The sequence below is a fragment of the Carassius auratus genome, unplaced genomic scaffold (assembly GCF_003368295.1).
Source record: "Carassius auratus strain Wakin unplaced genomic scaffold, ASM336829v1 scaf_tig00008911, whole genome shotgun sequence".
In the NCBI taxonomy this organism is placed as follows: domain Eukaryota; kingdom Metazoa; phylum Chordata; class Actinopteri; order Cypriniformes; family Cyprinidae; genus Carassius; species Carassius auratus.
The window spans coordinates 49,224-121,312 of record NW_020523983.1 but is presented as its reverse complement, the minus strand read 5'-3'; the positions used below and the strand labels follow the sequence as shown (position 1 = coordinate 121,312).

General features: G+C 40.3%; 3 protein-coding genes across 4 annotated transcripts; 1 reads left to right on the top strand and 2 right to left on the bottom strand.

The window, feature by feature from the left end:
- Positions 1-5,446: 5,446 nt before the first annotated feature.
- Positions 5,447-7,349, bottom strand: LOC113072348 (uncharacterized). Its single transcript, XM_026245370.1, has 5 exons — positions 7,131-7,349; positions 6,852-6,897; positions 6,698-6,730; positions 6,181-6,606; positions 5,447-6,107 (listed from the first exon to the last, which is right to left on the bottom strand). The coding sequence occupies exons 1-5, from the start codon at positions 7,152-7,154 to the stop codon at positions 5,485-5,487; spliced, it is 1,152 nt and encodes a 383-aa protein (XP_026101155.1). The 5' UTR covers positions 7,155-7,349; the 3' UTR covers positions 5,447-5,484.
- A 19,990-nt stretch (positions 7,350-27,339) lies between these two features.
- LOC113072347 (gastrula zinc finger protein XlCGF8.2DB) lies at positions 27,340-65,366 on the bottom strand. Of its 2 annotated transcripts, none has more exons than XR_003280286.1 (2): positions 65,110-65,366; positions 27,340-27,809 (listed from the first exon to the last, which is right to left on the bottom strand). XR_003280286.1 is itself a non-coding variant. In XM_026245369.1 (2 exons), exons 1-2 carry the CDS (start codon positions 65,186-65,188, stop codon positions 33,849-33,851), a joined length of 1,173 nt encoding a protein of 390 aa, XP_026101154.1. In that variant the 5' UTR covers positions 65,189-65,366; the 3' UTR covers positions 32,858-33,848. The 2 variants fall into 2 exon arrangements, 1 of the variants encoding a protein (XP_026101154.1); XM_026245369.1 differs by lacking the exon at positions 27,340-27,809 and adding an exon at positions 32,858-34,942.
- On the top strand, positions 35,092-42,741 carry LOC113072346 (uncharacterized). The gene is made up of 2 exons (XM_026245368.1): positions 35,092-35,981; positions 36,101-42,741. Exon 2 carries the CDS (start codon positions 36,788-36,790, stop codon positions 38,954-38,956), a length of 2,169 nt encoding a protein of 722 aa, XP_026101153.1. The 5' UTR covers positions 35,092-35,981; positions 36,101-36,787; the 3' UTR covers positions 38,957-42,741.
- Positions 65,367-72,089: the final 6,723 nt, after the last annotated feature.

Below are 72,089 nucleotides of genomic sequence, written 5' to 3'. Positions count from 1 at the left end.
CTTCGCGGCGTAAAATATTTCTTATGGCGGCGTCCAAATCGCTCTCCACGGTCTGTTGAATGTTCTCGCGAGCATTTTCACTCTTGAGCTTATCCAGTTGATGATGAGGGACTAAATACATCTTTTCGGCGTACTCCATCCTAACGTTTCGCTATCAAGCTCGTGAGAAACGGCACGGCGACGCTGAGGAGCGGTAGCAGGAACCCTCCCTTCTGGTTGAAGACTCGTTTCTTGGCCGCTATGCCGATTTTTTTATCGGCTACAAATTTAATATCCGCTCTTCTCTTTTTCAGTTTTTGGTACTGTTGCCTGCTGACCGGAATGACCCCGTAGAGGATGTTTAGAGCCACTTCGCAGAGCGCTAAAATGAATTCGTCGGACGCCGATTGTAATATAAGGCGTCGTTGTTTAGGAGTGGCTTTATGTAGCATTTTTAACACCGGCAGATGCTTACAAAGCCTCGCGGACATGGTGATCACGTTCTTCTTTTTTTCGGGATATAAACCACTTGACGGTCTGAAAGCAATCCTGTTCTGAGACGGTACTGCTCCGGAGTTTTCGCTTTATAGTCTATCATCAGATATCCGAAAGGTCGGTCGACCGCGTCGTGATAACACTCCATAAAGTATTTCGTGTTTCCGGGGTACATTTGACGACCTAGCATCGCCACTTGATGGACGTCCCGAGGATTTTTTAAACAGGATCATATAATTGGCGTTTAAGCTGATGGTTCGACTCGACTTTCCCTGCGCGAATAAATTTTGCACTATGTAAATAGAACTGAGATTACGATGGTGACAGTATTGAGTGAACACGCGCTGCAGTTCGACGTTAGCGCTAGCTTGTTCCATGAGATCGTCGACGACGAGAAGGTTGGCGGTGGTAACAGGCAGTAAATCATCATCATTCAGACTCTGGGGTATTCCTTGTATAAATTTAATGTCATACAATTGAAGTAAATCATCGTACAAAGTTTGCCAACAATCATACAACCAAACAATGTTTTCAATTTTCTTCGAAATGATATTCAAACCTTTTTCCAACAAAAGTTTCACAAAATAAGACTTTCCGGAATTGGACGGTCCGGATACAACGCAGCTGAAAGGGTGTTGAAGTCTGAAATCAAAATCGGACACATCCTGAGAACCTCTGTGCATCGCCATCTGATCAGTAGCCGTAAGGAAGCGTGGTATAATCGCTTAAAAGCCGACGTTTATCGTAGACGACCTTAAACCTCTTAACGACTGATTTGTTTTGTAATGTGAGAGTCTTTTTATCCCTCACAATGTTTTCCGTATGAGCCAGGATGTATTTGGATCTATCGTGAGACGTCACATAGCTGTCGACCAGACCAATCAGGGATTCGAGACAGATAGCTTTGGAATTTTTAGCATTCAGAGTTATGCCCTTAGCTTTCATGGAGACTTTACCTTTGACCGTCTCAAACGCGTATGATTTGGGGCCGCTGGCACAGAAGGTCGTTATGTGGTCGTCGGGGTCCAATTCGCTCGTCAGCTCCCCTAAATGATCACCCAGAGGAGGCTCCCAGTCGCCGTCCCTAGACACGAATATGACGCTGTCGGTGTCGGAGTATAGCAGTCGTTCGCCTAGTCTGTCCATCAATTCGTACAATTCCAGTCGGGCGTGCGCTGTAGTGAAAGCGCCTACAAAAACATTGACGTCGCGCACCTTGCAAACATCGTCCTTGTCGGGTTTATGCTGGACTAGAGCTACGTCGTCTGAGACGAATGAGAAATAGGTCAAGGTGTCGGTGTTGCCAAAAACGATTCTGGTGAAATCTTCGGGCTCGCGCACCAGAATCGTTTGAGGTAAGTTTGGTCTTAAAGAGAAGCGCCCCCACAAACTATTCAGAATTAATTTAGTGATCGACCTTTGGGCGGCGTTGTACTTGATTTTTTCCGGGTCGAGTTGAATACCCTCTTTTTCAAAATAGTCACTAATGTAAGCCTCTTTCTCAGCATCCGTGACGACGTTCGGAGGGTAGCCCGAAGCTTGTTGTTTCAAACATAAGAAGGTCTTTACGTATTCGGCAAACAACGTGTCTGACCGTTGTGGAAAATGCCAAACCTCGTCTATCTTGGCTATCACATAGCCCTTCTCGATGGCTTTTAAAAGCTCGATACTGACCCAACAGCCCGAGAGTGATCTTTCCTGGTCCGTGTGGGTACAGCTCGAGGTCTGGTTTTGGTCTTGAGCGCAGGTTCTACATAGCGCAAACGTCAGCTTCCCGTTCGAACGGAAAGGAAGGACTGGATGGAGTAAGTTGCGGGGAGGGTACACGGTGGCTTTGATAAGCCCGTAATAGTTTTCAATCGGTTCGAAATCTGCGAAAATGATTTCGGGGTGTCCGATCGGGTAGCTTTTCCTGGCCTGACAGAAAGGGTACAGACTGGTGAAATCCAGATATCTTATTTTCTCATCGCCGCTCACTTTGTGGTATAGCTTATAGGAGTTGGTGCGGCCTCCATAGAGCGTTTCGCGAGGATTCAGCCTCTCAGGGGCGGAATAATTGGCCATAAATTCTATCACGGAGGGGTCGGTCTTTTTCATCCGATTCCATTCGCATTCCCACAGAACCTCGATTTGCAAACCGTACGCTTTCCGGAGAATTTCAATCTTATCGTCAAACTGGTTCCTGAGAACCCCGTAGGGTACTCCGGACAGGGGGTGCGTCTGATTGGGTTCAAATCGACAGCAATGCCCATGGAAAACACAGCCCGAGAACTCTAAACCGTGCCTGACGCCGTCCTGCTCGTAGTAGCCGTCTAAAAAGAACTTACCGATCGATACCTCGCCGTGGTTTACGGCGTGATGAACGTCCACGTTTCGAATCTTTTTTATATACTCGAGCCATTGGATCGAACCGCTCGAGTAGGACTTATTCTGATGGATGTACGCCTTGTTATGCGTCAGGGCTAGCGTGTTTCTGCCGAGATAATGTGTTTTGAAGACCCCCATTGCGCAGCTGGCGATCGTCGTGAACGCAAAAGGGTCGAGTTGGGTGCAGTGTAGGAATGACGTCCTGTACTTCATGCAACCTTCACGCAATAACACGACGTCGTTAACGCCGTAGTCGTACAGTTCTTTCCTGAAATTAAAGAGCTCACCCTTCACCGTGCTGTACCACGCGTCAAACTTTTCTCGGGCTTTATCCGACATGTTCTCGTAGTTGTAGAACTTTTTGTCAGGGTACGGTCCGACGTAGTTCTCATTTTCCACCCTGTTGAAAAGATGGGGGAAATAGCCTTTTTCAGTCGTCGTCAAGTCTAACGCCGCGGGCATTTTGGCGAGAGCGAATGGGAAAAATGAGTAGCTATCGATGTATCTTTGGGCAAATGCGTCGTCGTACATCAGGAGTAGTTTGCACCCTTGCATTATGACCTTGAGCACGATCCCCGCTTTGCAAAAATACTCCAGAATTAGAAAGGCATCAAATCTGGAGGCGTAATGAGCGATGAAGCAGTAGCCTTTGTATCGGGGTTTTCTGAAGCGCTTGATTAGCTTAGCGATACAGTCCGTGCCGTAGGCGGTAAATTTCTGACCTTTGAACGTCATGGCGCAGACAAAATTAGCCTCGTGGCGTCCGTTTTCGTAACGCGATTCAAAGTCATAAAAAATATACTTGTCACACGGTTCCTTAAGCTCTAGAGGTTGTATAAAGCATTGATGTGCTCCATCGTCCGTCAGAGACTCTCGACAATGCACACATTTGTCTGGGACGCATATGTGTTTGGTTTTCTCGTTGCCCGGTTTAACGTTGTAACGTCTGTTACATAGTTTGCAGTATTTGATCATATCGCAGGCGGGGTATTCCAGCCCGGGAGGCGGGTTTTTTTTATGCATTTCGAAACAATAAGGCGATTTACAGTAACGCAAACAATCGGGGCAATGTAGGTTTCTCGCTTGGAACCTGTAGCATTCCGCGTCGAAACAGATGTTGCAGGCGTGCTTACATCGATGGTCTCTGCGGTTGCTGTAAGATTTGTAGCAAAATGGACACACATATGGTGAGCCGAGGAACGTCTTCAAACTCGTTATCATGTAGTAGTGGTCGTCGTGGAGATACAGAAAGACCGTTTTTGGATGGGGTTCGTCTGAATTTTTGTAGGTTTCTACGACCATGGCGTTAGATCTGTGAAATACGACGATTTTAATGTCTAGCGCTCGTTCAAACGAGGCTATGTCGCCGAGACCGATTCGGTCTTGGATTGAGAAGCCGACGCTGTTTTGGATGACGGAAGCCAGTTTTTCTAACTCGCTCTCGGGACGTTGGGGGTTTAGAAAACGGGCGAGACAGATGGAGAAACACAAATTATTTGAAATATTGATCGGACAAAATAAACACGTCTTTTTCCTTTTGATCACCTCATCGACAGCCAAGTCCGTGAGTTTCCGACGACCCCCGCCTTGTCTATTCATGGCTACGGAAGCTTCAAATTCTACGGTTTGGTCAGATAGTAACCGGTCGTTGCTCTGTAAAACTCTTTCGATTTGATCCATAAACCCATCCGCGTCGTAATTATTACCGCGGGTTAAAATCCCGCTAACGGGCGTCTGTAAACTGGGAGCCGTCAATGTGATATTGATCACCGGAGAATTTTGGTCAAATTCCCTAGCGAAATTCACAATTCCAGTAAGCATGTCGTGTAACCGGGCGTGGTAAGAGGCTAAATCTGTAGAGTTAATCTCTCTCAGATTCGTAGTCCTTCTCAATGTCACGCTATTGAAACGAGGTCGCGGTAAAACATGATATCCGTTAACGTCGCCACCCTCGCGAATCAACCTGTCAACGTCTGTAGGGCTTAATCGAGTCTGTGTAGTAGGGTCGACGTTACCTGATGTGGACGCTTGCGGAGTATCATTACCGGCAGGGTGGTCTGTGTTGTCAGGATCAGCCTCGGTACACGCCGCCGGTGGGGTGTTTAAAACACCTCCGTGTTGTACAACGGGGTCGGTGTCTAGGCTAAGCAGAGGATCGAACAAATTCATATTTGGATTTACGGCTAATTCAAAAAGATCCAAAATAGGAGGGGATTCTTGATTAAACAAATACTGTTCTAAAGAGTCCGGAAGTAAACTTAGCATTTCGATCTCGTCCGGCGTCAGTTCTGTGGAGGATTGACGTAAGTCGTCTGAACCGTCCATTTTTTTGATTTCAGACCAAAACACGTACTATTACAAAATCATAGAGTTAAAACAAGCATACATGAACTATTACACATTTCATAGAGTATAAAAAAGCATACATGAACTATTACAAAATCAGAATACAAAAGCATATATGACAAAATCAGAGTATAAAAGCAGATATCGGATTATATATGTAAAACAAAGTATAAAAAGCATACATGAAATATTTAAACAATCATAGCAGACGTGAGATATAAGAATTACTTGAAATATCAGACTATATGTAAACAAAGTATAGATGGAATATAAGAATTACTCTGAATACGTCTATATTCAGTTTGACTCCGCGGTCTCATCTACGATGGTGAGAATGAGGTGGTGCAATATTAGCATCAATTCCCTTTGGTATTGAGTCACCGTACGATCATTTCTATCAAACTGCCGATCAATCGTCGATCTCATAGCATTGACGCGTTGGAATATTTCATTGGCCAGATCCTGAATAAAGCGATCCTGAGCATCGAATCGACTGCGTGTCTCGAGGTGATACGCACGGAGCTCACCGTGCAACGCGTCTAATCTGCTAAGGGTTTCGATTTGTCTGTCGCGAGACTCGTTGCCCAACGCGATCAATTTGTTGTTAATATCATCTTGTACGTCGCGGAGTTCGATGTATTTGTTGTTTATGTCAACCTGCGCGTCGCGAAACTCTTGACCGAATGATTGTATCGAATTAATGGGGCTATGGAACGGAGGCAGATCATCGGATGATTCATCAAGCGGCACTTCTTCCACTTCTACTCCTTCCGACGATGGTGAGGGAGAAGGATATGGCGTTTGACCCGCGTTGGTGGTAGACACCTCGTCACGCTCGCTCGTCCAAGAACTCTGGTCCCAGGCATCGATTTGAGACATGCCCCATGTAGTCACGTCATCCTTATGGCTTCTACTCGAGTCTGTTGGGTGTAAAAAAAAATCTTAATGTTTGACACCATCTGGTTTAAATGCAAATAATGTAGTTAGTCTTACCATAAAATAGCTCGGTCTCAGGACTGGTCGCCGGGCTGTTCGGTGGTACCGGACAGAGAGTTTTCCTCTCTGGAGGGCTCTCGGGACTGATCGCCGGGGTAAAACGATAAGCCTTTCTCGGTAGTTCGCCGTTTGATTCAGGTCGGACCACCGCTGTAAAACGATAAGTCTTTCTTGGTGGTTCGTCACACGGTCCAGGACTGACCGGAGAGGTGGGGCGATTCGTTTTTCTAGTCTTCTTTCTTGCTGGTTCGTCAGCGGGTCCAGGGGGTGATTCGTCGCAGGATCCTATTGGATTCTCGATGTGGGCCGGAGCGGAATCAGGCGGGATGTTGTCTGTTACGTTGACGGTGGGATCTTCATCGCCATCTTGCGTGAGATCGATAATTGTCTGAAAGGCGGGTTGTGTGATGAATTGGATAAAATCTAAAAAAATAAATAATTAGATTCCTCATAAACATAAAAATTTTAAATTTTGATTTCTCATAAAAAATTATGGAGACGGATCTTGTCTTACCATCGGCTGCGCTGTCTGGATCAATCGCGGCCTCTGTGAATAAAAAATAAATTAAAAAAAATTATGATAAAAATTAAAAAATAAATAAATTAATAATATACAAAATTAAAATATGTTCATTTTAGTTTATAAAAAAAGAATAGTAAATACGTACTTATGTGTATTAATACCGTCAAAGACTTGGTGCTCAATATTTGAACCTGAGATAAAAAATAAAAAAGTGTTATGATTTCAAACACATGGAGAGGGTTTTTATTTTACAGTTTAATGGAGCACACACACACATACACACACTGTGACAAAGAAATCGTGATGTCATAACATTAAACCGCAAGCAGATGGCGCAATTTTCACTATAACACTGTGTCGTAACATTAAATCAACGCAGATGGTGCAATTTTCACTATAACGGCGTCATTTCATCCAGACTCACCGGGGGGAGCCATTTCACCATCATATCCTCATATGTCGTTTCACTGTGAAGAGTTAGCAAACGGGAAAAATGGTTTTCTTAATTACGCTTAGTTACGCTTACACCTTCCGCGATGTCGTCTTCATAGATGACAAACGGATAACGGAGTGGCAAAACGTAGATTTAACGGACCAGAATTGTTTTTTCTGATATCCTATACGTAGCATTGAAGCAGGCAAAACTAAGCACGCGTCAACCGGACGTCGTCATATTTTCAAAATAAAAGTATTTTAACAGGATGGCGTCATATTTTGAAAATAAAAGTATTTTCAAAAGGATATGGTGATATTTGCAAATTAAAAGTATTTTTTCATTTTTTTTTCATTCATGATATTAAGTCAAATAACACATACTTTATATTGTTAAAAATATCTCTATCAGCATATGACTGCGTAATCTGCTTAACATGAAATATTAAGACGACATAAAGACGTCATAGACTGTAAAAATAGGCTTTGATCAACGAATAGTTTTTATTTTAAATATCACTATCGGCAGATGTCTGCGTAATCTGCTTAACATGAAATATTAAGGCGGCATAAATACGTCATAGACTGTAAAAATAGGCTTTGATCAATGAATAGTTTTTTAAATATCACTATCAGCAGATGTCTGCGTAATCTGCTTAACATGAAGAAAATTACAGCAATGTCATGAAATATGGTTTAAAACCATCATAGACTGTAAAAATAACATAACAGGCTTTGATCAATGAATAGTTTTTAAAATAACACTATCAGCAGATGTCTGTGTAATCTGCTTAACATGAAGAAAATTACAGCAATGTCATGAAATATGGTTTAAAACCATCATAGACTGTAAGATAGCATAACATAATTTGATCAATGATTTTTTTTATTTTTTATTAATATCACTACCATCAGATGTCTGTGTAATCTGCTTAACATGAAGAAAATTACAGGAATGTCATGAAATATGGTTTAAAACCATCATTGACTGTAAGATAGCATAACATAATTTGATCAATGAATTGTTTTTTTTTTTATTAATATCACTACCATCAGATAACATGAAATGATAAAATACTCACTTTGATCCGTTGTCTTGGAAAGCAAATGTCTTGGAGAGTCGTCCAAAAAGTTTTTCTGGTTCAAAGTGATGGTTTGTAACGCGTATAAATAGGTTTATAAGGGGCGCTGTGAAAGAAAATCGGTGTTGAGTGACCACTAGGTGTCATCCTTGTTCTATGAATGAACTTGTTCAAAAGGTGGGAAACTGAACCAGGGTCGAGCATGTCGTCATAAATTAGACGGGTACAAAGAGATGCTAGCCGCTCGCCCACCGTAATTCACAGATGCAGCCGTCAGAAAACTGTCAAAAACATGGTACTCCTTCGTGAGATACGTTAGTTTTAATTAACAATGTCTTTGAAGATATTATGATTTTGTAGTAAATTCGGAAGAAAGTGAAGTGTAGCGTGCAAACGAAGACGCTGTGAATACTTGCGGGTCAGGAAGGTGATGTGAAAACAACTCCTTTCTGCTCTCTAAAAATGGATCTCGTTTTATCTGAAAACAGTCGGTTTCAGTATATTTTTTATAACGGTTTCATTTATAACCTTTTTTAAAAGAACAGAATGTTTTTCAACCTTAGAATATGTATATTATATAAAGAACTACGTGTTTTCAAACTCTGTTGTACTACAAAGTCTCTGTCTCACTCCCTGGGGCACGAGCGCGCGCCTGCAGGCGCGCTATCTCTCCGTATCTCTCCTGGGGCACGAGCGCGGAGCAACCGTGTGCTATCATTCAGAGAGAGTCCGACAGATGGAGCTGGAGCCCGTTTCTCACAAAGCTGAAGCTTCTGTCTAAATAAGGTAGGCGGATTGCTTTAGTAAGCTTTTCAACCTTAGTTAAATTGTTTTTAGATTATGTATATTATATAAACTATATAATGTTTTATATATATAAATGTGAAATAATTAAAATGTGTTTTCAACCTTTAATTATTTTTTAGAATTATATAAAATATAGAATGTTTTATAAATATATATATATATATATATATTTTTATATATATATATATATATATATATATATATAAAAAAATGTAGAACACACCGACCCCATTTATACACCGCTCATAAATGTAATGGGAGGGGGGAGAAGCCGTATATCCACACACACACACACACACACATAACCTTATAACTGTGATAAACTTCAAACAAGCTAACTGACACAAACTTGAAACAAACTAACTGACACAGAGTTCAAACAACTGGCACACACTTCAAACAAACTAACGGTCAATAGGGTAAAACTTTCTGTCAAAACCGCATGATCGATGGTTGGGGAGTCTTTCATATACCGTTTTAATTTAAAACTAATTAGGTCAATAGGGTAAAACTTTCTGTCAAAACCGCATGATCGATGCGTGAGGAGTCTTTCATCTTCCGTTTAAACTAGCCGTCAAAACCATGATTTAGAACTAATTAGGTCAATAGGGTAAAACTTTCTGTCAAAAGCACATGATCGATGCGTAGAAAGGTCATAGGTTAACCCTTGATCTCATTTGTCCCGCCCATCCATCATAAGGTTACCGGAAGTTCAACCTGTCAAAAGGTCAAAGGTCAAAGTCATAAATCATCATGACATAACGTATAGTATACTTACTACTACTCGTGGTAAAGCTGTTGATACAGTTCTTGCCAGTATGAAGCTGTGTTGTGTAGTTTGGAGGAAATGTCCTCCGTTGGTTCTCAAAATGGCACTAGAGCCAATGGTCTCCTAGATCGCTTCCAGAAGGGTAATACTGTTCTTGGACTACTGGTAGCATCAGAGGTGCTGGGAGACCTTTAGTGCTTAAACAAATCTTTGCAAAAACAGTACCAAACAATTAAAGGCATGCAAGCTGCTGTTGACTATGTTAGTTCAACTCTTCAAGAAAAAAGGAGTGAGGAAAAGTTTGCAAAAGTGTTTGAGAAGGCAGTGTCATTGGTAGACTCCATGGGAATTGAACCTATTCAACTCCCTCATCAAAGAAATCGCCCAAAAAGATTCACTGGCGGGGCAAGTCAGCATAACCCAAGAACACCAGAGGAATACTATAAAATATAATTTTTCAAGGTGTTGGACAGTTTGGGCATTCAGTTCAAGGAATGGTTTAACCAACCAGACTTACAGAAACTGAAACAGATTGAGAATGTTCTCCTCACTGGGCAGATGGATGATGTGATTGTACAGTATTCAGAAATAAACATGGATATTTTGAAGGTTCAGCTACCGATGTTTCTTTTAAAGCATACAATCACATCAAGGGATGAAGCTGCATGAATTCTGAAAGCAATGCCAAGTGAGGTGAGAGGCTTATTTGATGAGGTTGAGAAGCTTGTTAGGTTGTTGTTGGTCGTCCCTGTGGCCTCAGCTGAAGCTGAACGAAGCTTTAGTGTACTGACGAGACTGAAAACCTGGTTACGTTCTACTATGTCTCCGCAGCGCCTTAATAATTGAACTGTATGTCATGTACATCAAGAGGCCCTTGACAAAGTGCACCTTAACAAGGTAGGCCAACAGTTTGTATCTGTAAATGATAGACGTAGGCATCTGTTTGGAAAGTTTAGATAAAAGGATGGAATCAAGAAAATGCAGTAAAATGTGGAAAGTAGCCATAATGGAGTTATAATTTTGAGTGCCAAATAGTAGAATAAAGATGTTTTTTTTTGCTTTGTTTTTAGTTTATTATGCTCCAAAAGATCTCAAAGTCTAACTCTTGCAACAGTGTTTTTCTTTTTTGTAAGTATAAATAGGCTACTAACGTACATGGAACAATGGTTGTTCAGCATTTCAAATTCCTAGCTATTAACGTTAATGTACCGGAGGGTAAATAGTGTATATAAAATATATTTTTTTATATTTATTTATTTAGATTTGTTTCCTTGTGGCAAAGTATTTTGTTAGCGTAAATACTAATAATGTACATAATAATTTATTTTAATAAAACGTTTGGTTGTTCAGCATTATACAGTCTCAGGTTTTAAATTTTTTTAGAGAGTGCATTTTTATACAGTTATACTAGCTCTTTAGGGAAAGTATACAGGATGGTATATCGGGGTAAGGATACAATATAATGAGGGGGGGGGGGGGTTCGGGGTTTGGGGGTGTCGCATAAGATGATATAAATTAAACCTGAACCCGACAAAACCCGTTGGGTCCCATCGGGTCCCATCGGGTTCGGGCAAAGATCTTTAGCTCTACTCTATAGATCCCCTGAGGAACAGTTCCACTCTTTCTCTACTATAGGAGAGGAAGAATTATATAAACTTGTTAAATCATCTAAACCAACATCATGAATGTTAGACCCAATTCCATCTAAACTCCTAAAAGAGGTGCTTCCAGAAGTCAGAGATCCTCTTCTTAATATTATTAATTCCTCATTGTGATTAGGATATGTCCACAAAGCCTTCAAACCGGTGGTTATTAAGCCTCTCATCAAAAAAAAAACACAACTTGACCCCAAAGAACTAGTTAATTACAGACCAATCTCGAATCTCCCTTTTCTGTCCAAGAGACTAGAAAAGGTAATATCCTCAGAATTATATTCCTTGATCGCTGGCACCGATACAATATGGCTGCCTCCGTGACGTGCTCTACAGTTGTTTTTGTTAGTTTGTCCTGTCTTTAGTTATATTCATGCAATCAGTTTCACCAGGAATGAAGTGCTTAATATTCAGCAGAACACACCACAAGATATTTTACTGGATTTCAATTATTCAGACATTTTACTGAACATTGTTATCGTAGGAGCAGCGGTGCTGATCAAAGGCTTCAGTGCTGATCAAATGCTTCAGGACACGCAAATGGGGTAAGCGAACGGGAGCGCTTGTCAGACTCAGGAAGTGCGTATTTGGAACGCTGTTGCCTAGCATCCATCTGGTAAATCTCCGGTCTCTACCTAACAAAACGGACAAACTCCTTCTGGTCTCTCGGACAAATAAGAATTTCTCACACTCTGCTGCTCTGTGTTTCATTGAAAGCTGGCTGAATGATGATGCAGAATCAACAGGGAAATCATGCGTTGGCATGCTTTTACATCAATGAACGGTGGTGTACAGATGTAACTGTGTTAAAGAAGATGTGCTGTCCTGATCTAGAAATGCTGTTTGTCAACTGCAAGCCATTCTATTCGCCGCGGGAGTTTCACTTGTTCATTCTGGTGAATGTTTACATCCCTCCATAAGCACATGTGAGTTCAGCTTTACAGAAACTCATTGATCAGATCACAGAAACAGAACAACACCCGAACTCTGTTTTAATAATTCTTGGGGACTTTAATAAAGCCAATCTCTCCCGCGAACTGCCAAAATACAGACAGCACATCACATGTTCCACAAGAGACAGTAATATATTGGATCACTGTTACACCACAATAAAGGATGCATATCACTCTGTTCCATGAGTAGCTTTGGGATGTTCACTGTCTGGTTCATCTTATACCGACCTAAAGGCAGAAACTAAAATCAGCTAAACCTGTTTTAAGGATTGTAAAAAGATGGACTAATGAAGTAGAGCAGGATTTCCAGTCTTTTTTTGACCTTACTGATTGGAGTATTTTTGAGGCTGTTGCCTCCGATCTGGACGAGCTCACAGAGACCGTAACACCATATATCAGTTTCGGTGAGGATATGTGTATTCCTACCAGGACTCCTCTAACTTACAACAATGACAAACCGTGGTTCACTGCAAAACTCAGACAGCTCTGTCAGGCCAAAGAAGATGCTTACAGGAAGGGGGGCAATGTTTTGTATAAACAGGCTAAATACACACTGGAAAAGGAGATCAGAGTGGCAAAGAGGAATTATTCTGGAAAAATAAGGACTCAGTTCAATTCCAACGACTCAGCATCAGTGTGGAAAAGTCTGAAAAAGATCAACAACTACAGGACACCATTCCCCAGCACTGTGGAGAACCAACAACTGGCAGATGATCTGAACAGGTTTTACTGCACCCAACACTTGCCCTGAACGCCTCTTCACATAACCGTTCACACCATTAAAAACTCCTGCAACCCATCCTGAACTCCTCTCCAAACAACGTCCACACCATTCACACTAAAGTAAACACTGGACTGCATTATGTTCTGCAACACCTAGACAGACCGGGGACTTATGTGAGGATCCTGTTTGTGGACTTCTGCTCGGCCTTTAACACTTTAATCACAAACCTCCTCCTGCCCAAACTAAATCAGCTCTCCGTGCCCACCTCCGTCTGTCAGTGGATCAACAGCTTCCTGACAGACAGGCAGCAGCTAGTGAGGCTGGGAAAATACACATCCAGCACCTGTACAATCAGCACCGGAGCTCCCCAGGGCTGCGTTCTCTCTCCACTGCTCTTCTTCCTTTACACCAACGATTGCACGTCTAAGGACCCCTCTGTCAAGCTCCTGAAGTTTGTAGATGACACCACACTCATCAGCCTCATTCAGGATGGTGACGAGTCTGCTTACAGACAGGAGGTAAAAGAGCTGGCTGTCTGGTGCAGTCTCAACAACCTGGAGCTGAACACGCTCAAAACAGTGGAGATGATCGTGGACTTCAGGAGAAACCCCCCTGCACTCCCCCCACTCACCATCATGAACAGCCCTGTGACTGCAGTGGAGTCATTCAGGTTCCTGGGAACCACTATCTCTCAGGACCTGAAGTGGGACAATCACATTGACTCCATTGTGAAAAAGGCCCAGCAGAGGTTGTACTTCCTTCGCCAGCTGAGGAAGTTTAACCTGCCACAGGAGCTGCTTAAACAGTTCTTCTCCACCATCATCGAATCCATCCTCTGCACTTCAGTAACTGTCTGGTTCAGCTCAGCTTCTAAATCTGACCTCAGAAGACTACAGAGAGTAGTCCGGACTGCTGAGCGAATCATCGGTTCAACTCTCCCATCTATTCAAGAACTGTACTTATCCAGAGTGAGCAAAAGGGCTGTCAAAATCACTCTGGACCCCTCACATCCAGCACACTCCCTCTTTGAACTGTTGCCATCTGGTCGACGCTGCAGAACACTGAGCACCAGAATAACCAGACACAGGAACCGTTTCTTCCCTCAAGCAATCAATCTAATGAACAATTTATAATGACTGTGGAACACACTACACTATTTATATTTGTATACACATACACTTATTTATCTAACACATATACTTGGTGTACACTTAAATTTTACACATACCTGTACATACATAATGTTTTTTGTAATATACTTGCCTTAAAATTGTCAATTTGTATATTGTCATTCCTTACCTACTCATTTGTATTTTTTAATCTTTTATGTGTTTTTTGTTCTGTAGCTGTCGTTCTGTTGCATATGGAAGTTCTAAGCGGCCATGCATTATATATTTTTTTCTTTTTGTTTTCTCGTTATAACGACTTAATTTTCTCGTTATCTCGACATAACGAAGTTTGTTTTCTCGTTAAAACGACTTAATTTTCTTGTTTTCTCGACATAACGAAGTTCGTTTTCTCGTTATAACGACTTAGTTTTCTCTAAGAAGTTACAAAACTGCGCCAGCAGGTGGCACTATAGACCTGAATATAACTGATAGGGTGTTGTACACTGTCCACTTTACTGTACGTGGACCTTCCTCGTGATCGCTACAATTTGTGCAGTCTTGTTCATTACTGACATTTAATTAATTCATAAATGTTAAATGCTTGAATCAATATGAATATTTTGTGTATTAAGTTCTTGCTAGATGTATGAGTTTCACCAACGTGTTCTGTGTCATAAAATAACTGCTTATCAAAACCAAGGTTGACATCACTGTATTCTGTTTATCTACAGTAGGACGGGATTTAACGATGTAGGCTGATGTGCTTCTTTTCCTTATTACTAATCTTTATTGTTAACCATATTGATGAGAAATGTGATGTCCATAAGCTAATTTAATTCAGTTTTGTTCTATAATGTTGTAATCGTTTTTTCTACACACACACACACTACATGTACACATGAACGCTCTTTTCAAACAGAAGCTTGTAACACACATGATATCTGCCACATCATATAATGACTACTACAAATTACAAATTATATATAATTTTATTTCAAATAAAGGGAAAATCAAAAGTGAGTTTAATCCAAGCAGCTCTAATGGCTCAGTGTTGCCATTTATACATGTTAATTACAAAAACAAAACGTTAGTTGTACTGTCTCTGGAAAAATCAACAGTGATTGATCAGCCTTTATTTATATACAGTATTGTAGACGTTATTACCTAGGCGAAGCAAAATTTGCTGAAATAAAGGCTACAGTAAGAGCACCTGCATGGTTGTCCATCAGATGCCTGTCAAAGTTGAGTTCGTTACTATAGCAACAGTAAAACTGTCATGACGTTATAACGAGAAAACGAACTTCGTTATGTCGAGATAACGAGAACGTCAACACTATTGACCACAACATTCTTTTGCATAGATTAGAACACTTTGATGGTATTAATTGAAGTGCATTAGCATGGTTTAAACTGTACTTGTATGACCGCCATCAATTAATTGCAGTGAATGAAAAGATAACATATCAATCACAAGTGCAGTATGGAGTACCTCAAGGCTCAGTACTAGGACCGTTACTCTTCACGCTTTACATGATTCCCTTGGGAGATATCATCAGGAAACATGGTGTTAGCTTTCACTGTTATGCTGATGATACTCTGCTCTTTATTTCTTCGCAGCCCGGCAAACCATACCAATTTGAGAAAGTAGCAGAATGCATAGTCGATATAAAAAAAACTGGATGACGAGTAATTACTTACTGCTAAATTAGGAAAACGACACGTTTTAATTATAGGACCTAAAAACATTTCAGCAGTTATTATAGACCTGTGTGTCCTGTGTTGCTGTCGCCTGAACCAGCTATGCTAAATTATGAATTTATCTATTTATCTACTTCTGCATATAAATATAACACCAAATAGAAGCAGAAAATTGTGCTGTAGCCTACATACTTTCATGAGATCGGGGTAACCGTTAATTTGTTGGAAAATTGGGAATACAACAAAATACTGACAATGTTTTACATTTAAAGCTTCCCATAAAATGTATATTGAAAAGTACTTTGAAAGTGTCTGAAATGCAATACTATAATTTTTTAAGTTGTTTTTAAAGCATTTTAAATGACTTGCTATCTCCTCACTGGATGTGTCTTTAGAGAGAAATGCATGGATTAGCCTACATAATGAAAGAGTTTCTATTTTTTATTTTAAAAAAATCCCTTTATTTGCAGCCAGTGCAAGGCTCTGACCCGCTTCATCCAATGCTTGTTTTATGCGTGTACTATCGGAATAAATCCTGCAGGCAGCCCTGGTCGTCTACTCACCTGAAATGTTTAAAAACATAGCCTACAGTATATAATATGAATGTACTTCAAAACGGCACATTGAAATTACTCAAGCAGTGTTATGGTGCATTTCATTCATGAAGACTTTGACCGTAAAAATAATATATATAATAAGTTCATATATTTATTTGAAGTCTTTTTAATTAAAGTGAGAAAAAAGAAAGCAGAAAAAGAAAACAAATAATACCATAAACAACCAAAGGGAGTACCCTTTAGAATGGGAGATGGATCAGGTTGTGAAAGGGAAGAGAAAAGCAATAGATGATGTCGCAAAGAACCAGGTAGGTGCTGGTCATTCAAAAGCTAAATGCAGAACATATGACGAGGCATACCATTGTGAAAAAGAAGTGTGCTTAAGTATACTTTTATAAAGTGTACTTATTGTGGAAAAAATATACTTGAAAATAACGCACATTAATGCAAATTAAATGTTACTTTCGCCGCTTAAGTACATTGTATTTGTAATTAATTTCAAAGGCATCACATTTTAAATTTAAAGGTCCTATGACATGAAAATTTCACTTTCTGAGGTTTTTTAAGATTAATATGAGTTCCCCTAGCCTGTATATGGTCCCCAAGTTTCTAGAAATTTGAATCGTGTAAATCAATATTTTTCTATCTTTCTCTGCCTTTGAGAAAATGGAAGCTCATCCAGGCTGATCTTGAATCTCCTTGTTGTGACGTTGCAACGAGAATTGTTACCTCCCCTATAATTCAGTCGCAACGTCAGCACAGGCGTTTCAAACAGACTTTTATGATATGGATTCGACAGCACCGGCACAAACAGTGAGTAACAGTGTTCATTAATGCCTGATCTGTGATCAGTGATTTCTGATGGGTAGCTAATCATTCAAGTTCACACAGACTTTCTTTCTAAATCGTTTAATGATGCATCAGTGAATCAAGCCAGTGACTAAACGATCAACTTCACGTTGTTTCTCTTAGTAGCATGAAACAAATCTGTTATTTAAATTGTGATTTAACTACAGAGATCGATCAAAGAACGCTCGCTTTTTTCCGGAGCTGTTACACATCGCGAGTAAATCTGCACACTTGCCCAAACTGCCGTTACAATGAATGACGCTGTTATGCTGCACAACAAAGCTCTTACTGTGTTCATGTGTTTGCTGTTAGCTGTGGTGAAATCATTTTGTGAGATAACGTGTTGCAATAATGACGAGATCACTGCATCCACGCGATAAACAGACTGTCTACTCAATGCTCATCACTGCAGCCTTTCATGTGATGGGAAAAGATCGAAAAAATAATTATATAATCCACACTTCCATGATTCGTTAATCTCGACAGCTGTAATATAAGTACACCTAAGGAAACATTAAAAAGCATTTAAAGAAAAGGAAATAATCCATGTCATGGGACCTTTAAGTTGAGTGATTTTTGAGAAGAGAACTTTTGAGTGATTTTTTTAAACCATTTAAGTGGGACTTATTAGTACATCTTTATATGTACAATTATGTGTTCATAATTGCTTCTACTGTCTTTATAATATTGTAAAAATGTACTACTAATGTACTGACAAGCAATTAATGTGAACTAAAATACACTTTAATGTAAGTTAACAATACACTTAAGTGTGAATTAAATGTATTGTTTTTGACCACATAAATGCATATTATTTGTACTTAATTTCAAATATATTACAATTTAAAATTACACTAACATATATCTCTGGCAATGAAGTTGAAAATTGGTGTATACAGTATTGTTCAAAATAATAGCAGTACAATGTGACTAACCAGAATGATCAAGGTTTTTCGTATATTTTTTTATTGCTACGTGGCAAACAAGTTACCAGTAGGTTCAGTAGATTCTCAGAAAACAAATGAGACCCAGCATTCATGATATGCACGCTCTTAAGGCTGTGCAATTGGGCAATTAGTTGAATTAGTTGAAAGGGGTGTGTTCAAAAAAATAGCAGTGTGGCATTCAATCACTGAGGTCATCAATTTTGTGAAGAAACAGGTGTGAATCAGGTGGCCCCTATTTAAGGATGAAGCCAACACTTGTTGAACATGCATTTGAAAGCTGAGGAAAATGGGTCGTTCAAGACATTGTTCAGAAGAACAGCGTACTTTGATTAAAAAGTTGATTAGAGAGGGGAAAACCTATAAAGAGGTGCAAAAAATGATAGGCTGTTCAGCTAAAATGATCTCCAATGCCTTAAAATGGAGAGCAAAACCAGAGAGACGTGGAAGAAAACGTAAGACAACCATCAAAATGGATAGAAGAATAACCAGAATGGCAAAGGCTCAGCCAATGATCACCTCCAGGATGATCAAAGACAGTCTGGAGTTACCTGTAAGTACTGTGACAGTTAGAAGACGTCTGTGTGAAGCTAATCTATTTTCAAGAATCCCCCGCAAAGTCCCTCTGTTAAAAAAAAGGCATGTGCAGAAGAGGTTACAATTTGCCAAAGAACACATCAACTGGCCTAAAGAGAAATGGAGGAACATTTTGTGGACTGATGAGAGTAAAATTGTTCTTTTTGGGTCCAAGGGCCACAGGCAGTTTGTGAGACGACCCCCAAACTTTGAATTCAAGCCACAGTACACAGTGAAGACAGTGAAGCATGGAGGTGCAAGCATCATGATATGGGCATGTTTCTCCTACTATGGTGTTGGGCCTATTTATCGCATACCAGGGATCATGGATCAGTTTGCATATGTTAAAATACTTGAAGAGGTCATGTTGCCCTATGCTGAAGAGGACATGCCCTTGAAATGGTTGTTTCAACAAGACAATGACCCAAAACACACTAGTAAACGGGCAAAGTCTTGGTTCCAAACCAACAAAATTAATGTTATGGAGTGGCCAGCCCAATCTCCAGACCTTAATCCAATTGAGAACTTGTGGGGTGATATCAAAAATGCTGTTTCTGAAGCAAAACCAAGAAATGTGAATGAATTGTGGAATGTTGTTAAAGAATCATGGAGTGGAATAACAGCTGAGAGGTGCCACAAGTTGGTTGACTCCATGCCACACAGATGTCAAGCAGTTTTAAAAAACTGTGGTCATACAACTAAATATTAGTTTAGTGATTCACAGGATTGCTAAATCCCAGAAAAAAAAATGTTTGTACAAAATAGTTTTGAGTTTGTACAGTCAAAGGTAGACACTGCTATTTTTTTGAACACACCCCTTTCAACTAATTGCCCAATTGCACAGCCTTAAGAGCGTGCATATCATGAATGCTGGGTCTTGTTTGTTTTCTGACAATCTACTGAACCTACTGGTAACTTGTTTGCCACGTAGCAATAAAAAATATACTAAAAACCTTGATTATTCTGGTTAGTCACATTGTACTGCTATTATTTTGAACAATACTGTATATATGTTTAAGCAATTAACATTAAATTCTAAAATCTTAAGTAATTCTTACTTTCTCTATTCTTGCAATATTCAAGTGTTCGTGTGCCTGAGTAATATCTGCATCCCCCGGAGTCTGAAGAGAACACAATATGCTAGTAGACAGCAATCCTCGTGAGAGAGAGAGAGGTCTGGTGTGGAGGTGGATCTGGAACTGACTTCTCTTGATTATCTGTCTTCACAAACTGCCCTGAAATACAATTCAAACATTAACAATGATTGTTATAAATGTAATGTAAGGCTCTTACATTCATAATGCTCATTTTGGAAATATAGTTAATATCAGTAATATGCAGCATGCACGATACAAGGAAGTGGTCAGTAACTACACTTTGAGGTATGATAACTATATCAGTAAGGCTACCTTTAAGAAAAAATAAAATTAATAAATTAAGTTTGTGTTTAAAAGTTTGTGTTTTACACCTCCGCCACGACCAGTCTGATGGGGCTCATGCTTATAACAGTAGTTTGCTGGAGTTTAGACTAATGCTAAATCAAAAATGCCTATCAAAATTAACACTGGAACAAACACAATCTTTATTGATTGGACAACACAAGTACTTCTATTTGAGCGTGTAGAACAAAAGTCATCATAGCAGTTATTTGAGAATTGGCTTACTAGTCATAGGGAGCAAAGTGTCCTTGAGATGTTGTCCAACAGGAGGTCTAAAAAGCCTAGGACGCTACCAGAAAAGATTCCAATTATTAACAAAAAGCAGTTTCTGTTCTTTACACCATGACAATAACCATTCGTTTAAAGCAAAAAGTCTGCTGAACCTTTCATGTCCTCCTCTATATGTGGGATGTGGTCGTGACACGATGATCATCATGCAGGCGATATGCTGCGCACCGTCTCAATCAGGCTCCTGAAGTCCCTCTTCAGCGTCTCCTTCTGCCATAGCATGGTGTCGTTAACCCCAGCGTGAAGCACGTCCACTCTGATGCTCCCCTCACCCTTCAGGATCACGGGAATCTGTGCAGAAATATTAAGAACATGAGCACCAGGGAAACAGTGAGTGTGGACTTTACCTTCAGGTAACATAGCACGAACGTGCCGGACGATGGAGTCTCCGATGATCACAGCGTTGTGTTCTGTCTCGCGAAGTGGAGCGAATCGGGTTCTGGCGGAGATCCTGAGGACCGGAGGCGGCGGATGGAGAGAGGTCGTCGTCCAGGGCCTGGTTCATGTCTTAAACTGTGAAATAGGGTGAAGGACATCTGGGAAGATCGTGTCCTGGGTACACCGGGCCTTTGCAGAGAACCACACAGAGTAGAGGTGGTAGTAGGGTTAGCTGTATACTTACCCTGGACTTATGAGCATCAACCCCTGAATATTTCCAGCACAGCTCTCCACTCGCTCAGCTGGGCCTGCTTCTCCACGATATCGTGGATCTGTTTCTTCACGGCCTCCAGCTCCTTGTTAGAAATAAACAAACTAGAGAATAGGGGAAATGCAGAAAAGAAAAATTTTAATATGGAAAACATACAAAAATATCTTAAGATACCAGAATTCACATGTTTAGATTTTACAGATGCATGATGATATATTGTAAAAAATAAATATGAAGTTATTTAATAAGCTTTCTCGGATCACCTGTGTTTTCTATCTCTGTCAGCAGCTCCCATTAGACATTTTCTTGGAACTTCCTCTCTGTTTTAGAGGGTTTTTAAGACACTCCTGAGATCACTGTACATTTTTTTTTTTTAATCAATATTTGTTTACAATGAAAAATCAGAACAAGCTTGAAACAGTGGTTTGAAATAGTTTCAGCCCATTTTAGACCGCAAGTGACGTCACTGATAGACTCTACAGTGCAGACTTTTAGGTTAAATTAATTATCTTAACTTTACTTCATTTATCAATTGACAAATTACCATCAAAAACATTTACAAAGCAATCAAAACCGATCCTTTACGCATAAGATGTAATTAAAAGCCCAAACTTTCATTAATAAGAGCTCAAATCTAATATGCTATAATGTTAATTATGTTTCTATGCTAGCGTAATACTTGAAAAATACCATACCATAATCACAGAGGTATAAATATTAATAAAAAAGTACTTAAAGTAGACTGTGGATAATATTAACGTGTAATTACTTAACCAATCTGTCGCAGTTGTTGGCCTTTTCTTTGGTATAACAGACGAGAAACAGAGAAAATGTCAGACGAGTCCTCTCCCCTCCAGCAGCTGATGTGTACGCGGTTGCCATGGTAACTCAACGTTTAGAAGGCTAATAAAACCAATAAAATTTAAAAAAAAAAAAAAAAAGGTTTTGGCGACGTTAGACTTTTGTTTTTAATTTTTTATACATTTTATCAACCTACTTATTATAAATTGTAAAACTCACCTCAGAAAGCTAATTCTACTGTCAGACACAAGCTGTGTCCAAATTCAGGGTCTGCATCCTCCTTAGGATCCTTCCTACCCGGTTGAAGGAGGATGGGTCCTCCGACGACCGCAAAAACCGGAAGTCGGTGTTTGTGAATTTGGACAGCCTACCCTTCTTTCAGTTCCCTCCCTTAACCGTTGCTCATATCCTGTCGCCTAGCAACCGTGACAGCGCTAAGCAAGACGCGGGTGAAGAGCTCATCGTTCTCTCCCCGGAGCTTTATAAACACTTCTGTCTGCTCTTTCGTCCTTAGAAGCGTTAAAACAGCTTCAATCACTAACAAATAAGCTGTGTGTAAGGGGATATTCACACAGGCAGTAAGGAAGAAGCTAGTTTACGAAAGTAAACGTTTTTTTTTTTTACATATACACGTACAAATGTAAAAAAAAAAAAATGCTTAACGCTAAAACAAAATGCCTAACTAGAAAACAACTGAAAATATATATTTTTGAAAAGCCAGTTTTTAAAAAACATCGAAAATAATACTCCTCCCCCACTCCGCTACCGCTCGCTTCGTCCTGCCGAAAAGAATTATGGGATAGGTAGGACGCGAAAGGATCCACCACACCCATCCTTCCAATTCGGGGAAAAGGAGGACGCATTTGTGGGCCGCATTTGAAGGATCCTACGAATTTGGACATCCTTTGTCGCGGCGCTGTGACGTGACATCCTTCAAATAAGTCCTCCGAAGGATGTAGACCCTGAATTTGGACACAGATACAGTTGAAGTGAAAAGTGCCTCAAACAAACGCGCTGTCCTCTTGATACTGTATCTGCAGCAGATGAGATGGTGTAGCCAGTCTGTGTCATTATTTCACGTTCATAACTCCTTACGAGATAGAAAGTTTCACAACTCTTTTCTTGTCAATGCTGTGCGCGCGGTGCGTCAGTTGTGGAAGCGCGCGCCTGTATGTCACGTCACTATATATTAAAAGCATGTCCATATTCTGACTTGGTGAAAAGAAACATATTTTATATTTAAAGAACGTTTAATCTTGTGTCTGAAGTTTAATTACACTTTTTAAATAGCTCTATACTCAGAGAGCATATAAAGAACGTACAAAAAATATGGTAATGATATTACGTGCATACGACGTTGTAGTTATGTTGCCAGTAAGTCATGAAGTTACCAATATATTACCAATAGAGGACCTATCTGGGACGTTCTTGGTTATCTGGTCACATTGGAAGGACGTAATGACGACGTTGTGAGTTGGTAATGTGATGGTAATAAAATTACGGGCATGCGACGTCGTAGTTACGTTGTCTGTTGGTAAGTCATGGAATTTTTACGTAACTATTACGTCGTGTGTGAGCAGGGATGGCGTACTGGCATTACATTTTAAAATACTATACAAAATAATTAATCAGAATACTTACTCCTGCTCACTCACGACAAAGAACTCCCCGCTCAAGCTCGCCGTCTCTGCAAGATTAACGATGGCAGTTTGCACGCACAGCCACTTAGAAGATTTACATCTGGCAGACAGGTTGCTGACGTCGTCAAGCTTCGTTTGAGTCTGCGCGTCAGAAACGGAAGTGCTAAAAAACGTTAAAAATGGGCTTCACTTGTCTCAATTGAGTTCCAATGGGGTCGCTGTGTCCATTTCTTTTACTGTCTATGGTATGAATGCGGTCCACCATGTTTATGTTATCATGTGACCTATGACATTATAACAAGCGCACCAACTTCAAATATATTACTGACTGCGGGGGGCCAAGATGGCGTTCATCTGTGCAGACACGTTTTGAGTGTGTCGTCAGGCAATTAAGAGATAAACATGAAACTACTTCTGAAAACCCTGATAAACTTGACTGATTAGTTCTTCTTCTACTACTGTGTCGTTTGTCAGGCTCATATGGGTAAGAATAGAAACAGGTATAAGGCTCAGGTTAATACAGACATGGCGACTGACAAATGCAAAAGTGTCGACGAGATGGACACAGAAGAAGAATTTGCGACTACTTTTCCATGCACTCCGAGTAAAAGTCCACCGGGGAAAAAGGGGAAATTAAAGATTAACATTGATGAGAAAATTGATTCACTCATTAATGCTGTCGCTGAACTCACATCGAAATGTGACGGTACATTTCAGAGAGTCGAGTCCATGGAGAGGGTCTTGGAAAATACAGCTTCTTCTATTACCTCTCTTTCTACCACCGTAAGTGAACTGTTACGTGAGAGCAGATCCCATAAAGAGAAGATTCTGAAACTCGAAAATAATGTTGCTGCGCTACAGCAAGAAAATAAGCAACTGAAGGAGGCATGTATGGGGATGCAGAACTACAAAAGAAGATGGGATCTCAGGATTTAAGGGGTAAAGGAAAATAAACCAGACAGGGAGAGTAACACACAAGATATTGTTATCAAGATCCTTTCCAAAGTATCTCCAAAGATTGCGCACAAACTTCCAGATGTTGTGGATTCAGTTCATAGACTGGGACAGAGAAGAGGTGATGGTCACCCCAGAGTGATAATTATTCAGTTCGCCATGCGTCTTTATCGAGATACAGTGTGGAGAGATGCTAAAGACAACCACTATCTGAAGGAAAACGGGCTACACATCAAAGAAGATATGTCTTCGGAGGAACGAGCCGCAAGAAAAAAAGCATGGCCACTGGTGAAACGTGCGAGAGAAGAGGGCAAGAAGGCCGGCTTTCGAGGAGGATTTGCCTACATTTAAGGCGTGCGCATCAGTGTTCCTGACGTCACCTGAGCGGATGGTGCCCGTCAGCAGTTATGGATACATATCAGGGTCAACGGAAGTGTTGTGATTGACGTAATGTTTCATGCTTTCTCAGTTTTCACTTTCTCCAAAGGTACTTGTTCTATACTGGTTAGTTAATTAGTTTGTTGTAACGGCTGACTACAAGTTTGGTAAGTTCAATTTAATTTCTTTAAATGTTCGAGGCATTCGTGATGCTGTTAAAAGAAAAGCTATATTTCTTTTTGGGAGACATACAGAAGCTCAAATACTTTTTTTTCAAGAGACTCATTCTTGTGACTCTGATTCGAATTTTTGGAAAACCCAATGGGGAGATTGCGCAATTTTTTGTCATGGATCCAATCACTTAGCCTAACTACGTCAGACTTCCTACTTCCGCTCAATTTCATTTCGCTTCTGTACTCAGTCTGATACAGCGTCAGAGCTTTCTGTTTGCCATCGGTCTGGAAACAACCGGGCCAATCAACGAACAGAGGGCGGGCTGAGAGCCGTGACGTGGATGCGTAGATTAACTTCGCATAATCTGCAAAAGTCGTTTACAGCCATGTTCACTCCGGTATTTCGCTCGCATCATCATGTGTTTACAACAGGTTTACAGTGGAAGTTCAATCATAGATTTGAGTTCGATGCATGATGTCTGTACTTCGATGCGGCTGTACAGGCGCATAACATACGTCATAACTAAACGTTTCTGATTGGCTTACGGGTAACCAATGATTTTAAACTTCAGACAAGCGCCCCCTAGCGAGAGAGAAAACACTTCTCTATTATGCCATTCCAGACTCTGTCTACGAAGCAAAGTGAAGTAGCAGAGTCTGGTATTACCAGGCTACCAATCACTCAGCAGGTGTCGCAATTTTCTTTAACAAATTCAAAGGCAATGTTTTGGAGTCTATTCGTTCAGATAATGGAAGATGGATTATACTGACTGTTAAACTGGACAATTCCACTTTAATAATTTGCAATGTCTATGGATTTAAAGTTCGAGTACACAATTTAGAAATGTTTAAGAAGATTTGTGAAACAATAACAGGTTTAAAGAAGTATAAGGATGGAAATGTAATTATTGGGGGTGATTTCAACGATGCTCCAGATGTTAATTGGAGAAAAGCATGGCTGCTCCCTTACAAATTTTGTATTTCTAACAAAGTCAGAGAAATATATCCAACTAATATGTGGCTTTCTAATTTTATGGATAGTCATTTTGGAAAGATGTTTTTTTTTTTTTACCTTTTCAGTTAAAACTAATCTAATGATAACACTGAATGTGAAAGAAATTATTTGCTACTTTCAGAATGAGGATAAAAATATTCATAATTTTGTTAATTTTATCATCATGAATGGCAAATTTTTCATTCATAAATGTAGATTGTCAAAATCTCCTCCTTTATACAAGGTTTTCTCTAACGAGCTCACTCTGTTAATGAAGTCTCTTAAAATTTTTAAAAAATTCAAAAGCAATGTCTATTGTAAGATATTATGAATCTGTATTTGGCATATTGTGAATGTCTCCTTTTATTTATTTTTTTATTATTTATTTTTTTAATCATCTTTGGAGTTTTTGTTTTTTGATGCCTGTTTTGTTCTGTAATATTTTCTTTTTTTACATATTTTCAAAAAAAAAAAAATGTATATATATATTACTAACTGCGACAGGTTTAATATTAACTATCTAAATATTTTGATGTTGATGCAATTTGCTCCTTTTGTGGTCTTGTTGAATATACAGGTGCCCTTTTATTGTTATTGTAGTTTAACCAATACATTTTGTGTTGTTTTTCAATTATAACTCTGTTGAAATGCCCCACAGTTTAATCCTTAAAGACTAAACACCGCATATCATCAGTAACTTCACAACCCTACCTAGTACGGTTTTCCTCAGCGTTTGCAGTATTTGTAATATCTGCACAAAGGAGACGTCGATCAGGTGCTTGTAGATCTCACCTTTGGAGAAGAATGTTGATTTTACACTTGAAAAACGTGAGTATTACTAAAAAATTAAGATTATCACAGGAAGCATATCTAGCCCACCCCAACACTTATCAACAATAATAATGATAAATGGTGACTTATAATTATATATATATTTGTAAAACAAATTGTAATTATTCTTTTTGTCATGTCTATGCATGACTTCACACTAGACAAATGCAGCCAAGATGAATACATCTAAATATTCAGTCAAGTAATGAATGAATGAATGCATGTGTTAATGAAACAGTTAGGCTATATTTTATTTACTGACAACAACAGGAGACATGAATAAACAAGTAAAATAATAAAAGTAACCATCACAATAAATAAATATAAGTCAACATCAGATGAAACAAAGCTTTATTCAAACATTGTTCTGTTTTTGAAAGTGTACAGACGGTGAATCCATATCCGTCCATCAGGTCTGCTGCAGTCAGACTCAATCTGATCATGATGAGAGGGACATCGAGGCTGTCCTTGTCTGAGTGCACAGAGAGGATGAGGAACACCATGATGAAGACCCTGAACAAGAGCAGGAGAACATGTGCGGGACGATCTGACTGCTGCTGTGAGCACCTGCTCTCCATGAACACCACGACCTGGAAAACACTTACACAGAGTAAAACGCTTTATATCATGTTGTCAGCATTCTATTTATTGCTGAATTTAATTTCAGATTTTTTTAATTCATGTTAATTTGCTGTAGCTTCATTATTTCTGTGGTGTAGTGAACTGGACTGGTGAGCAGAAGGTTTCTGGATCAATTTCCACCGGTGTGTCTTTACTCCAGGTGACTCCAGAGGGATTGAGATCCTGTAATAGAAGCACTGTAAGTCACTTCATATAAAAGTGTCTGGTCAAAATTAATACATGTAAATTTGAAATTTGTGAATGCATTTTTGTGTCTTGAGCACAAATGCTCAATAAAGCTGCTTATTTCTTAAAGCTTTTTCCTTCAAGGTGCTACTATAATATTAATGCATGCATACATTTAATACAGTTTCTGTTTTGGGTTTTAAGGGGTCAGGTCATCTAAACGTATAAATTCAGTCATTAATGACTTGCCTCCATTCTGTTCAATCCTTTGTTCAAACACAAAAGGTGATTTTGGTCAGGTTTCTCCTGCTGGTTTGTGTTCATACAGTATCAGTCAATGGAGTCTAACAATTTCTCATTAATGCAATAATCTAATCAACCAATCACATGGCAGTTGCATCAATGCATTTAGGGGTGTGGTCCTGGTCAAGATAATCTCCTGAACTCCAAACCGAATGTCAGAACGGGAAGGAAAGGTGATTTAAGCATTTTTGAGCGTGGCATGGTTGTTGGTGCCAGACGGGCCGGTCTGAGTATTTCACAATCTGCTCAGTTACTGGGATTTTCACACACAACCATTTCTAGGGTTTACAAAGAATGGTGTGAAAAGTGAAAAACATCCAGTATGTGGCAGTCCTGTGGGAGAAAATGACTTGTTGATGCTAGAGGTCAGAGGAGAATGGGCCGACTGATTCAAGCTGATAGAAGAGCAACTTTGACTGAAATAACCACTCGTTACAACCGAGGAATGCAGCAAAGCATTTGTGAAGCCATAACACGCACAACCTTGAGACGGATGGGCTACAACAGCAGAAGACCCCACCGGGTACCACTCATCTCCACTACAAATAGGAAAAAGAGGCTACAATTTGCACTAGCTCACCAACATTGGACAGTTGAAGACTGGAAAAATGTTGCCTGGTCTGATGAGTCTCTGATGATTTCTGTTGAGACATTCAGATGGTAGAGTCAGAATTTGGCGTAAACAGAATGAGAACATGGATCCATCATGCCTTGTTACCACTGTGCAGGCTGCTGGTGGTGGTGTAATGGTGTGAAGGATGTTCTCTTGGCACACTTTAGGCCCCTTAGTGCCAATTGTGCATCGTTTAAATGCCACGGCCCACCTGAGCATTGTTTCTGACCATGTCCATCCCTTTATGACCACCATGTACCCATCCTCTGATGGCTACTTCCAGCAGGATAATGCACCATGTCACAAAACTCGAATCATTTCAAATTGGTTTCTTGAACATGACAATGAGTTCACTGTACTAAAATGGCCCCCACAGTCACCAGATCTCAACCCAAGAGAGCATCTTTGGGATGTGCTGGAACAGGAGCTTCATGCCCTGGATGTGCATCCCACAAATCTCCCATCAACTGTAAGACGCACTCCTATCAATATGGGCCAACATTTCTAATGAATGCTTTCAGCACCTTGTTGAATCAACGCTACATAGAATTAAAGTAGTTCTGAAGGCGAAAGGGGTCAAACACAGTATTAGTATGGTGTTCCTAATAATCCTTTAGGTGAGTGTATATGTTTGTTGACGGTCACCTACAATTATTGGGTTTCGTTTACCATCAAACCTCCACATCATTTGACTCCTTAAAGACAATCAAGACTTGCATCTTCAACCCATACGGTTTAAACATATTATTCATTAGCATTTACTCAGAGTAGCATGTGTTGGTTATAACGGGAGCAATATCATTAACCAGTTACCCCCAATTTATTTTTGCATGGAGACAGAAATGACATACAAAATAAAAAGATTTTTGCTCATGATTCTTTCTGACTAGATACATTATCAACATTTGTCCACAAAGCTAACACTTCAAAGTTTACTGTTCAGGAATCAGAATTATCAGAATGTTATGATAATAGAGATGTGTAAGCTCAAACATAAAAATATTAAAAACATATTTTTTAAATGTATAAAAAAAAGTATTGATGTAGGATATGAGTTTAGCAACACGGGGTAGCTAAAGCCCCAAGTCTACCAAAGCTTCAATTTAAATCTCATAATCCAATCTGTAAAACTGTGAATTTTATGAAATCTTTTCTAAGGCCATGTTATGTGTGTTTTTAGAAAAGGCTAATCTGATTGATTTATGGCACTTGTCATTTCTGTAAGATCTCACATGTAAACACTCCTGTGTGCTTTGTCTGTGTTTTTGGCTATGAATACTCCCGCATTCATGATTCTATTGTTCTCACCAAAGGAGTCTTTCACACCTCCACCAGGTATGACACATTGTCCACATTATTCTTTTATCATTATTCTTTTGATTTTAGTCCACCTTTATTAGCCTTTGTTGTGGTATATCAAGCTTTACAAAGACACCAAGCTGCAATCTCTCTTTAATCGGAGTATGGATTTAGCCCTTATTTATCAAAAGTCTTACTATAAAAATACAACAAAACATTTTCTTACGACGTTACGTGAATTATTGTGACAGAAATGCATTATGAAGAAATGCACTTGCTATTAGTAGCATTAGAGCTAACGTTAGCATCAAGCTACATCAATTTATTAAATTATTAGTACACTTTTACTCAGAACTCACTTTAAACCCTGGTCGAGTATTTTGTAATAACATTTTTTTGCGATCACGGGTGGAATTTGGTAATTTACTGTTGTAAAAATATGCTATTTATAGCCTTTTACATCTCTGCACAAGTTAGCACTTCAGATGTACATTTTTTATATTATTTACAAAAATGCCCCAGATCTCAAGAAAATCTCATACGAAGCTTTTCTATCGTAATCGTGGGTTTATTATTCGGATATTTTGTGTTTACAGAGGTGTATCAGTGTTATTATGGCCAGATAACAACCAGGAAGTGTACAGGAACCATGTGACACGATGTGGCGTGTCCTGTTATGACACTCTTAAGATTGACATGGCGAAGGACAAATCAGAGTCTGTCTTACACACAGCATGAGCACTGAGGAGCAAACACACAGAGACAGCGCTGGGAGAGATTCTGTCTGAAGAAATATGAAATAAACATAGTAAATATATCCACAAATATGAATCTTTGGTCTATAAATCCTTAGACGCTGTTCAGTGAGTCTATGTGAACACAAATAAACCGCTGCAGACGTGGCTGAATATGAATGAGTGGTGAATTTCTATTCAAAATGTGGCATACTACGGATTTATTATTTTGCACTCCTGACATAAATTACTAAATAACTGTCACTGCAACAATGTTTTATCAAATTATTGGTCAAATATCGGACCTAGAGTCTTTAAACTTTCAATTGATGCACAGTTTGTCCAGATCAAGTAAGAGAGTGATGTTTAATGTGCTGTGAAAGTGAAACAATAATAAACTGGGGCTGTCGCCGATCCTTGCACACAAAGGGGTTAATAACATTCTTAACTTTTGAGTTAAAAGAATCAAGGAGAAGATCAACAGAGTCTTTAAAGAGATCAGAGATCAATATATCAATGAAAATACAGAAATTATCAGATAATGCTGTCCTTAATAACAATTGTAACAATCTGCTTTATCGGTCAGGTTTATAATAGTTAAAATGGGGTCAGTTTAAAATGTGTGAAGTAAAACAAAGGGTTTTAAAAATATGTGACAAAGACAAATGTAGAATTAATAAATAAAGTGTATTTACAATATTTGCAGGGAACATAAAACAACACAATACAACTAGAAAGCCTAGGCCTTTCAGTCTTCCATTTTCATACCATCAAAATAATCCTTAAGATGTTGTAAGTTCCAATGTAAAAGTGTCCACACGTGTATATACAAAAAGTCAAAGGAAGTGATAATCCAAAAGGTACCATTGTCCATGTAGTAGGTATCCCCTGGAATGTGTGTCTTAAAATGTTCTTGTAATAAATTAGATAAAACTAGGCCCTCCCACACAGGCACTAATCTGCCTGAGGAATCAGAAACATGAAAACGTATTAAAAATCAGATATAAACTCAAATAATGGTCCCAGCATAAACCAGTTCCTCCATTTTTAGTAAGAAGCTTAGAATTGGAAATGCTGGAGAGAGGGATAATGTGTCTGGTGAGCAGGGCTGTGGCTCTCTTGTTTCCGGTGGCTGAAATATGTTGTCCTAACTCCCCTGGCTGTTTTCCAGAAAGCCGTCCATGGGTTTTTGGAGCTGTTCTGATACATCAGAACATGGTGTCCACGAGCAGTGCTTGCAGTGCTTGTTTGGCTGCATGGTGTTATCAGTGTCCTTGTGGGATATGTCAACCACATGATGACTTGGAAGCTGATCTGAAGTCCTAGGGTCACTCTACTGAAGGATGATGGAAGGCAAAGTAGATACTTTCCTTTAGCACACTTGCACCAAGTGTTTAGATGTAGGTCATCCAATTTAAACAGTTGACTATGGCCCCAGAAAAGATTGAAGTTGTCTGTGAAGTTGAAGTTTTGAAGGTATTAAAGGGATAGTTCACCCAAATAGAAAAATTATGTCATTAATAACTTACCCACATGTCGTTCCAAACCCGTAAGACCTCTGTTTATCTTCAGAACACAGTTTAAGATATTTTAGATTTAGTCCGAGAGCTCTCAGTCCCTCCATTGAAGCGGTGTGTACGGTCTACTGTCCAGGTCCAGAAAGGTAAGAAAAACATCATCAAAGTAGTCCATGTGACATCAGAGGGTCCGTTAGAATATTTTGAAGCATAGAAAATACTTTTTGGTCCAAAAATAGGAAAAACTACGACTTTATTCAGCATTATCTTCTCTTCCGTGTCTGTTGTGAGAGAGTTCAAAACAAAGCAGTTTGTGATATCCGGTTCGCGAACGAATCATTCAATGTAACTGGATCTTTTTGAACCAGTTCACCAAATCCAACTGAATCGTTTTAAACGGTTCGCATCTCCAATACGCATTAATCAACAAAAGACTTCAGCCGTTAACTTTTTTAATGTGGCTGACACTCCCTCTGAGTTAAAACAAACCAATATCCCGGAGTAATTCATGTACTCAAACAGTGACTGACTGAACTGCTGTGAAGAGAGAACTGAAGATGAACACTAAATCTAAAATATCTTAAACTGTGTTCCAAAGATAAACGGAAGTCTCACGGGTTTGGAACAACATGAGGGTGAGTTATTAATTACATTAATTTGCTATCCGGGTGAACTAACCCTTTAAGTTTTATACTGTATGTTCTTTGTAGCCATGTATTTAGCCCAAGTAACTGTGGAAACATATTAGTTCCCCTTGCTGGGAGTGGTCCACTTATGAATGACAAGTCTTCAAAGTGTTTCAAGGAGTTCACTGAAGTCCTTCTTAAGGAGTTCTGACTGCTCTTTCCGAATATCATTCTTCCCCAAATGGATGATGATTTGATTTGCAGTCTTGTGCTTCATCAGAATGTTCTGAAGTTCCCTGTTCACATCACAGATGGTTGCTTTTAGAAAGCAGCAAGTTATAGTCCTGCTACGGATGTTTCTGATAACAGAGTCGCCCACTATCAGAGTCCTGAGCTCGACTGTGCTCTGAGCTGAATGGCTCTGTCAGCTCGTCCTTGAGCGCCTGTTATGAATCTGATTTGATCCATGTTCAGTCACATTTGGGGATTTCTCACCCACATTCCTTAAACTTTCAAACCTGTTCTAAAGATGTATAGGGGGTGCCAGAACACCAGTGTTTGCAAGCCTTGTCATAGTCATATCTGGGGTAAAGGATGCTACCGCAGAAATATGAGATGCTCCCTGTTTGTGCTATTGATTAGTCTGTTGATCAGTTTTGGTTTGTGGCTATAATCTTGGTATTAACTGCATGCTGAGGGGGTCCGTGATGACGGTCTGCTATGTGTTTCGAATGTATTGGAGGTCCAGCAAGTAACTTTGTTTCAAGAACTGTAGCAGCTTGTAAACACCTTAAATCATAAATCTGTCTTATTCAGCATAAGGTAAATAATTAAATTACTGATGTCCATGTAAACATAGTCACTGAAAGCAAGTAAAAAGCTTTTTTCCAGTATTAATTAACATGTCTCTCAAGGGTTCCTTTACATGTGAAAGAATTTCCACACTAAGGACAGATAAAAGACTTTTCTGTGTGAATACACATATGCTCATTAAGTCTTCTTTTCTGAGTAAAACTGCCTCCACACTGTGAGCAGCTAAAAGGTTTTATTCCAGTATGAATTTTCATGTGATTCCAAAGGCTTGCTTTATGGCTGAAAGCGTTTCCACACCGAGAGCAGCTAAAACGCTTTATTCCCATATGAATTAACATGTGATTCTTTAGGGTTTCTTTACGTGTAAAAGTGTTTCCACACGTAGAGCAGGTGAGAGACTTTTCTGAGGTGTGAATCAGCACATGCTCGTTAAGTTGTTTTTTTTGTGTGAAACTCTTTCCACACTGAGAGCAGACGAAAGGCTTTATTCCAGCATGAATTAACATGTGATTCTTCAGACTTCCTCTGCGTGACAAAGACTTTCCACACTGAGAGCAGGTGAAATGCTTTTCTGAACTGTGAGTTAGCAAATGCTCATTAAGTTGTTTTTTCTGTGTAAAACTCCTTCCACACTGAGAGCAGACGAAAGGCTTTATTCCAGCATGAATTAACATGTGATTCTTCAGACTCTCTCTACGTGACAAAGATTTTCCACACTGAGAGCAGGTGAAAGGCTTTTCTGAAGTGTGAGTTAGCAAATGCTCGTTAAGATGTCTTTTCTGAATGAAAGTCTTTCCACACTGAGAGCAGACAAAAGGTTTTATTCCAACATGAATTTTCATGTGATTTTTAAGGCATTCTTTGCGTGTGAATGTATTTCCGCATTCAGAGCAGGTGAAAGGCCTTTTTCCAGCATGAACAATCATCATGTGTTCGTCAAGATTTCTTTTCTGTGTGAAACTCTTTCCACACTCAGAGCAGGTGAAAGGCTTTATTCCAGTATGAATTTTCATGTGATTCTTAAGGTAGTTTTTACGAGTGAATGCATTTCCACACTGAGAGCAGCTGAAAGGCATTTTGACTTCTTTTCTTTGAATGTTTTGTTGCGAGCAACTTTTTTCAGTTTTGGAGCAATTCACTGATGTTCCTTCAATGATGACATTCTGACACTGATATTTCTCCTCCACTTTATTTAGATCTTCTTCTTCTTTCACGTTCATCAGGCCTAAAATGAAATGATAAAAATGACATAAAAGACATAAAAATGATGAAAATCAATTGGTACATTTGGAGAACAAAAGGACCTTAGTTTCTTAATTCAACACGTCAGCTGGGGGGTGGGTTTGTTACTGTGGGATTTTTTTTTTTTTTGCCAAATCCTAATTTTACAGCCCAACAGCCCAAACTCTTGATGAACATAAAAAAGATGATGAATACAGATTTATATGAGAATGAATATATATTTGGGCATTGTGATTTTAGTTCAATAATTATCTCTTTAATATTTCTATTATTTAATGGGATTTCACTAAATATTAAAATTGCTGACTTTTGGTTAGAGACCACGCTCACTGACTGAATTCTGCACTTTGGTGAATTCTCTCATCAGAAACAACAAAGCGCAAATGTAAATGCCTTGTAAATAAGGACCTGCTTACACCTGGCCATGCATTTCTGCTGATCGGATATCCAACTGATTTTTTAAAAATGTTTACGCTTACACTTGGCCACATAAATGTGTCGTCGCAAAACGGATTTATATTTCAATTTAACTGAGATAACGTCAACGTAATCCCCCTATTTTATTTTTTTAATAAACAGCTAATTTCAAGATCAAAGACTGCAATAGGAGAACACACAGCATCTGTGTCTTACTACTTTTAATGAAGATGATTGTGTGATTACTGTCTGTATCTTACTTTCAGCTTCATTAAGTTTGTGTGTCATCTTGCTGAACAGATCAGATTCTATATCAGTCTTCAATGCATTTCGGAGGGTATTTCAGACTTTTTACATGTGTCCAGGCGTGCTCTTTTTGCGCCATCTACTGGTAGGATGTAGCGGGTACAATTGTTTATGTTTGGGTTTCTGCCCGATCCCATTTTGCTGAGACACATGCTATCTGTAGGCTGTAGCTGCCGGTTAGCTCCACTAAGAATGAAAGAAACGTGAAAATTTGAGATAAAATTAAGAAATAAGAGTGAAAGAAGATAGAGAAGGAGATAGAGGACTATTTAGCCCCCTCTGGGATGTCAGCTCACGAGGTTTGTGTTCTTTAAATGTTTTTTCTGTGATTAATGTCTTATCAACAAAGCTGTAACATTGGATTAGAACAAGCTCTGATATCTTGTTTTTTCTTTATGTTGTTTTCTTTTGTGAGCAGTTCTCACGGGTTGTCAAGACCAGAATAAACCCTGTTTTATAACTCTACATCGTGCGTTCGTTGATCCTTGAGGGTGCTACAGTGAGAACTCCCGTCTGCTGAGCGCGGGTAGATAATGGACGGTGCCGACAACGAGCAACAGGTGCCACCATCAGCCACGGCGATGCACAGCAAGGAATGAGCCACCGCTGGAAGGTTCAGGTGCCCCGAAAAATAAGTGTTGCCCCGGTTAAAGGACTAACTTGAATTCTTCTACAAGAGAGAGAGAAAAATGGACTGTTAAAGGAATTAAGACTAATCTCTCTGTGTTGATGAACAAAACAAAAGACTGGAATATTTTCTATTGTTTAGATTTCTACTGCTTAAGTGACTGATATTCATACACTGTTAAATTTGATGTTGTGATAAGTAACCTGCACATTCAGTGGATTTCAGTAAGTACCAGAAGATAAATATTCTGGCTTGGTAAAGATATTTAATAGTGTTTCTTAGTTACAGTTATTTAAATCTTGACTTTAAGTTATATCTAAAGAGTTATAACTGTGCTTCAAGGTTACAACAGTAAGCTAAAATAAGATCAACATTCATTCACTCATTACCAAATCGAATTTAAGCTGCTTCATTAAATTCTGCACTTAAGACTAAGTTACAAATAAAAATTAAATAGAATAAATAAAAACTCCAACAATGGCAGAGCATGAGGTTAATCCAGAAGTAAATGAAGATGTTGATGTTGAACAACCTCATACAGACAAAGAATTAGCAGCAGAAGGCACAGCTGATGATGTCTCTACTACCTCACAAAGAGCACGGAGAAGCCAAAGAGTCCGTACACTGACGGAAAAGGGCCAAGAATTCCACAAGGAGCTCATAGAGAAGGCTGCATGTCGTTTTAGAGGACACTATGAGAAGTGGAAAGCTGCTGTTAAGGACGCTAAAGGAGCCATAGATGATAAGTACTCAGAGGATCTGCTACAGCACCATGTCTCCAAGGTTTCAAATGCTTTTGAGGGTGTGAATGCTGCCTATGTTGAGTTAAGACGCATTGAATCTCCAGATAATGAGACAAGACAAAGAATGGATACATGTGAAGCCATAACAAAGACAATTATCGGAGCAGTAGCAAAGTGCTCTAACCCAAGTAAATCTGAAGTTCAAGGAGATGCAACCTGGAAAGAGACTGAGCCTATATCTAAGTTAGTAGCCTCAGACAAGATGAGTGTAAAGTCACACCACACTAAGCTCTCTTCTCGCTCAAGGGTCTCCTCTAGAAGCTCCAGCAGGCTTTCAGCCAAAAGACAAGATGCAGCTGCTGATGTTGCAGCACTGCAAGTTCTGCTTGAACAAGAAACTCATATGAAGGAAATCGAAAGACAAGAAGCGGAAATAGCACAAAGACAGAGAGCTCTAGAAGCTAAGCGTACAGAAGTAGAGCGACTTGAGACAATAAAAAAGCTAAATGCAGCAAAGGCTCGACAGCAGGTGTATGAACAAAGTGAATGTTCAGATGAAGAGATATACAGCCTACTTCACCACAGTCCTGCCAAAAACAATGAAGTCAAGTCTGAAAACAATGACTCACATTGCAAACAGTGCTCTTCACCGCAAATTATGACACCTCAACGAGAAGTGAACACGACAGATCTGGTCAAAGCATTTGCAGAGTCTCTTAGTGTAAGCCGTCTTCCGGTACCAGAGCCTACAATATTCAGTGGCGATCCTATAAGATATAATGATTGGAAGATTTCCTTTCAAACTTTGATCGACAGGAAAAATATACCAGTTGAAGAGAAGACTTATTACCTGAGAAAGTATGTAAGTGGGCCTGCAAAGAAGGCAATAGAAGGCTACTTTCCGCTTGGCACAGAATCAGCATACTATGCAGCATGGTCAGTTCTCGAAGAGAGGTATGGTAATCCCTTCCTCGTAGCTAAAGCCTATCGAGACAAACTCGATGCATGGCCAAAGATAAGCTCCAAAGACAGTATGGAACTTCAGGCATTTGCTGATTTCCTCTGCTGCTGCAAGACAGCCATGTTACAAATCAAGGGGCTTGAAGTGTTCAATGACTGCAATGAAAACCAAAAAATGCTTGCAAAACTCCCAGATTGGCTCACTTCAAGATGGAATAGAAAGGTTATGGAAGTGCAAGAGGAAAACCACACCTTCCCGAGCTTCAGCCAATTTGTGGACTTCATCTCATGGGAAGCCAAAATTGCCTGTAACCCCATAACATCTCTTTTCGCTTTGAAACCAATTGAAATTGAAAGTACAAAAACCCAAAGGATCAAAGGCTATGGAGCAAAGGTACTGGCAACTAACTTAAATGAAAGATCTGTCAGTACTAGTTGTGCGTACTGTGAGAAGTTGGGTCACAGCCTACTTAATTGCTGGAAGTTTATGAGTGAGAGTATTCATGAGAGACTAAATTTTGTTCAAGACAAGAAGTTATGCTTTGGCTGCCTAAAGTCTGGTCACCACTCCAAGGATTGTGAAAGCAGAGCCACCTGTGATACATGTGATAAAAACATCCAACATGTCTTCATGATAACCGTACCAGAGAAGAAAGAACAAGAAAAAGTCAAACCAGCAGTGACAGGACAAGACAAAGAAACCCAGACACTTTACAAGACGATACCATCACACCAACAACAAGCGAAGAAACATCTAACAGAGTCGCACAGAATGTTGATGACACTCACACATCCTCCATTGTTCCAGTATGGGTGTCAGCTGAAGGCAAGCCAGAGCATGAAGTTCTTTTGTACGCGCTCCTTGATACGCAGAGCGACACAACCTTCATTCTCGAAGAAACAGCACAAGCTCTGCATATTAAAGGTAAATCAGCTCAGCTAAGGCTTACAACCATGTCATCAAGAAACACAGTTGTGTCGTGTCGCAAGCTCTCAGGTCTACAAGTAAGAGGATTTTATTCAAATAAGACAATTTCCTTACCAGTAACATATGCAAGGGACTTCATACCTGCAAACCGAGATCACATTCCAACCACTGGAACAGCCAAGGCATGGCCTCATCTTGAATGCATGCGGAGGAGATCGCTCCACTACAAAGCTGTGATATTGGCCTACTGATTGGCTACAACTGCCCCCAAGCACTTGTTCCTCGTCAAGTTGTGTCATGAAACGAAAATCAACCGTTCTCACAAAGGACTGATCTGATGGAGTATTGTGGGTTATGGCAATCCATGTCTTGATTATGGAGATCCTTTCGGAGTAAATCATCAAGTCATTGTGAAGGAAGTGGTGCCAGATATTCAAACCTCCTCAAACTTCACCAACAAGGTTCACTATGTTTTCAGAACTCAAATAAAGGAAATGATCTCCCCTACAGAGGTCCTGAAAATGTTGGAATCTGACTTTGTTGAGAAGTTCCCAGATGATGTAAACATCTCTCAAGATGATCTCAAATTTCTAGCAAAGATAAGGAAAGGCATTAGACACAAGGAGGATGGCCATTTTGAAATGCCACTCCCATTCAAGAGTGAAAGGCCTAACCTGCCAGATAACAAGGCATGTGCTATTCATCGCCTCAAATGTTCAGGAAAAAAGCTCAAGAGGAACAAGCAGTACTACATGGACTACAAGAAGTTCATGGATGAGATAATAGCCCTTGGGGATGCTGAAAGAGTACCAGAGCAAGACATCGACAAGAGACCAGCTTGGTACATCCCACACCATGGGGTGTATCATCCCCAAAAACCGGGAAAGATTCGCGTTGTCTTTGATGCCTCCGCCAAGTTCAGAGACACCTCACTAAATGACCATCTCCTGACTGGTCCAGAGCTGACAAACACCCTGCTTGGAGTCTTGTATCGCTTCCGAAGAGGCCCAGTGGCTTTCATGTGTGATATTGAAAGCTTGTTCCACCAGTTTCATGTGAATGCTTGCGATCAAGATTACCTACGGTTCTTGTGGTGGGAGAACAGAGACCTCGAAACTTCATTCACTGTCTACCGAATGAAAGTACACTTATTCGGCGCAGCGTCCTCTCCAGGTTGCGCAAACTATGGCCTCAAACACCTCGCAGCTGAAGGAGAAGGAAGTTTTGATGAAGAAACCATCAAGTTCATCAAAACCAGCTTCTATGTCGATGATGGACTAGGAAGTGTCGACACTGAAGAGCAAGCAATACAGCTTGTCAATGAAGCACGCAAGCTCTGCAGGATGTGCAACCTTCGGCTGCATAAGTTCATCTCAAACAGCACCCAAGTTCTAGCTTTGCTTCCAAAGGAAGAATGTGCTGTAGTTGCCAAAGATCTAGATATGGCACTTGGTGAAGTGCACGTGTTTGTTGCAAACCGTGTCGAACGCATCAAACAAGGTACAGAGTCAAAACAATGGTGGTATGTAACTTCCAAAGACAATCCGGCAGACCACGCCTCAAGAGGCCTTACAGCAGAACAACTTGTAGCTTCAAACTGGTTCAAGGGCCCAGATCTTCTCTGGCAGAAGGTCATAACCAGTAGTGTACTCAAGGTGGGAGAGTTATCGAACAGTGACCCAGAGGTCAGGAAAGTTCAAGTCCACACGATACAAGTAGAAGAACAAAGGTCATTGTTAGATTGGCTTCAGAAGTTTTCAGACTGGTTGAGAATGATTAAAGCTGTGGCCAGACTCAAGCGCAATGTTAAAGAAGCAAAGGATCACAAGAAGTCATGTAACATTGTTAACCTACAAGAGACAAAAGAAGCAGAGGTAACCATAATAAAGATGGTCCAAGCAGCAGCGTTTACTCAGGAAATAAAAACCTTACAACATCAGGAGGTGATGCAGACCAAAAACAGGGTCAGCAAGTTATGTCCATTTCTCGACAACCAAGGCCTTCTTCGGGAAGGCGGACGCTTAACACATGCTGCTTTGCATCCTAATTTCAGTCATCCTGTGATCCTGCCAAAAAACAGTCATGTGTCTACATTACTCGTCAAACATTTTCACGAGAAGACATACCATCAAGGAAGAGGGATCACGATGAACGAGCTGCGAGCTAATGGATACTGGATACTTTGATGCAGTAAGATTGTTTCATCTTACATCTATAAATGTTTAAAATGCAGAAGATTCAGAAGGTGCACAGAGCAGCAGAAGATGGCAGACCTCCCAGAGGATAGGATGGAAACTACACCACCATTCACCTACTGTTGGATGGACTGCTTTGGTCCTTTTTACGTCAAGGATGGCCGCAAGGAGTTAAAGCGTTATGGATTGTTAATCACCTGCATGTGCTCCAGAGCAGTACATCTTGAGATGCTGGATGATCTATCAACGGATTCCCTCATCAACTCTTTACGTGCATTCATAGCCATCAGAGGTACAGTTCGGCAGATAAGATGTGATCAAGGCACGAACTTTGTCGGCACCAGAAATGAGTTTGCTGAAGCATTCAAGGAAATGGATCAAGCAAAGCTGGAAAAACTGGACTGCGAGTTTCTCATGAACACCCCAGCGTCAAGTCACATGGGTGGTGTCTGGGAAAGACAAATTCGCACCATAAGAAGTGTACTCATGTCAATCCTGGATCAATCCAGCAAACAACTTGACAGCTCTTCTCTAAGGACATTCCTTTATGAGGTAATGGCAGTCATCAATAGCAGGCCATTGACTACTGACCAACTGTGTGATCCATCAAACCCAGAACCTTTAACGCCAAATCACATACTGACCATGAAGTCAACAATCATCTCCCCACCTCCAGGAAGGTTTGTAAAGGAAGATCTTTATCTCCGTAAGAGGTGGCATCGTGTTCAACTCCTCGCCAACACCTTCTGGACAAGGTGGAAAAAAGAGTATTTGTGAAACCTTCAAGGTAGACAGAAGTGGACCAAGGAGCATAGAAATGCTAAGGTTGATGATATTGTTCTCCTGAAAGACGAGATAACTCCACGCAGCCAGTGGAAATTGGCAAAGATTGCTGAAGTCTACCCTGGAAAAGATGGAATAGCGAGGAAGGTGAAATTGTTAATGAGTGATCAAAACCTGGACGAAGAAGGAAAACGTACCTCCAAACCCGTTCATCTGGAAAGGCCCATTCAGAAGACAGTCGTTCTGATGGAGGCAGAAGAAGATTCTCAACCTCGCTCTGCCTAAAATATAGTTCATATTCTTTAATTCATAAGCTATTCATTAGTCATAGTTGATAATTTGTTCTTTAAAAATCACAAGTGATTGGTGGGAGTGTAACAGTATTAGCATTTAATGTCCCATTGAGCTGTGTCCAGGCGTGCTCTTTTTGCGCCATCTACTGGTAGGATGTAGCGGGTACAATTGTTTATGTTTGGGTTTCTGCCCGATCCCATTTTGCTGAGACACATGCTATCTGTAGGCTGTAGCTGCCGGTTAGCTCCACTAAGAATGAAAGAAACGTGAAAATTTGAGACAAAATTAAGAAATAAGAGCGAAAGAAGATAGAGAAGGAGATAGAGGATTATTTAGCCCCCTCTGGGATGTCAGCTCACGAGGTTTGTGTTCTTTAAATGTTTTGTCTGTGATTAATGTCTTATCAACGAAGCTGTAACATTGGATTAGAACAAGCTCTGATATCTTGTTTTTTCTTTATGTTGTTTTCTTTTGTGAGCAGTTCTCACGGGTTGTCAAGACCAGAATAAACCCTGTTTTATAACTCTACATCGTGCGTTCGTTGATCCTTTAGGGTGCTACATATATACACACACACATTTTTACTCTAGCCTAAGACTATCCCACGTTTTATGTACAAACCAGAATAAAAATATAAAATGTTCTAATCCGTGTGTATGGGTTTCTATATATATAGGAACACACACACACGAATTAAAAAATATATATTTTCATTCTGGTTTGCTCTTAGCAAAAATAAATAAAATCCTTCAAGTTCCATATGAGGAACAAAATGAGAACGGTCCAGCGTTAAGACCACACTAACAGCAATAATTCTTATTAACTGCTATTGTTCTTGATTTTTCAAACTGTCTCCAATTATGCCTTAACTGTGCAAGCAAAAATTGAGTATGGTATATTTCAGCTGTTTTAATGCGCTGGTGCCTCACGCGTACATATTCATTGTAAACAGCGCAGTTCAGCATGAGCAGCGGTCTACTGTGGCATATTTTTGCTCTTTATAATATTCGTCCGTTGATACTGAAACACACGTGAACCACAAAGCCTATTTTACCTAATAAATAATAGTTTAGCTGCAAATAGCAACATCACGAAAATAGAAACATTTGGATCTGTCCAGAATGAGAGAGGTAAACCCAACAGATAAGCTAAGTGGATATACTGTATATCAATTTATTTTATTTACTTATTTACGGAGTGTTTATCCCATTTTTGTCATTGCATATGAAAATTTAAGAATAAAAAAAATCCTCCTACCCCCTAAAAATTCTCTTTACATTCACTTGTGCGCTCTTGCGCAATACCTTCCTCTCGCGTTGCTCAATTGTGGACGACGTAAAAGTGTTTGATATAAAGGTTGAGGTCCCATTTTATACATGAATTGTTAATTTAAAAAGAAATCAAATTATTTTGTTAGTTTCATGGTAACATGCAATCAAGGTCTTCTGTTAAATAGGCTATAGCTATTTAATATTCACTGTGGCATATTCACCCGTTTAAACTTAAAATTCCATGAGATTTTAAATTCAGTTTAATAGTATTAAAAATTCTGATATAAACTAGTATAAAAACGCATTAAATTGCTTAAATTATTTCTATAAGTTAAAGTAGCCAACCTTAAAAATGTGTTGTCATGACTTTTTCATCGTATTTTTTTACAGTCTGATAACGAGCTGTATTCGTATTATTATTTTTGTTTTAGTTTATTGAAAATAAACTGGCTAAAATAGAAGCAGACATGTTTAAATTACAAACGTAATTTATTTTTTAGCGTGTTTAAAAAATAAACACGCAGCAAATGAAAATAGGCGATTAATCCATTAAAATTGTATACTTCAGAGCAGAGCCTGGGCCTAATATAGGCTATCCAGGGTATTTTTTTATTTATTTTTATTTTTTTTCATTGCATCTGAATATGACTTGATCAGCCTCCCGCGATGCTCAGCTTTGGACGATTAAAAAATGTTTGATACAAAGGTTGCTGTCCCATTTTATACAGCAATTGTTCATTTAAAAAAATTGAATTATATTGTTAGTTCTAATTATATTATTAACACAAGTTCATTGACTATTTAACATGCCCTGTGACATTTGATCCTTTTTTACTTATAAACTCCTTGAGAACTTAAAGTTAGTTTAATAGTATTTAAATTCAAGTTTAAAAATAGGTTTTAACTGCTAAATACTAACAACCATACTGCATGTGAATAAATAAAATGCATACTTTTCATAACATTTCATTATTCATAAAATGCATAACGGTTCTGGTGTTAGGATTTGTACTTCAATATAATGAGCTCTAAGATTAATAGCCCTAGACTGGTTCTCTCTCTCTCTCTCTCTCTATTTAACAGCATTAGGCCTGGTTCACACCGGATGCGGAAGCGGCGCGGAACGGAACGGAAAATCACGCATGGTTTCGGCGCCTGCCTGTTCACACCGGATGCGTAGCCTATTCTCCGCGGTGGTTGACAATCGCTTCTGCTCAGTTGTTGTTAATTGTTTTAATAATAACCTAATAATCCCCCCCACCCGCCTTTTTTCTGTGGCTCGCCGCGGTGCTCCGCGTCTGGTCTGAACGACACCATAGCTTAACATGGGCACCGAAAGGAAGCGGCCTCCGTTTCCGCGCCGCTTCCGCGTCTGGTGTGAACCAGGCTTTAGCTCAAAGAAATACATCTTCCTTCAGGTAGAATGAATGTTTTCCTGCTTGCTAAATGTTGGTCTCATGATCAATAAGTTGCATTCGCCTCAATCTGATTCAGTAAAATCAAACCGCAGACAGTGGAGCTGCATCACTGAGCGCGAGTCCCGCCGCTGTGAGGCGGGAACAGAGGATTCCACTTGGTCTTAAAGCCTTCTGCAAACATCCATGATCACAAATAACAATGATTTTCGTAAAATAATTATTAATTATTAATTGATGATTTGTTATTATCATTATGGTCTTGTGAAAATATATATATACGGATAAAAAGCTAAATGTTTTCATTTCATTTTGGTTCATTCTTGGTTTAAAAAAAATCTTCAGGTTCCATATGCAGAGCGAATTGGGAACGGTCCAGCATTTAGCAATAATTATTATTAACTCTGTTTTTATTGTTGATTTTTTTTAAACTACTAACACTTTGCATTTTTGAATTATGCCTTATGTGTGTCCAAAAATTGAGTATTTTCTGTTTCAGCTGTTTGATCGCGCTGGTGTCTCGTGCACATATTCACTGGAAACAGTCGTTCACCAGACATTCAGCATTAGCAGCGATCCACTTACTCCACCTATTGTTAATTATGATTCGAAATCGCACATGCTCAAATTATGATTTTGATTATTCGCACAGTCCTAGTAGGTAGGGAGGCCTAGGAGTATTTAACCTCCTGCATCTAACCTAAGGTCACCTAGAAACTCTGCATCCTGTCCAGGGACCACAAATAGAGTTTCAACAGGTTTGGACCTGGGTGCCAGAAGGTGCCCTGCCACTAAAAATGCAGATCCTTTCTCAGAGGAAGGCTAGCTGTGTGCCAGTACGTCCATGCCGAGCGTTGCTTTGGCTAGAGTAGAACCACTGGCAGTGGGTGGTTTCTGGAGATGAAAACAGGTCTACCTGGGTAACTCCGAACCATCTCCAGATCAGCTGAAACACCTGGGGGTGGAGTCTCCACTCCCTTGGAAGAGTTGCTCGAGACAGCTTGTTGGCACCCTGATTGACACTCCTGGGATGTGGATGGCACAAAGGGACCTTAGATGCTTCGACTCCAGAGGAGGAGGTGGTAGGTGAGTTGTGACGGGAGTGTAAACTGCCTTTCTGATTGATATATGCAACAGTCGCAGTGTTGTCCATGTGGACAAGAACGTCCCTATGGCTATAAAGATCACGCAAAATAATATTCAAACTCACATTAGACACATTTGTAGTACAAAAACTACATGGAAAATACACTTTTTCTTTTGTTGCTACAAGTTGGGACACATTAAGTGTATACAATTAGAAAAAATTAACAAATGTGAGTCACTACACTGAAACAAATTCTTTTCAACTGGTGTCTGAAGAGTTACTTTTTATTAATGTTTCATGAATGTTACATTGTGTTTTCTTTTTTTTTTTTTTTTTGGTTTGGATATTCTCCTCTGCTCATGAAAATATAATAAAGATGTTTTATTGAACTTGTTCTAACAACTTGTCTTAAGGCACAGAATAGGGTATATTAATTTTGCCAAACAAGAACTTTGTGACGGTACCTTTTTTTTTCTCTTCTTTTTATAATTCAATGGCATGTTGTCAGTTATTCCTTGTTATGTGGGAGTGTTTTAATCTGTGTTTCATTGCAGTTTCCCTGGTCCCTCTCCTGCAATTAACAGGTTAATTGGATCCACCTGAAGGGAGTCACTTTAAATCTAGGACACATGCTCTTGCTCTCTCTCGTCTTGCAGCCAGCACTGCAGTAGCAGTGTTTCTGTTTCTCCAGTCCTTTCTTTTTTTCCCCTTTTGTTATTAAAATAAACTTATTTTGATTGGCATACTTTTTATGTTTTTTATGTTGCATCCCTAGAGCCAGGGTTGTAACATAATGGGGGCTCGTCCAATTTGGTTTGTAAAAAGCATTTGTTTCTTTTGATATTTTGGGGACTGGTTTTGTTAATTCCTTTTGGTTGAGAGCATTTGGTCAGTATGGTTGTTTGAGTATTTTTGAATAAAGTGTGCATGAGTTTTCCCGGTTAGGTAGGGTGAGAGTTCCAGCCGGATTGATAATTCAGTCCTTCCATCGGTTCACTCTTTTGTCATTTTTCCTTTTTTATTTTCGAGGTTATTATGGGTGGAGACTTGTTCTCTGTTGGGGGTAAGCATTTCAGAACTGTGACCAGTGATTAATTGGTTCACAGTTGCTGAGTTTCTGCTTTTAAAGTCGCCTCGTGCCCGGTACACCTCAGAAGATAGATAGGATTTAGAAGTGTTAGGCAGGAATCCGGGTGTATCTCATGTGTTTCGTTATGTTTTGGGCTCCGCAACCATGCTCACTTTGTAGTGGAAGAGTGATGTGTAAGTTAGGTGAGTTAAGCATTTTGAGGCACTTTTGTGTTTAGTTGGTCCATGATCCTAACTTTAGAGTGTTAGCAGTGTTTGTGAGAGGTTCCTTTGTGGACTTTAGTGTAGACTAATGCCCAGTATATCGCCTTTAGATATTTGTGATTGCTTGGGGTAAGTAATCTTCTGTGTTTGGGTTAGTTCTACTGTTGTTGAAAGCTTTAAAAGCTTTGAGTATTTTTGCTGCTATTTGTTACTTTTGTAGCTGTGTGCTATTGGACCTGTTGTGTTGGTTGAACTTCTGTGTAGGAAGTAGTTACTACGTAAGGGTAGTTAGTGTTGAGTTAGTAATGGCTTCTTTAGAAGACTTCCTAAAGGAACCTTCAGAAGAGTTACTTGAGGTTTTTAAAAAAGGATCAACTTTTGCAGTTGTCTTCTCATTATGATATTCCCATCACAAGTAGTGAGAAGCGACTGAAGGATAGTGTGAAGGAAGTCATTAGAAGTGTTTTGATTTAAAAGTTAAGCGGGTTTCCCCACAATCCATGACTGCTCCTTTGTCTGAAGCTGCAATTGAGCTTAGGCTCAGAGAGCTAGCTTTTCAGGAGAAGCAGCTAGATGTTAATGGGTCAGTGACGTTTTAGAATTTCAAAACAGTAAAAAAATAAAAATGAGAAGACAAATTAAATCTAGCATTTTTTTGTGTAAATCTATGTGTATATTTTTTGCTTTTATAAGTGCCCTTTATAAAAAATAACAATATATGACATTTTAATGTGTTTCTTTGTATACAGTCCTTGAAAATGTCATACAGTAAAACGAAGTGATTTTTAGAAATAAATTAATATTGATATTCATGACAAAATAAATACAACCAAGAATGTAATAGTTGATCTGTAAGTATTCTATAACAAGTTGCAAAATATAAACACCTACACCACAAATACTACATATTTAGTTTTTTAACGACTACAGCATGCCATCTATGGAAATTTGTTCTATTTTTTTGCTAGAAATTTGTCAAAAATGCCTTGAAGTTATGTATATATATATATATATATATATATATATATATATATATATATATATATATATATATATATATATATATATATATATATAATATATCATACTAGCTCTCCTCCATTATTTTCATGAACCATGTAAACAAACAAAGTATTTTATTTATAGTATTTATTTTTATTTCTTTTCAAATTCGATGTTTTACCATATGACATATTTTGTTTTACTGTATGACATAGTACAATTTCAATGTTTCATTGCATTTTTAATGTAATAAATTGATGTAGGCCAATTCAGAATGATTTCAAAGAAACACAAGGCATCTCAAGTGAACCTTTTATTAACAGTAGAATATATATTACCAACACTTGGAACATTTCTTTTCTCAACTCTCTTTCAGTACAAGGAACACATAGGCGATGCTATACAGTCATGCCCACAAATATTGGCACCCTTGGCAAATATGATCAAAAAAGGCTGTGAAAATTCATCTGCATTGTTAATCCTTTTGATTTTTTATTTAAAAAATTCACAATAATGTATCCTTTCATTGGATAATAAGAATTTAAAACGGAGGGGAAATATCATTATGAAATTAATGTTTTTCTCAAATACTCGTTGGACACAATTATTGGCACCCCTAGAAATTCTTATGAGTAAAATATCTCTGAAGTATATTCCCTTTCTTATATAATCACAATTTTGAGCACTCCAGCATGATTATAAACATGAAATTATCCAGCCATTGCTTCCTGTTTCACAGAAATATAAAGTGGAGGGAAAACAAAGCCCAATTGCCCTTAATCATCCATCACAATCAGAAAAACCAAAGAATATATTTCTGATGTGCAGCAGAAGATGATTGAGCTTCACAAATTGGTGAAGTGGCTTTAAGAAAAGAGCTAGAGCAGTGACAATTCCCGTTTCCACCATCAGGACAATAATTAAGAATTTCCAATAGAAAATGTTAGAAAACTGCCTGGAAGAGGCCGTGTGTCTATATCGTCCTAATGCACGGTGAGGAGGAGAGTTTGAGTGGCTAAAGACTCTCCAAGGATCACAGCTGGAGAATTGCAGAAAATAGTTGAGTTTCTGGTTCAGAAAACCTTTAAAAAAAGATTGTCAAACAGAGCCTACATCACCACATGTTGTTTAGGAGGGTTTCAAGAAAAATCTCCTAGCTCATCCAAAAACAAACTAAAGCATATTCAGTTATCAGACACGACTGGAACTTCAAATGGGACTGGCTTCTGTGGTCAGATGAAACTAAAAATGAGTGTTTTAGCAGTAAACACTCAAGATGGGTTTGGTGAAAACATGGATAAAAAGTACCCCATGTGTTCAATGAAATCTACAGCTGTATTTTTGATGTTGTGGGCCTGTATTTCTGCTGGAGGTCCTGGACATCTTGTTTAGACACATGGCATCATGGATTCTATCAAATACCAACAGATATAAAATCAGTAAGTGACTGACTCTGTTAGAAATCTTATAATGGGCCATGTTTGGATCATTCAACCGTAAAATAATCCAAACACAAACCTCAAAAACAACACTGAAATGGGTCACTGAGCTCAAAACCAAGCTTCTGCTACAGCCATTCCAGTCCTCTGACCTGAACCTTACAGAACATGAGAGGAGTGAACTGAAGAGGAGAAGCTGGGAATCTGAAGGGTCCGGAGTGATTCTGGATGAAGGAATGGTCTCTGATCTCTTGTCAGGTGTTCTCTAACCTCATCAGGCCTTATAGGAGACAGTTTTGAGCTGTTAAACTGGCAAATGGAGGTTTAAAAAATAATTCAATAAAAGGGTGTCCTTAATTGTGGCCAATGTGTATTAGAGAAATACATTTATTTCATAATGAAATTTCCCCCCATTTTAAATTCTTATTATCCAATGAAAGGATACATTTTTGTGAATTTTTCAAATAAAACATCAAAAGGATTAACAATGCAGATGAATTTTCACAGCCTTATTTGATCATATTTGCCAAGGGTGCCAATATTTGTGGGCATGACTGTATGTAATACATGACAATATCAGTCAGATTTACAACAGTGATATAACTTGTGAAAAATTCTGTTTTTTAACATTCATTTAAAAAAGAATTCATGTCTGTTATCAAAAGGTTATGAACAACCAAATCTCATATAATTTACAACAGTTAGATAACTTGTGAAAAATTCAGTTTTTAACATTCAGTTAAAAAAGAACAGTAACATTCATGTCTGCTATCAAAAGGTTATGAACAACCTAATCTCATATAATTTACAATAATAGCTCATATCAAAAGATTCATCACTTTTTCATGAAAAACGTATAACAGTAACATTGTGGAGACAAACAGTAACATTATCTTTCATCAAATGTTTTTTCATCAGTTTTTTTGCCTTTCAGCTACAACAAAATTCATCACTTTACTAAACCATTTCAAATTAAGACAAACCTGTTATTCTTGATGAACAAACATCGCCTTCATATATATCTATATATATGAAGCCACTTTCCAGAAACATTGTGATGCTGACTTCAACTCAGTTCTATAGATAAGATACTGCCTATACTGACAAAACTGGCACATCCTGACCAGTGTTGTGGGTAACGCGTTACAAAGTAACGCGTTAGAGTACTCTAATTACTTTTTTCCTGAAATGTGTAACTTAACGCGTTAGTTTCGTGCGTAAGTAATCAGTAACTTCGTTATTTTTTTTAAAAAAGTAATCCGTTGTTTTAAGGAAAGGAAAATTCCGACTGCAGCCTGCTTTTTGTCAGACAGTAGGCCTAGGTCTACAAAAATTCTACCTCAAATTTAACGCTACGTTGTAATCACTACTTTGAAGAGTAAATGTAAGAGGACTGTGTTAAAGCGAATATAGGCTTGTGACTGTGAGTGACACTTTAATAATAATTAGTTCGGCTATTAAGCGATTTGTCATTTGCCTGTGTGGCAGTGAAGGATTTAATTCGGTTTGTTATCATTTTTTTTATTTGACAGGCAGCTGTTAATTTCTGTTAGATCATTGGCTGGCTGGTTGTTCATCATTTCTAAATGGATTTAAATCTGCAAGCCTGTTTAAGGTTGTGTTTACAAGTAAGCATACTTGTACTTTGATAACTGCATTATTTAACGTTAAAGAAAAATCAGGAGTTATCTTGTGGTGCTCATAATATACAGTAGCCTTGGCTACCCGGGCTGGGTAGGTGCGAATTTTGATTAATAATATGTTCTGTGATAATAAATAAATAAAACGCCATGTGGAATAGCCGATTGCTGACTGTCTTTCCTGTTATTGTTATCCTGCAGTGTTAATTTAGTCGGATGACTGACGTTATTCATTGTCGGGAGTCACGACTTCTAGGTGCATTTAAAGGGGCCGGGGGCTGTGTCTGTCATGTGTGAGCCGCTGCAAACGGCTTTTAATTTTTGGTAACGCATGAGTACTCTAACGCGTTACTTTTATGAATAGGTAACGCTGTATCATAACTGATTACTTTTAATTGATGGTAACGTTGTAACCTAACTAACTACTTTCCAAAGTAACTATACCCAACACTGATCCTGACATTACTGACATCATATACTCTCACAGTTATACAGTATTGTTCAAAATAATAGCAGTACAATGTGACTAACCAGAATAATCAAGGTTTTTCGTATATTTTTTTATTGCTACGTGGCAAACAAGTTACCAGTAGGTTCAGTAGATTGTCAGAAAACAAACAAGACCCAGCATTCATGATATGCACGCTCTTAAGGCTGTGCAATTGGGCAATTAGTTGAATTAGTTGAAAGGGGTGTGTTCAAAAAAATAGCAGTGTGGCATTCAATCACTGAGGTCATCAATTTTGTGAAGAAACAGGTGTGAATCAGGTGGCCCCTATTTAAGGATGAAGCCAACACTTGTTGAACATGCATTTGAAAGCTGAGGAAAATGGGTCGTTCAAGACATTGTTCAGAAGAACAGCGTACTTTGATTAAAAAGTTGATTAGAGAGGGGAAAACCTATAAAGAGGTGCAAAAAATGATAGGCTGTTCAGCTAAAATGATCTCCAATGCCTTAAAATGGAGAGCAAAACCAGAGAGACGTGGAAGAAAACGGAAGACAACCATCAAAATGGATAGAAGAATAACCAGAATGGCAAAGGCTCAGCCAATGATCGCATCCAGGATGATCAAAGACAGTCTGGAGTTACCTGTAAGTACTGTGACAGTTAGAAGACGTCTGTGTGAAGCTAATCTATTTTCAAGAATCCCCCGCAAAGTCCCTCTGTTAAAAAAAAGGCATGTGCAGAAGAGGTTACAATTTGCCAAAGAACACATCAACTGGCCTAAAGAGAAATGGAGGAACATTTTGTGGACTGATGAGAGTAAAATTGTTCTTTTTGGGTCCAAGGGCCACAGGCAGTTTGTGAGACGACCCCCAAACTCTGAATTCAAGCCACAGTACACAGTGAAGACAGTGAAGCATGGAGGTGCAAGCATCATGATATGGGCATGTTTCTCCTACTATGGTGTTGGGCCTATTTATCGCATACCAGGGATCATGGATCAGTTTGCATATGTTAAAATACTTGAAGAGGTCATGTTGCCCTATGCTGAAGAGGACATGCCCTTGAAATGGTTGTTTCAACAAGACAATGACCCAAAACACACTAGTAAACGGGCAAAGTCTTGGTTCCAAACCAACAAAATTAATGTTATGGAGTGGCCAGCCCAATCTCCAGACCTTAATCCAATTGAGAACTTGTGGGGTGATATCAAAAATGCTGTTTCTGAAGCAAAACCAAGAAATGTGAATGAATTGTGGAATGTTGTTAAAGAATCATGGAGTGGAATAACAGCTGAGAGGTGCCACAAGTTGGTTGACTCCATGCCACACAGATGTCAAGCAGTTTTAAAAAACTGTGGTCATACAACTAAATATTAGTTTAGTGATTCACAGGATTGCTAAATCCCAGAAAAAAAAGTTTGTACAAAATAGTTTTGAGTTTGTACAGTCAAAGTTAGACACTGCTATTTTTTTGAACACACCCCTTTCAACTAATTGCCCAATTGCACAGCCTTAAGAGCGTGCATATCATGAATGCTGGGTCTTGTTTGTTTTCTGACAATCTACTGAACCTACTGGTAACTTGTTTGCCACGTAGCAATAAAAAAATATACTAAAAACCTTGATTATTCTGGTTAGTCACATTGTACTGCTATTATTTTGAACAATACTGTACCTTTCCCTCCTCTTAGCTAGGTTCTCCTCTCTAGCTGCAGGATCTGCCCTTTGCTTTGCATGGAAACTTGCACATCTCTCCTTACTAGAAAGAGGCATCTGTAATAATGTGAAAAAATGCTTGATATAGGCAGAAATATATTATATATGTTAATATTAATTCATAGTAGTTGTTAGGCCTGCACGATTCTTGGAAAAATATGAATCACAATTTTTTAGCTTAGAATTGATATCACGATTCTCTACAACAATTTTTTTTCTCATGAAATGTAAATGTTTATTGCACACATGAACCATGACAAAACAAAACAAATTGGAAGTACCAAAAATATTTGTTTTGGCACCTATAGACAGTCCCTCCAGAAAAACGCAGATTTTTTTGTGATTGTTGCGGGCAAAAATCCTTGATTTTGCGGCAGGTTTTCTTAAAAAATGTGATGCAATATGCGGGATATTTTTGCAATCTTATGCTATGAAATTGCGGGAACTTGCAAAAACTGCGGTTTGATGAAAAAGAGAAAAAAATGTGACCCCCCCCCCCCAACACCCTGTTCTCACTAGGCTACTACCTTACTGTAATGAGTCATTTCTTATGACTTCCTATGATGAGCAAACATACTAAATCAAAGGATATTTAAGTTCTCATTCTGTTTTATTTCAGACCTTAATTAACACATGGCTCAAACTTACAAAACATTGAGTCAAACAAGTTCCCTAGCTTTACAAAAGGAATATTCAACTACTTCTGTAAAAATATACACACAAATAACACACAAATATACAAATGCTGTTTTACAGGAATTGCAAAGTGCAATCTCTTACTGCAACGTAAATTATTTTACATACTACTAATATACTTACAACTGTAAGGTTTTGGTACTATTCTGTAACAAAAAGTACAATCTTACAACTGTAGAGGTGCATCAACTTCTGAATGAAACTACAACAGTCCACTGTGCAAATGAAAGCTAACTGCGTAGCCTTTAACACTGGCCTATCATTCGCCATCCTCATCCCTCTATCAAAATAATTTGACCCCACTGTCATGTAACACACCGGGTAACTGCTTCGCGCGGTCTTTTGCACTTATTTTTGTTGGCAGATGAGAATGATTTGCGTGCTTCACCCTGGTTTCACCGCGGGCTTCACAGATGATGTTCACGTCGCGCAATTACGTCACTTCATAAGGTTCCCATTGGGAAATAATGGCGATTTACTTCTGTGAAGTAAACGCAACATTTTTCAACTTTCTGCTAATATATATGTGACTTTTTTTTGCAACGAAAATTATTATTATGAAATCATTCTACCTCCGCATATTTTGCTTCCTGAAATCGGGATTTTATGCGGCGAAAGTGCGGCGTATTTGAAAAAATGCGACCCCCGCAAAAATATGCGGCCCTTGGCTGATTATGCATTAAATCACGCGATCGCATAATCGCGTTTTTCTGGAGGGACTGTATAGAACATTGCACATCACCACAAGCCTGTAAACATAGAGGCTTCAATGAATAAAGAAGAAACACTCTTTAACCGCTTGCTTTTTGTACAATTAACATTCAACTGGCCATTCAAGTAGGTTACCAAAAATAGAAGTTTAACGCACTGCGCTGAATATGGCCTGAACATGGCTCTAAATAGGCTAACGTTAATTGAAACGTCATTCAACATTCTGAGGTAAAGCATACCTTGCAAATCACACCAGATTGACCCTGGTCTTCTTGCTTGAATCCAAAATACTTCCACACCACCGAATGTGAGCCTTTTTTCGGAACAAGTTGAGACTGAGTGGTTGGCTGATTCTCGTCAAAAGGACCTGGGTTTTCATCAATATCCATTTAGTTTATTTTGTGAACTACCGCGCTCGCTCGACGAGTGAAACACGGGACTAAAAGGTGCTTTGTCGTTGGCTGAGGGTGAAGCCCTGTGAGAGCGGTCCTTTCAAAATAAAGGCTGATTGTTTTATTTTATTTTTTTTTAATTGAAGTCATTTAAAAATTAAATCGTGAACAGGGTGAATCTGTAACGACAGATAAAAGAGGAGGAAGCAATTGCAGGCAATCAGATGTAGTTTATTGATAAAGAGTGTCCAGAGTGTTGGCAATGGCAAGGAAGGTCTACGGTGGCGTGAGAAGAGCGGGATGGTGAAGTCAGCGGTGCAGGTGAAGGTGGTCAATGGTTGGAACCAGGAACAGACCGGAACACTGACACGCGGACGACAACACGAATCCAAACCAGCACACAAACACGGAAGACGATAATCCAGCTAGTGCATGGAGACATAAGAGAGGATCTGACAACAGAGAGAGAGCGAGGTGAGTATAAGTAGCAGAGGTATGATGACGATCAGCTGGAGCGAGACAATCAACACCCAGGTGATGACAATCAACTAAACGAGCACATGGAGACAACGTAAGTACAAAAACAATAACAAAACATGACACGGAGGAAACACTGGATTTCCTACCGTGACAGTACCCTCTCCCCTAGGACGTCACCTGACGTTCCCAGCCTGCTTTACCTGTAGATTGTAATCATCTATAAGGTGGTGATCCAATATGTCCCGAGCAGGAACCCAGCTCCTCTCCTCCGGACCGTAACCTTCCCAATCCACCAAGTACTGAAAACCGCGTCCCCTCCGTCTAGAGTCCAGAATACGATTAACCAAATAGGTGGTTTCCCCATTAACGAGACGAGGCGGGGGGGGAACCGGAGCAGGCAGATTAAGACGGGAAGAAATCACCGATTTAATTTTGGAGACGTGGAACACGGGATGAATCCTCCTGTACGCCGGAGGAAGGCTAAGACGCACGGTAACCGGATTAATAATCTTGGTAATAGAAAACGGGCCAATAAATTTGGGAGCAAGTTTGTTAGAAACGGACCGCATAGGAATATTCTGGGTAGAAAGCCACACTCTTTGACCGACGACGTAACGGGGAGGCTTCGACCGGTGGCGATCGGCCTTAGCCTTGGTGCGCGACCTAGCCTGGAGCAGAGCTCTGCGAGCTCTGGTCCAGGTGCGGTGACACCTCTGGACTAATGCGTGTGCGGAGGGGACCGAAACCTCGGATTCCGTACTGACAAAATTAGGTGGTTGGTACCCTAAACTACACTTAAATGGAGACATGCCCGTAGATGACACTGGCAAAGAATTGTGTGCGTACTCCACAACTGAGAGTTGCTGACACCAGGACGAAGGATTATTGGAAACCAAACATCGCAAAACCCTCTCGACATCCTGATTGGCTCGTTCGGTTTGACCATTGCTCTGGGGATGGAACCCGGAAGAAAGACTAACAGTCGCTCCTAACAATTTACAAAACTCTCGCCAAAATTTGGACACAAATTGGGGACCCCTGTCAGAAACCACGTCTGTCGGGAGGCCATGTATGCGGAAGACGTGGTCAATGACAGCTACCGCTGTTTCCTTGGCTGAAGGTAATTTGGGCAAGGGAATAAAATGAGTCGCCTTCGAGAACCGGTCCACTACGGTTAAAAATCACCGTATTGCCTTTAGAGGGCGGGAGGGCGGTGATAAAATCTAGCGAAATGTGGGACCAGGGTCTTGAAGGGACAGACAGCGGTAAGAGTAACCCATCTGGAGGTCGATTGGAAGTCTTACCAATAGCGCAAACTGAACAAGCCAAGACGAAATCGTGGACGTCACGAGCCATACCAGGCCACCAAAATCGTTGCTTGACCAGAAATCTAGTTCTACTAACCCCTGGGTGACAAGCAACACTGGAACAATGACCCCACTGGAGAACGTCTGACCGTAACCTCTCCGGCACAAACAATCGGTTCGGTGGGCAACGAGCCGGGGGCGTTACCCCTTCTAAGGCGGTCAACACCTTCGATTCGACCTCCCACCTGAGCGCGGAGATAATGATGGTCCCCGGTAAAATGGGCTCGGGAGTAGCAGTACGATCGGAACGCTCAAAAAGACGGGATAAAGCATCGGGTTTGATGTTTTTGGAACCCGGCCGGTAAGAAAGTGTAAAATCGAAACGACCGAAAAACAATGCCCACCGAGCCTGCCTGGAGTTAAGTCTTTTGGCGGTTCTAATGTATTCGAGATTCTTATGGTCCGTCCATACAATGAAAGGTACACCCGACCCTTCAAGCCAGTGACGCCATTCTTCCAGTGCAAGTTTGACTGCCAACAACTCTCGATTGCCAATGTCATAATTAACTTCTGCAGGAGATAAACGGTGAGAATAATACGCGCACGGATGCACCTTTCCGTCTGAGGATGCGCGTTGGGATAACACTGCTCCTACCCCCACCTCTGACGCGTCGACCTCCACTATGAATTGACGTGAGCGATCAGGGGTGACGAGAATGGGAGCTGAAACAAAGCAGCTTTTCAGTTTGGCAAACGCAGCCTCAGCTGCGTCTGACCACCTGAACGTCAAACTAGGGGAGGTCAAGGCGGTCAGAGAAGCGGCTAGTTGGCTGAAATTGCGAATGAAACGCCGGTAAAAATTGGCGAACCCCAGAAATCTCTGCAGGGCCTTGCGAGACTCTGGGGATGGCCAATTTACCACAGCCTTAACCTTCTCAGGATCCATGCGAACACCCTCAGTCGAAATGATGTGTCCTAGAAAAGAAACAGACTGTGCATGAAAAACGCATTTCTCCGCCTTGACAAACAATCCATTCTTTAGCAACCGCAGAAGCACTCGTCGTACGTGTTGCACGTGTTCCTGGAGAGACGAAGAAAAGATCAATATGTCATCCAGGTAAACATATATGAACAGATCGACCATGTCTCGCAACACGTCATTAACGAGTGCTTGAAAGACTGCCGGCGAGTTGGTTAGCCCGAACGGCATAACGCAGTACTCAAAATGGCCTCTAGGGGTGTTAAAGGCAGTCTTCCACTCATCCCCCTCCCTGATGCGGACCAAATGATAAGCATTACGTAAGTCCAATTTAGTGAAAACGGACGCTCCCTGCAACCTCTCAAAAGCTGAAGACATAAGCGGCAAAGGATAGGTATTCTTTACCGTTATGTTGTTCAGCCCTCGGTAGTCAATGCAAGGTCGCAAGGATCCGTCCTTCTTTCCCACAAAAAAGAACCCCGCCCCCGCTGGAGAAGAGGAAGGGCGGATAAACCCCGTTGCTAGAGAACTGGATATATATTTCTCCATGGCCGCCGTCTCTGGAACAGACAAAGAATATAACTTGCCCTTAGGCGGAGAAGTACCTGGCAATAACTCTATCGCACAGTCATAGGGACGATGAGGAGGAAGAGAATCAGCACGAGACTTACTGAACACCTCCTTCAGGTCGTGGTACTCCGCGGGCACGCTAGCCAAATCCACTGCTTCCCCCTGAAACACAGACTCAGAAACATTAACACCAGCAGACAAAAGACAAGACAAATGACATTCCTCGCTCCAGCTAACCACAGATCCAAGGCGCCAATTGATGCTGGGGTTGTGTTTCTGAAGCCAGGTGTGACCGAGAACGATGGGGGATGAAGGTGAGTCCGTAATGTAGAATGATATCTCCTCAGTATGATTGCCAGATGTGGTGAGGGAAACAGGTAAGGTGGTCTGAGTGATGACTGGTAGTCTGTGTCCATTGAGAGCAAAGGGTGCAATGGGGTGTTTGAGGGAGGTGAGAGGAATGTTAAGCTTACTAGCGAACTGGAAGTCCATGAAATTACCCTCTGCCCCAGAATCCAACAAGGCGTGATGCTCGAGTGCGTGGGTGGACCACCGTAGACTCACCGGAAGGAGTGTCGATGTAGATGAGGTCTTTCTGGCAGAGATCCCACCCGATAGTAGCCTCCGTCTTACTATCGGGCTTGGTCTTTTACCGGACAACGCTGGATGTGATGTTCTTGACTGCCGCAGTATAAACATAGTCCCAGGGATCTCCGCCTGATCCTCTCCTCCCGGGAGAGCCGAGCTCGCCCCACCTGCATGGGTTCAAGATCTCCCGGTGGGCTGACCGCAACATCTGAGCGCTGATACTGAGCCTCCGGTCTGTTCGCGAGAACTGCTCTCCCCCTCCGTCTGGTGGCTTGATCGAGTCGATTCTCCACTCTGATGGTTAGGTCAATCAGACTGTTGAGAGAAGTGGGGAGCTCGACGGCGCGGATCTCCTGTTGGATGCGGTCAGCCAACCCATGCAGGAAGTGATCCCACTGCGCCTCCTCGTTCCACTTACACTCCGCCGCCAGGGTGCGGAACTCAATCGAATAATCGGAAACGGACCTTTCCCCCTGACGTAGGTCCGTGAGAAGCCAAGCCGCTTCCCTCCCGGCGGCGGAGCGGTCGAAGACCCGTCTCATCTCTTCCGAAAGTGCGTGGAACGAGGCACAGCAGCTGTCTTGGTTCTCCCACACCGCCGTCCCCCAGAGGGCAGCCCTTCCCGTAAGTAGAGATAAGACGAATGCCACCTTCATTTCCTCGGTGTAGAACGTGCGGGGCTGCAGGGCGAAGTGCAGAGAACAATGAGACAGAAAAGATCGACAGAACTCTGGCTCACCCGCATATTTCTCCGGGATGGGGAGGCGTGGTTCGGGCTGGGAAATCCCCCCGGAGACGATCGGCGGTGTGGGTGGCGTGGGAGGCGCAGCGGGTGACGATTGTTGTTGTTGTTGCGTCTGGAGAACGAGCTCGGACACCTTCGTCACCATTGCTTGGAAGGCTCGACCCATCTCATCTATCGCCTTGTCTTGGCGATCCATACGACCCACAGCTCGTTGCAGAAATTCTTCGAGATGAGATGGGGAGCGATCGCCTGCTGCTTCCATGATGGTCAGATCCTACTGTAACGACAGATAAAAGAGGAGGAAGCAATTGCAGGCAATCAGATGTAGTTTATTGATAAAGAGTGTCCAGAGTGTTGGCAATGGCAAGGAAGGTCTACGGTGGCGTGAGAAGAGCGGGATGGTGAAGTCAGCGGTGCAGGTGAAGGTGGTCAATGGTTGGAACCAGGAACAGACCGGAACACTGACACGCGGACGACAACACGAATCCAAACCAGCACACAAACACGGAAGACGATAATCCAGCTAGTGCATGGAGACATAAGAGAGGATCTGACAACAGAGAGAGAGCGAGGTGAGTATAAGTAGCAGAGGTATGATGACGATCAGCTGGAGCGAGACAATCAACACCCAGGTGATGACAATCAACTAAACGAGCACATGGAGACAACGTAAGTACAAAAACAATAACAAAACATGACACGGAGGAAACACTGGATTTCCTACCGTGACAGAATCGAGATCGCGATTTTATAACGATTTATCGTGCAGGCCTAGTAGTTGTACAAACTTTATATGTGATAAAACAATTAAGAAATAACTAAATAAATCAGTTAAATGCTCTGTGTCATATGGTATAACAACATGTCATACGGTAAAATAGTTTGTCCTTTTTTTGTTAGTGTAAATACTTATGTTAATAAAACTTTTGGTTGTTCAGCATTACACAGTCTCAGGTTTTTATTTTTTGAGAGTGCAATTTTTGAGATTATACAGTTATACTAGCTCTTTAGGGACAGTATACAGGATGGTATATCAGGGTCAGGATACAATATAATGAGATGAAGTAGATTCACTCCTGTATTGTGATATTCTGTTCTGTATGGGGGTTATGGGGGTGTCCCCTCCAAAGCTGAGACCAAACCTACGCACATGAAGAGAGAATCTTGCAGCATGCATGCGGATCTAAATAAACTTTCCATATCAAGAGGCTTTGGAAATGTTCTTCCAGACGCCCAGAAAGATTCAAAGAAACAAATGAACACCATGACTTCTTTAAGTGTTTGTGTCTGTGTAAGTTTTCCCCAACCAACCAAGCTATGAATGTAAAAATACGTAAAAACACTAACTTGAAGAGATGTATTTGTTTTGATAAACAGAATATTACATAGGTTAAAAACAAGTATAGTTTGTATTTTTACACTTTTTATGTAATGTTTAACCAGGGAAATGTAACAACAGTAAGGTTATAAGGATATCCACAGTGCAGTTTTCACCAAGCAAACAGCAGAAACAGCGAGAAAGACCGTGGCAGCTGCCACAAAAAACTAGTGTGAGCAGACAGAGGAGATCCATGGCATCTGGGGACACACTGGAAGTGGCTCTGCCAGGATCTGAACTTGAGGAGCTGGAGCTGCCTCAGGCCATCCTTACAAATATTTTGGTTTGCAGTAACAGTAAAAAAAATGTTAAAAAAGGGTCGGTAGGTAGGTAGGTCTATTTTTTTTTTTTTTCAAGTTTCAATGTAAAAAAAAAAAAAGTACAATTTGATGGTGATTACGTAGGTATGGATTTAAACAACTGAGCATATCGTGACGTCACTGACTGTGTCTTCAACCCGTGCCTTCGGGCGCTTCACTGCAAACATCATTTTGATGCAGGCTATATAGACCACAAACAAATTAAAATCGATTTTGCATGTATGGATGCATTTTATACAGCAAATAACACCAAATATAGGTAAATCCACAGACAACAGGCAGGAGGAATGTAAAGATTCAATATATTGGTAAAGACCAATATTTCTGATGATTTATTGGCGTGAAGTTACGTGCACAATGACAAACAGGAGAGCAACATTTTGAAAACAATAAGCAGAGTGGACTGCCATTAGGGCTGTGACGGTTGCCACCGCGGTTGTCTACTGCCACCGGTGGTAGTGCATGTGGCGTCACAACCTCTATAGCAAGCACAATACAAAATTTTGTATATATGTGTAATAACTGTAATAGTTGCAAATTCTAAGTCTATGGTAATTAACAATCAAACACAAATTACCTCAAACACAGCGATTCCTTTAGATTGGCAGATTTGAGCGCAGGAAAATAGTTTATGCATTCAGCACAATAATTTAGTGTTGACCCATCTGCATTCAAGTTCTCGTGATCGCAAACGCTGGCTGGTCAGGTTTGGTGAGGCTTTCTCCAAACTGGACAATTACAAACAAAACAGCGATAAATAAAAATGGTAACAAGAAATATGGCAGCGATTCCTATTTCAAAGAGAGCACGTGCAGATGAGGAGTTATTGAGCTCGTTTGGTGGCGGAAAAGTAAACCGGACGCAACAGGTTTAGTCTCTCTAGTGTCTACACAGGACATCTGAACTCTGTGTCAGTACCTCACAGACTGGACGAGGATTTATCATGTCGTGTTGTGCTTTATCCAGTGTAGCATCACTGACTATAAATGCGTATTTTGTCACGCTGTGCGCTCGCGTCCGTTAGACAGGGAGTATTTAATTTTCTTATTTAGGCGTCTTTCTTGTTTAACTGCATTATTTTTTTATATTTATTTTAGTGTTTTGCCGGCGGCGTTCACTGACAGAAGTTCTCAAATAAACACGAACTGACGAGTTAAATAAGATGTGTTAGATGAGTGAGACAGTGCTGGGCTGATTTCATAGACGTGCATACATATATATAAATATATCCTGTATATAATATATATAAAATATATTACATGCATGCACAGTTAAAGTCAGCTTTAATCACCTTTTTTTGGTAATTCCATGAATTAACTGACCACGACACTGCTTGCACATAGTTTATTTCGCAGTTTGATATGAAAGGATACGCACATCTCCTGTTCAGTCATTCTGCGATTGAATAAATTCACTTCTTGTCATGAGAAAAAAAAGAAAAATCTGTATGTATGAGACTGTCTGAATACCGTCAGAATTCACATTTCTGTTATAAAAAGAGAAACTGTGCAGAAGTATTATTTGTCGTTATGCGTGTCTGCTCTGCAGTTGCTGTGATGTGTGTTAAAAAAAAACAAACCTGGACATGCTCAGAGAGAGGGTCGTTAATATCAATTTCCTATTTTCGTTTTCGAAACTTGTGTTGGTTTATCCGTGCAGTAGATTTTTGAACTTAAAGTGACAGTCGACATGCTCACGGTTTTAGACTAGACGGGAGAAGGGATGGGAAAAGATCTGGGCACAGTTTTTCCAGATCTTCATGCCAAGTTAAAGCAGTGTTGAGCTGTTTTAATGAATGTTTTAGATTTATTATGACTTTGAACCGATATGGCTTTTTGTTTACTGCGGCCGCAGTCATCATTACTAAAAGCGAACCGTTGACTCTGACAGTGAATGAGAATATGAGATGAAATGAACGCACAGGCCATAGTGTGACATCAGTGCAAACATAGATGACGTCACAGGGTTTTTAAAGAAAGATGCTATGCTATCGTTTGTAGCATAAAAAAATAAAAATTTGAGTCGGTCCTAAATTGACAGGGTCTGTCGGGTTACGGTAAACAAGAATATTTTTAAGGATGGCCTCAATTTAACCATAACGATTATATACTAGGGTCTATGACTGAGCTGGTGATTTTTCTGGACTGAAAAAATTGAATTACTGACAGCTTGCTACACACACAAATTATGATACTTTAATACAAACTATAACATTTGTATTCACAAAAATGTCTCTATTTGAACAAAATGCTGCAGATTAATGTAATTCTTAAAAGGTTAGTTCCCCCAAATATTAAAATTATGTCATTAATGACCCTCATGTCGTTCCAAACATGTAAGACCTCCTTTTATCTTCTGAACACAGTTTAAGATATTTTAGATTTAGTCCGAGAGCTCTCAGTCCCTCCATTGAAGCTGTGTGTACGGTCTACTGTCCATGTCCAGAAAGAGAAGAAAAACATCATCAAAGTAGTCCATGTGACATCAGAGGGTCTGAGGTCTTACGGGTTTGAAACGACATGAGGGTCATTAATGACATCATTTGGGTGAACTAACCCTTTAACTCTTCAGACACCAGTTGAAAATTATTTGTTTCAGTGTAGTGACGCACATTTGTTCATTTTTCTAATTGTGTACATTAATGAATTGCACTGAGCTTTGTTCATCGGTAGTTGTGTGCGTGCGGTATGTGAAATGCTGTAAACTCTGAAAATGAAGTCTTTAAAATCCAAATGAAGCAAACAAGTTCGACTTGAACCAATTAATGCCCGCGTCACCTGATCCACATATAAACAGACTCCTTTTTGCATGAGCAAATTATGATATATTAATGCAGAACAGAACATTTTTATTCACAAACATGTCTGTATTTGAACAAATTGCTTCACAATCATTAAGTCCTAAATTCCACAGACTTGAAAGGTATTTGTTTGTGGTTAGTAAGATACATGTATGAAATGTATAATTGTACGTGCATCTATCAAAGCAGACAGAAGAGATAAAAACATGTCATATTTACCTTTTTTTGTGCCAGTGTAACATAACACAATTTCATTAAGGTACAAAAATATTTTTTGGATGAAAAACAGTTAGAACTGCCAGCAAAATGTTTGAGATTGTACTAACGTTAATGTAAAAGTGAATCTGATGTATCTCACGCGCTCTGGATACAACAGAGTTTACGATTCTAAAATAACAATGATCGAAAATAAAATATGCCATCTTCTCACTGTCAGTTCCATCGTATATTTAAGACATCTGAAAGGTGTTTTAACACATCGTATTAATAATTAAGCTATTATTTTCACATTAAGGAATGTAAAACTTTTAGGGAACCGCTGGCACCTGGTTATCTTTGTTAGCGTAATGTGAATGTATCAGAAACAGTCATTAAAGATGAATGAAGAAAAAAGACGCACCTCTTTGTTCCTCGTGTTTTATTATCCAGGGTTCTGCTTTAATCGTTTTCTCCTCACTCTCTTCTTTAACAAACATCATCTTCACAGCTGATATACTCCTCCAGATATTCCTGCTTGTTTACAAACTTACTCACGACTGTGAAGATGAGAATATTGACCTGATTCAAAAAACTGTATTTTAATATTTACAGAAACATAATTTCTAACAGCTTGTATTAAGCCAGCAATCACTCATCACTAAAAAACAACGTTAATCTTCTTCATTTGAGGTTTAATGGTGTTTAGCAAACAAACGTATTTGTCTTCGCGCCCTCCGCTGGACTGGAGTGGAAGCGTCAAAAGAAGGGAAATAAAATAATAGCGTGCGCTGTTTTTTTCCCCCTTTGCAGTGGTGTGTTTTTCTGTGGTGAATAGAATAACTAAAGAGGATATTGTGAAACTGTGGATACTGAGGATATTGAAGAATCTGTGAGACCTATTTCGGTGCCATAACTTTGTCTATCAATAACAGCACTCAAAAACAGGAAGATGAAATGAACTACAAACTACATAGATACAGTCAGCATCTAGTCATAGCTGGGGGCGTTGCGGGGGCGGAGTCGGCGTGGGGGAAAACGTCTCCGGTTACTATCGTAACCTCGGTTCCCTGAGAGGCGGGAACGAAACATTACGTCAGCTAAGACGTATATGGGAACTCTTCCCTTCTCCACTTTCACTGAAATCTTATTGGCTAACGCCAGCTGGGGACAGCTGGCCAATTGACGCGAAGCATGCAAATACTGGCGGGTAAGCGTGCAGTATAAAATGCATGGGCGCGAAAAATTACGTCAGAATCACGACTGAATGCTAGCACAGCTGATCCAACAGCGACCACGGCGGCTAACGTAATGTCTCGTTCCCGCTCCTCAGGGAACCGAGGTTACGATAGTAACCGGAGACTTTCCCTCTTGAGGTGGTAACTCAACATTACGTCAGCTAAGACGTATATGGGAACTGTATAAAATCCCGCCGTGAGAGCAGTGAAGATAAGCCCTGAACGGAGTCAATCACCCCCACACACAAGCAGTACAGTTCTAGCCAATGGCCGTGTCGCTAAGAGTGCTTGCATCTGATAGGCGGAACTAGACCAATGAGACATCTGCTCTGACCCTAACAAAATTTGCATAATTTCAAGCAATATATCGAAATCTGCACTAGCCAGGGCAGACACAAAGCAATAAGCACTCAAGCATGAGAGTTAAACAGAGTCGACGGCGTTTGCGGTGACTTCTGCATAAACCATATAATCCATAACACCGAGTTAGCAGCCATGGTAACTACTGTATAGCTGGTTATAACAGAATGAATAAAACTTAACTCACCGAAAGTACATGTGACCCTACAGAGGGTACATCCAGCTTGTAAAACCTGGCGATAGTGTTCTGGGAAGACCAGCCAGCAGCAAAACATAAATACTGGACAGACATACCTGGCCCATCAGGAAGCATTTATATTGACCTCGCAGAATGAGCTCTGATGTTGAGGGGGTAATCCTTCCCCTGGCATTCGATAGCGTCCACGATCCAGTGAGAAAGTCTCTGTTAGAAACAGCACGTCCCTTATTACATCCACCAAGCACACGAACAGCTGGTCCGACTGACGAAAGGCGGCCGATCGATTCATATACATCCGTAAAACCCTAACAGGGTCCCGGTGCTCTGAGCATCAGCGTCACGCGAGGCTGACGGCTCAACAGATAAGGTGGGCAGGGAAACAAAACGGTGTATTGAGTGACTTCGGAACGAAACCCGGTCTCGGCTGGAGAGTGACATTACTTTTGCCAGGCCCGAAACCAATGCAATATCGTTCACCCAAAACTCATGAAATTCTCCAAGGCACTTCGTCGAGGCGAGAGCAAGAAGCAAGGCAGTCTTCAGGGAAGCTACTTAACCGCAATCGAAGCTAATGGCTCGACCGGTAGTAAGAGATAGAGCCCTCAGAACTAGAGCGAAATCCCACGGCGGCACGGAGGGTGGCCATGAAGTACACAATCTCATTGCTCCCCTGAGAAAACTGATTACCAGAGCGTGCTTACCGATCGTTTGCCCGTCAACCGGGGAACGAAAGCGGCAATAGCGGTCACATACACCTTCAGCGTGGATGGTTTCAAACTCCCGCTATCCATACTGTGCTATAGAAAGCGCAAAACATCCGACACGGAACAGGTCCCCGGGTCAATATAAATGTTCTCGCACCATTTTGTGAAAACTCCCCACTTCTGCGCGTAGCAGCGAATGTTTGATGATGCTCGCATCTCTGTAAGGGTGTTTAGCACTCGTGTAGAGCGTCCCGCTCATTAGGGTCTCCGCAGCGGCCACACATGAAGGTTCCACAGCTCGGGGCTGGGGTGCCATATTGTGCCATTCGCCTGAGACAGCAGATTCGCCATGGGGGAGCCATCACTAACTCTCTCAGGTCCGCGAACCAGGGCTGATTCGGCCAGTTCGGGGCCACGAGTATAACTGACGCTTTCTCCTCCCTGATTTTGCACAACACAGGCAGAATCTTCACAGGAGGGAATGTGTAAGCCTGGCTTCCGGCCAACGCGATGTCAGAGCATCTCCCAGCAGGGGGAGTGAGATAGCAACGTGTTCTCGCTCGTGGCAAACAAATCCACTTCCTCCCTCCCAAATCATTAGATCTGATCTTGGGTGAAGCCTCCATCTCCTTGAGGAATCCCGTTCCTCGAAAGCATGCTCACTCCACGGTTCAAAGTACCGGGGATGTGCGACGCTCTTATGGAGATTAGGTGTCGGTCCGCCCACAACAGGAGACACACTGCCTATTTGAATAATAATAATACATTTATTTTATTTATATTGCGCTTTTCTTATACCCAAAGTGCTACAAGGACAGTACAAAAGTAAATACATTAAAAATACATTAAAAAAGAAAAAGAAAACAACAAGAAGTATAATAGAATATACATCGAGTGTCACCAATTAGGACACAGACATCTTAAAAAGATGGGTTTTTAACTGTTTCTTGAAACTTGTTAGTGTTGGTGCATTCCTAGCAGTTGAAGGAAGTGCATTCCACAACCTGGGGGCGGACACAGAGAAGGCTCTTTCACCCATCGTTTTCAGTCTACAAGAAGGCTGTTTAAGTAGAAGAGAGTTGGCAGAACGGGGAGATCGAGAGGGCATATATAATGTAATTAAATCACATATATATGATGGTGCAATTCCATGTACAGATTTATACGTTAAGATAAGAGTTTTAAAATCAATACGGTCATGGACCGGGAGCCAATGCAGGTTCCTAAGCACCCCAGAGATATGTTGACGAAAAGGAGTATGTGTAAGAACACGAGCAGCTGAATTGTGTATATGTTGCAGGCGCTTAATAGATTTTGCTGGTAGCCCAAGATAAAGGGCATTACAATAATCAAGCCTAGAGGTCACAAGTGCATGGACAAGCTTTTCAGCATCAGGTAATGAAAGAAAGGACCTGATCCTAGCAATATTCCTTAGATGGAAAAATGCAGATTTTGAAATGCTCTTGATATGTGCTTCAAGAGTCAAGTGAGAATCAAAAATTACTCCACGGTTGCGTACTTGTGGTGATGCAGACAGTAGATTGTTTTCAATCTCCAAATAAACATTTTTACCATTACAGGTAGCTGCAGGGGTACCAACTAAAAGAACCTCTGACTTTGTACCATTTAATTTAAGAAAATTTTGGTACATCCATAATTTAATTTCCTGGAGACAGTCAGAAAGGGTTTCTGATACACCTGTGATAGTTTTTGTGCTAATAAATCTGTGTATCATCAGCATAGAAGTGGTACCCGAGACCATACTTTCTGATAATCTGCCCTAAAGGAAGCATGTAAATATTAAAAAGTATCAGGCCAAGGAGAGACCCCTGAGGAACACCATGACACACCTGTCCAACGTTAGATTTATTATTTTCTAAAATAACAAACTGGGTACGATCAGTCAGGTAAGATTTAAACCACTCCAACACTGTTCCAGAAATACATAGCCAGGTCTCGAGTCTCTCAAGCAGTATAGAGTGACACACCGTGTCGAAGGCTGCACTCAAATCTAAGAGCACCAAGATAGTAAGGGCACCAGAGTCAGCAGAGACGAGGAGATCGTTCATAACTCGGACCAAGGCAGTCTCAGTACTATGTCCAGAACGAAACCCAGATTGAAAAGGTTCTAAAAGCTCGTTCATGGACAAGTGTGAATGAAGTTGTGACACAACAACACGTTCCAAAACCTTCCCCAAAAAAGGAAGATTAGATATTGGCCTGTAATTAGACAGATCAGACACATCACACCCAGGCTTTTTGAGAACTGGTGTGATGGAGGCAACCTTAAGGGCTTGAGGAACAAGTCCAGTAGTAATGGAAGTATTAACAATGTTCAAAATGAGAGGACTGATAGCTGGCAGACACTCTTTGAGAACATGAGTTGGAATAGGATCCAAGGTACAGGTAGAGGAACTCATAGTCATAATTAATTTGGAAATGTAATCAATGGTGACCGTTTTAAAACTAGAGAATCAAGTAGACGGACAATTTAAAGGCTGAATCTCAGGAGATGCACTTAGAGAGGCACAAGTAATAGACTGATAAATATTATCAATTTTTTCAGCAAAAAAATTCAAAAACGTATTGCACTGCTGCACAGTGGAACAAATAAGTGAATTGGAAGGTTTAAGAAGTTTGTTGATTACTTTAAACATCTTATTTGGATTAGCAGTACCATCATTAATGATTTGAGAGTAGTATTCAGTTCTTGCTATTTTGAGGGCATCGCTGTACTGAACCAATTGCTCATCATACATAAGTTTATGGACAGTGAGCCCTGATTTTTTAAATTGTCAGTATTTCCTGCAGAACTGTCATTTATCATATATGAAAATTGATTAAGATCGATATTTTTAAGATTCCTAAAACTAATAACCCTCTTTTGTAGTTTTTGCAGAGAAACAGATAAGTTAAAACTCAAGAGCTTATGGTCACTAATACACAAATCTTTACCTTCAAGCTGATTTATATCAGCACCAGCTGTACATACTAAATCCAGTGTATGACCTTTTCTATGAGTTGGAAATTTGACATGCTGTATCAGGTTAAAACAGTCTAGAATCTCCATCAAATTAGCAGTATGATTACAACTAGGATTGTCAACATGAATGTTAATATCTCCAATAAGTATCATAAATGGACAAAGGGGATTCACAAATGCAATTAGCTCTGTGAGTTCATCAAAGAACAGAGGGTTACTTTTTGGTGGCCGATAGATAAACAAGATCAAAACAGGAGAAGCACAGCTAATTTTAAAAACAATACTCTCAAATGATAAAACAGAAGGAACAACAATTTCAGTTACAGAGACATCAGAACTGTACAAAACAGCAAGGCCACCGCCTTTTCCAGTTGCTCTGGATTTGTCAAGATATCTATATCCCGGTGGAGTACATAAATTAATATTTAAAAAGTCATCTGTTGGTGCCAAGTTTCAGAAATACAGAAGACATCAAGTTTTTTGTCCAAGATGATGTCATAGAGTAAATCAGATTTTTTGTTTAAAGAGCGTACATTGAGATGGGCAAACCTGATGGAATCAGGGCGTACTTTATCAGAGTATGTTGTAGACACTTTTTGTGGATAACATAAGTTCGCAGGGCAAACACCACGAGAGATGTTTTGTTAAATATCAGTACATGCGGGACGGGAACATAAGACCTTAATGTCAGTCCCTGTGATGTTAAAATTCCGCTGTGAACCCCTATGAACATATTTAGGCCGACGTAGAAGGTGAAGTGATCGTAAAGTTTCACGAACACGTATATTGACCCCCAACTGGTGTTTCTGTGAAAGCAGTTCAGGCAAAGAGTACCTTATCATAGCGTGGTCCGGGTGTTTGAGGATCCGCTCTCCACAGAGCCCAGTCACTGGCAAAATGCAGATGACAGCAGATAGCAGACAGATCCATATAGCAATGTCAAAATAAGGACAAAGATGTTGTGATGAGCCTAAAATCAGAGACTGCTACACAGGACACCGTTAGATCCAAAATGTCAGAGTAAATCCAAAAGCGTTGTAATAAAACAGATCTTCTGAAGCATGGTTACACGAGCAGAGTGAGCACACAGGAGTGAAAAATCCAGGCACAGCGTGAGTGTGTCCGATACCAGTCAGGAATGTGGTAGCACAACCAAAGGATGGAATCCAACAATAACGTATAATAATAAATAAATAAACAATGAAAAATAAAAAACAATTAAAATTGCAGAGTGGAGAAGCGGCAACCAAACATGCCAGCGTTCTCTCCACCAGAAGTAACACCATTCAAAAACATTTAGAGCTCTGGAGCGCACGCCGCCTTGGCGATTTATGTACGAGACCACAGACGTGTTGTCGGTTTGAATAAGTACATGTTTCCGCTCCCATTTCGACCGAAAGGCTTGCAGGGATGTAGGACACCGCTTCCATGATTCCAAATGGTTTATGTGCCACCTTCTCTGTGACTCCGACCACAGGCCCAGACGCACTGCTCCCCAGCCTAGATACGCGTTCGCAGGGAAAAGAACTCCTGGGCTGAACATATCCGGGCTGTTCCACGGTCTCAGAGTGCTGACGCAACTGTGAATGACCGTATGTGCTTGTGGACCGAGGACCACGCCCTCGGCAGAACTCGTTTTAGTTACAGCCAAAACTGTAGCGGCCGCAATGTAGCAGACCCAGATGGCACACCGAAGAAGCCGCCTCCATCAGTCCTAGAAGCCTCTGAAATTCCCTCAGTGCAAATGACCTGCCCGGTCTGAAACAGCGCAGAGTCGATGAAATGCTCTAGAGAGAGATGGGCTCGCATCGCCATCGAGTCCAAACATATTCCCGAATATGTTACAGTCTGACTCGTAAAAACACGCTCTTCTGCATATTCACACGCAGTCCCAGCATATCCAAACGCCGAAGCATTGTT

Coding starts and splice junctions, on each gene's coding strand:
- LOC113072348 (XM_026245370.1), bottom strand. CDS start 7,154: ATGATGGTGAAATGGCTCCCCCCG. Junction 6,898..7,130: donor TGGTGAAATGGCTCCCCCCG/GTGAGTCTGGAT, acceptor TTTTTATCTCAG/GTTCAAATATTGAGCACCAA. Junction 6,108..6,180: donor TGAGACCGAGCTATTTTATG/GTAAGACTAACT, acceptor TACACCCAACAG/ACTCGAGTAGAAGCCATAAG.
- LOC113072346 (XM_026245368.1), top strand. CDS start 36,788: ATGGCAGAGCATGAGGTTAATCCAGAAGTAAATGAAGATGTTGATGTT.
- LOC113072347 (XM_026245369.1), bottom strand. CDS start 65,188: ATGATGTTTGTTAAAGAAGAGAGTGAGGAGAAAACGATTAAAGCAGAA. Junction 34,943..65,109: donor AAAACACGAGGAACAAAGAG/GTGCGTCTTTTT, acceptor ATTTCATTTTAG/GCCTGATGAACGTGAAAGAA.